The 56,367-nt window shown below is 37.8% G+C and overlaps 1 protein-coding gene and 1 non-coding gene across 5 annotated transcripts; both read right to left on the minus strand.

Moving 5' to 3' along the window:
* Positions 1 to 214: 214 nt before the first annotated feature.
* On the minus strand, positions 215 to 21,833 carry LOC110789108 (mediator of RNA polymerase II transcription subunit 25). Of its 4 annotated transcripts, none has more exons than XM_021993766.2 (15): positions 21,572 to 21,829; positions 20,340 to 20,370; positions 19,018 to 19,093; positions 15,587 to 15,717; positions 14,467 to 14,676; positions 14,293 to 14,358; positions 11,777 to 11,960; positions 7,638 to 7,705; positions 6,734 to 7,540; positions 5,961 to 6,014; positions 5,798 to 5,826; positions 4,370 to 4,438; positions 4,115 to 4,199; positions 3,393 to 3,479; positions 215 to 1,040 (listed from the first exon to the last, which is right to left on the minus strand). In XM_021993766.2, the coding sequence occupies exons 1-15, from the start codon at positions 21,667 to 21,669 to the stop codon at positions 450 to 452; spliced, it is 2,586 nt and encodes an 861-aa protein (XP_021849458.1). In that variant the 5' UTR covers positions 21,670 to 21,829; the 3' UTR covers positions 215 to 449. The 4 variants fall into 4 exon arrangements, with proteins under 4 accessions (XP_021849458.1, XP_021849457.1, XP_056694945.1 ...); XM_021993765.2 differs by having other exon boundaries at positions 19,018 to 19,099; XM_056838968.1 differs by lacking the exon at positions 215 to 1,040 and adding an exon at positions 1,987 to 2,558 and having other exon boundaries at positions 19,018 to 19,099; positions 21,572 to 21,833.
* Positions 21,834 to 35,606: 13,773 nt separating this feature from the next.
* On the minus strand, positions 35,607 to 35,713 carry LOC130470966 (small nucleolar RNA R71). Its single transcript, XR_008931676.1, has one exon. It is a non-coding gene; the product is annotated as a small nucleolar RNA R71 (small nucleolar RNA).
* Positions 35,714 to 56,367: the final 20,654 nt, after the last annotated feature.

The raw sequence follows: 56,367 nt of genomic DNA on the forward strand, positions 1-56,367 counted from the left end.
TGTGATGTACGGTAACATTTTCTATCCTGCAAATAAACTTGCCTTAGGAAATATATTTTCATCAAACTTCATTAACAATCTCTAATATCAACTGACAACTGGCCTGATATTTAAAGGTTAGTAGTATAACACTAAAGAAATGTACAATCAAGAAGGAACTTGATGCGTTATTCTTTATCACGTACCAAAGGATTTGTGAAGCATAGGCATAATATCGGCAACAGCATATAAATCACCAAAACACTTGCAACAAAATCACTTCTTGCTCTTGCATTCACAAGAATAGATATGTATATGCTTGAGCTGTGATGATGTGATAATACAATCCAATTAGACTAATCACTATGCATTAACTTAGCTGCCCCAACCCCATCTGACATAGCACAAGGGGGCACTTTAAATATTCTGAGTTAAATTACAAAAGTATATGCACTAAATAATTAAACAAACTAACCCATAAAACCACCACCGGACATATTTGATTGGGTCCCCTGCGATGGTACCTGTCCCTGGGGAACCAACTGAGGTCGACCGGGACCTTGCATATAACCCTGACCCATTCCACCACCAACCATTTGCTGAGGTTGAGATTGCTGTTGTAGCTGCTGAAGTTGTTGTTGCTGCTGCTGCTGTTGTAACTGTGGTATTTGTTGCTGTTGTTGGAGCTGTGGAATTTGCTGTTGTTGTTGAAGCTGTGGAATTTGTTGTTGTTGAAGTTGCGGCATTTGCTGTTGTTGTTGTTGCAATTGCTGCATGGTTTGTTGTTGCTGTGGTAAATGCTGAAGTTGTGGTTGTTGCATCTGTGGAAGTTGTTGTTGTTGTTGCTGCAGCTGTTGCATGGTTTGTTGTTGTTGTTGTTGCAAATGCTGAAGTTGTTGGGGCTGCAGCTGAGAGTGTGGTTGTTGCTGTTGTTGTTGCATCTGTTGATTTTGCTGCTGCTGCATCTGCTGGTTTTGTTGTTGTTGTTGATGCTGTAATTGCTGATGCTGCAATTGATGCTGTTGCTGACTTGGTATTTGGGGTTTAAAAACTACCATATCCTGGTGTATACACATATAGTCAAAACGAATGCACAAGGCATGTTAGGAAAAATATGTAGAATTTCCAGTTCTTTGTTGCAAAGCTAACCAATCAACCATATAGGAAAAAACCAAGATAGCATGCACGAAGCATATAAAATCTAACTGAGCCAAACCATTCTAGGGTAAAAGAATTTTGATAGTGAAAGCACTAAACTTGGCGAAGTTCCTTCCTTAAGATTCAGAGTAACTTTAACTTTCTCGATTAAAATGCACAGCAACAGCCTAATGAACAACCGATCTGCATTTCCAGTAATAGAGCATACTTAAAGTTCTTAAGAATTGTTCATATTCAGTGGAAAAACTCATGCTGTGGTTAGCTATCATTAAGAAGTTACCAATCTTATTTATTGAAGAAATATACTACTTTACCAAGAAAGTTTTAACTGAATACAAGACACAACAAACACATTTTTTTACTTTACACATACTCCCTCCAAGCCTTTTTTATGGCTCCGTATTCCTTTTTGGGTGTCTCCTTCAGTTCGCTCCATATCTTAAACGGTAAGTTTCCCACTTGCTCTATCTCATTATATCTCTTTCCTCATGTTCACAATTCACGACTAAGTCTTAATAAAGTAAAGTTTGCTCTACGGGGCAACCAAAAAGGGGCAGAGCGAGTATACTTCTTTTGTTTCTCAAAAGGTGCATCATTTTTAGTTTTTTACCTTAAACACTATTTATATACTAACTTTGACCGAATTTAAAATAAATGTCATTTATTTCCTTAATTTTAATTGTTGTTGGATTGATCTCAATATATGTTTTCAAAACATCCAATTTTATAATATTTTACTAGTATATTAATGGTCAAAGTAATGCATTGGTAAACATGTTCAGTCAAAATGATGCATCTGTTAAGAAACCGGGATGCGTAACTTATCTAGGCCAAAATAACATAATCTAATGTTCATAATTGATCACTGTCATTAAAGCCACCTCGGCAGTTCTCGTATGGTTACAGCTTTCACTTTCTTGCAGTTGTGAGTTTCAACGCTCCCTATTCAATAAGGTATGAATTTGATGTCATTAACTCTATGACATGGAAATCATCATCCACAAACTTGTCTGCTGCCTTGTCATTAAAACTATTTGAGTTCACAAACTCCTTTCCATTTCCTCCGTATCATTAAAACTATGAACAAGATCGGACTTTACTCATTATCCCCCATTTTCATTTCTAAAGTATGCCCACAACCTTGTCTCTCCACTCTGGTAAATGAGAAATACCGAGAGGCTAAAAACGCATGACAATTACCAGTACTTTCTATTATTTTCGCGGTTTACAGCATATTGGTATTTGTAGTTTCTTCATCAATTCCTATATCTAAAGGTGCTAGAGTTTTCTGGCACTTTCTGACAGATCTCAATTGCACCCATTTGCTTCTCAGGCGCCGAAGTTTTTTCCAGCAACTTGCCGCCAACTTTGTAGCGCACCTGCAATGGCAATTCTCTTTTTTCGCTGAGAAGCCGTAGAACCTGGAATGACAAGTCTCTTTTCTATATTAGTTTTGATAAATGACTAAATCCACTAGGGTGACTGACACGCGTTTTTTTTCCGGCTTAATACAAGATCGTCCAAAGGTGCTAGTTAAAGCCGCACTAATGATATAGATTGAATTACCTTTAAACCGTTATCATCTAACGATCAAGATGTATTCTGACAAAGCATTTTCACATATCTAACTGCCTGCACCTAAACTTAGACAGGACTTCAACTTATAAAAGATATTAAAACAAATCTTTATAATAATACATCCCTCGTCACATTCATCCCATTTCACAACTGAAATAAGGACATTCTAACAAGCATAAAGTTAGGCAACAACTATTTCCCAGTATCCCGAAATAGTTTATACATGATACTTTCTCCATCTCCAAATAGAGTAACCCATTTCTTTGGGGCACACTATTTTAGGAGAGGTATGGAGAGAGAAAACGAAGTTGTGAATGGATATAGGATAATTCGATTGAGGAGAAAGAAAAGGTAGATACGATGGGAGATAGTGGGTACTCTTTTATTGAGAGGGAAAAAGTAGACGGGATAGAAATAATGGGTGATGTTGAACTGAGGTGAGAGAAAAAGTGTGAAAGAAAGGGATATGAGTATACTATTAGGGACATCCCAGTTTCTAAAATAGAAAAATGGCTATGCGGCTTAGGAATGCAGGAAGTATTTACTTGGTGAAGGGGAGCAAATAGTAATAATTGTAAATACACGTTAATGATCACATAGGCAAACCAATGATATTAAACATTTTGTACTTTCCACCAATTATGAAAATAGTTACGAAATGGAAATAAAAATCTTACTCCAGGGAAAAGCATTCCTATTAAGCGGCAGGCTTTATCAGAAACCGATAGCAGCAGCGTCTGAGATGGCAATTGGATAACTGCACACTAACAGTTCAAACACAAAGGGGGGGTGGGAATTAACCTCAATCTTAGTGTAGTAGCAGAAATACAAGCATCTACAACATCAGCAGTTACTGCTTTTCTTTGATAAGCAGGAAGTCCACAACATGCGACTCACAAGAAGCATCCACATTCATAAAGTTCAATAATAAACACTATCGGTGAATTATGCACTTGTCTCAATGTTCATTAGTCATGCACTTTGTCTCTATGTTCACATTCAGAAGGTACAATGATAAACACATTCGAAAAAGAAACTTTTAGAGTCTCATTTTGCTTCTAGATCAGCAAAGTTTGATTTAGGCATCAGTACAGAATTCTTCCACTTTTATTAGCATATTTAACACAGGAAATGCTCTCAATTCTTACGTAACCAAATGACAGAGTTAAAAAGGATAATTCCATTCCTTTTAATTCTGTTCCCTTCTTCCCGCCATTTCTTTTCCATTTCAATCATGTTTAAAGCTACAATGGTTGGGCCAAGGGAAACAGGAGACAGGACTAGGATACACAGATGAGTTGTATGACATTGGAAGTCACAAAGAACTATCCACCAGTATGCCTAGTCTTGGGTTAAAATAGAAAAATATCTAAAATAGAAAAAAATCTGAACAACTCACAAGCTTCTTTTCTTGTAGCTGAGCAAGAAATCCATGCTGATTCATTGCTCTGAAAACTAGAAAATCTGCTTTGCCAACATATTGCCTGGAAGTGAAAAAGGACAAAACATAAGATATCAGTCAATCAACATCAGTGTTCATGTTAACTAACACTCTGAAATCCCCCATAGAAGATGCACATCGAGCGGATCAATGGTATAAGCAAAACAAAAACCCGTTTTAATATGGCTTGTAAGGCCAGAAGGAAGGCATTACTTGTTATTCATGTGATCCTGAGAAATCAGACGAACAATTTGCATAGTTGGTGGCCAGTTTGCTGCAAGTCTGTAAAAGAGTTACAGAGAGTTAATAGGGCCAATTAATGGTAAATGATAACTCTCCCATTTCTTTTTTTTTGGATTGTAGCAAAGAAAGGGAAGAGAAGGTTAGGTGGGAGAAAAATGGGGCCACCCAAGGCCCTGTTATGTTCACCTTAATTACACTTATTTCAGACAAAATAAGTTCAGCAAAAACAAGGCTAACCTAAGTTCAACTTATAACCAAAATAATTGTGATGTAGTAAGTTCCGATAAATACAAATAAGTTCGGTAAAGTTCACTTTAAGTTCAGATGAGTGAAATTTGGGTGAAAAGAAGCACCCTGACTTTCATTTTGGTGAATGCAGAGAGTGTCATTCAAATACCTCAAACAGAAAAAAAAAAAAAAAAAAAAAAAAAAAAAAAGAAAAAAGAAAAAGATAGAAAAAAACCTAATCATTAAAAATTGTACTCCGTACTAAAAAAGATGCATCCAGAAAAAGTAATACAGACGAGGGCTTACAGAGATCCAGTACCTTATCTGCTAACTCTTCCTATTTCCCTTCCTCCGCGTCTTTCACACTCACCCTCCTTTCTAGTTCTCTCATTCATTTCCAGGTCTTTCTTCTCACCGATGCATTTAGTTTCTTTTTTCCATGCTTTAATTCCCTGTGAATTCTGGTAGCACAAACTCCCTCCCTCCATGAGTTATTTCACTCTCTTGTATCAGTTTTTTTATTTGACGAGTTTCTAGATCTATATTTTAACCATTCCTCACCTTTAAATTATTTGGCAGACTCGAAGTAAAAATTCTCCTCCGAAAATGATTAAAAAACATAGATAAAATGCAGCAGTGCAATAAACCAACTTTTAAGATCCCTTGTTCAATTACAGTTTTCCCTGCTAAGTGATACATTTATTTCTCTCTCATTCCCGTGCTTTAATTTCCAGTATGTAATTCCAGTTCTCTCTGCTAACTCTTCCTCCCTTACACACCACTGCTTTCATTCCAGTTCATCTGTGCTCTCATTTGACGCAAATCTGTCCAACATTTTAACTATTATCCACTATTGTTTGTGTATTCGGAAGACTAATGGTCAGCAGTTTTTTAATATCCCTCGGGAGCATTTGATATTCTCTCCTGATAATGATTTAATTTTTCCCTGGCATATAGGCTGAGCAACAACATCAGCTTACTAAATATTGTAGAATTTGAAAAATAGCATAAAAACCTAGCAGCGTAGCAGCTAAGCAAACAACATCAACTTACTAAAAAAATGTGACAATTTTCAAGGGAATTTCAAGCACATATATCTAAGCAGATAAGATAGCTAAAGGGATGGTATCACAAGGAAAACAGTTAAATGGATCACTTTGTCAAACTTACGTCTCTGAGGCTGTTGCATTCCTATACCCCTGCATCAAGAGTAATTTGTTCATAAGCAACCAGGTGACAAAAATTACTTCATCAGATGATATATACTTCCAAATAAACTAAAGAAAACAACATCATAGTGTGCAAAAAAACTACAACATGTCTTAGAAAGTACCTCCAATCTAGTGATAAATACAGGTTGTCCTTGTCTCTGTCCAGACAAGTTTCCCTATAATAGTCAGGAAAAAAAATCAGCAATAATACTACCATGCATCGAGAAAGAATTAAAGGGTTGATCTCCTCAAATACAGTGGGAAATTGAATAAGATTCACACATGAACAACGTCAAGAACAAAACCTAAGAAACCTCTTAATTAGAATCCAACTGAAGTCTCATGAGATTCGTATGACTTTATTGATTTCGAGCAAAAATGAAGGAGGAAATATCCACCATAAGGCAAAAGCCACTACAAATTCTTTGGTTTCCTAATTTCCTTAGAGAAATATTAAACAAGATCTTGTGATCAATTTGACCAGTGCACAACACATTCTGACAACAATCAACTGGCACCTATTAATATAAGGAAGCATGTCAACAAGAATCACTTACAAAAACTATCCAGCTAAAATAAAATATTGATCCAACAATGTCAAATTTAATTATCCGGAGGTTGTTATACGAAGTACTAATATTGTATTAAAGAAAACTACAGCAAACTTTTAACAGAGAGCTGCAGGCTTTAATCCAACAATATATACAGCATAAAATCAGAATGTTGGGAGCACAGAGATTTACTATTTTTGGTTGATAGTCGGAGCTTCATGCAAAATCATGAGTACAATACAGACAAGGAGAAAAAGATGAAAGGACTGCTGAGAGAATAATCCTAAAAGAAAAACATCTACCAGAGCCAATAAATCCAAATAAAAGTGCAATATGACATTTACCTCCCACACTTTAACATATTTGGATTGTGAAGATTGTAAAGAAGACGGAGCTTGTTGAGACATCGACATATTAGCTGCTGAATTATTCAATTGCATTCCTGGCTGTACCTGCTGAGGCATTCCTGGAGTTGGCATCATGGAGCCAGTACCGGATGGTGCGCCAGTTGAACCAAGGTTAGATATCATATTTGGATTCATACCATTTCCACTCTGTGTCATAGCTGAAACATTTCCCTGACCAATCCCAGATACAGTTTGACCCATCGTATTACTTACATTTCCTTGGAGATTAGTCAATGGCTGAGAAATGCCTAGGTTAGAATTTCCAGAGACATTAGAAGTAGCGGTAGAAAATGAACCAAGGGCTGAATTCTGTACAGGATGAGAAGCTCCTGCAATTCCTCCCGTCCCAGACAAAGCAGAGATACCAGACTGTCCAGAAGACAATACAGTTTGAGAAGGCGGCACATTCGATGCCATTCCATTAGATATCATGTTCGACATGTGCATACCAATAGCGTTCCCACCCATTGAAGGCAACCCTAGAGAAGTTCCTCCTGAAAGGGCTACTCGTGCTTGAGAGATATTGTTTAGTATGGCACCCACAGGGCGCAAGGGCTGAGACATGCTATTGCTATTGATTGGCTTCAGCTCTGGAGCATTTTCATTGGTTGTAGTCAGCTCCTGTGACACAGAAGGTGGTGAAGATGCCTGTAAGCTAGGAACACTTTGAGCAGCAGCACGAGGAACGGATGGCATATGGGGTATAGCAGGTCCTGATACCATGGATGTCACTGTACTTGGCTCCTGGCATAGCATTAATGAAAACGTGTTCAGCAATAAAATGAAAAACAAAACAAAGTTAGAAAATCAAAGAAGAAAAGGCAAAATACAGAAGCCATACAATTTTTACAGTTGCTTGCGGAACATTTCCTGTAGACATGGGTGCTTTATTCATGATAGATCCATTCACTGAAAAAAAAAAAGTGAATATTTAACTTTCACAAGATGGAGAACATCAAATGTAATCGCATAAGTTATATGATAGAAGCCAAGGCCCTGTTTCTGTTTGACTTAATTTGTTCAAATACCTTGAGATAAGTTAAAATAAGTTTAGATAGGTAAAGACAAGTTCAGACAGAATGAGTTATTTCCAGATAAGTTAAGTTCAGACAAAATAAGTTCACATAAATTAAGATATTTTCAGAAAAATAAGTTGGGGTAGAACAAAGCCCAAGTCTCAGTAATATAAGAGCAAGGTAAGATCCTTCATTTGTCTCCTGAAGGGAAAGTAGGGTATTGGGATGCCTCCTTGTTCAAAATTTCTTTCACGCCTATGTATCTCTTAAAAATCATTGCGTATATTTTGGGAAGTTTGTCTCTTATAATTATCAAGGAAATAAACATTTATGATTATCGGGGCTTCATGAAGAATTCTCATTTCCTACTCCCTACATCTATAATATATTCATGAAGATTTCCATCTGGGGGTATTCCAGAATATCGGCAATCCTCATTCAGTAATTTCTTTGACATTTCACCTATTACCCACTACCAAGATGTAATAAATAATGTTCCTACAAAATTTAACTTTCAACAGAAAGATTGAAATGAAAGTTTTTTCAAGAAAAGCAAGACGAGGAATTTGTAGACTATATCACCTTTTACTATTCTGCCCCAGGCTGCTCAGGCAATTAATTCATCTTATTTGAGGTCCTTCAGGTTCAACCAAGTTAGCTGAAAGATATTCTAGTAGCACAGCAACTAAGACTAAAAGGAAAAGTAAATTTGGTAAATCTAGAAGTTAATTCTGTCAGCTATTTGGTGGTGATGATGGAAAAGGTAAACCAATGGATAGTCAAGGGCCCAGCTGGTAGATGTCAAGTTTTAATTACTTTAGTGTGTTTGTATAGGAATCCAGCGGCTCATTTTTAATTGAAGAAACATATTAGAAAATCCAAGGGTGTCACCCATGTACTAAAGCCAAAGATATATACTCTCAATCGACCTTGTAATGTTTTAACTACAAACTCAAGAAAACTAGAATGCCTCTTAGAACCTAACACTTAATTCTAGAGATAATGTTTTATATCTTCGACACAGAATGTAAAGGTTTTTGCACCTACTACGATCATGATAGCAGACCACAACAGCTGCAAACCATCTCCATTGCCCACAAAAGAGGTCTCAAACCGTTATCGCAGTCACATATGAGATTTAAAACCCTTGCCTTACAAGAGCCTGAAATATATAAGCTTGAACTGTCAAGACAACCCTCAAAATTCTGCTTGTATTTTCTCTCCAAATGAACCATTCGGCAAACAATGTAACCCTCCTCCACACCTGAAAAATCCAACCTTTCTTCATGCTTCTTTTCAATGCTACAGGAACATCCTCTTCCCCCTCTTGGCATCACCTACAGCCGCTTACGAGATTAAACTTCCTTACCTAACATATTCTCTGTTGCCTATGCACTAATAAAAAAATCATTGGGAGGACTTTGTCATCCAAATTTCATTAGCAGGAAAAGCTAGAAGAAAAGGTTTCCATAAAGTTAACAGAATACTTGTCAAAAAGAAACCCTATGCATGTAGCCAAATCCTTTCCTCATTTCCATGGAGATATAGACCCCCTTAAAAAAAGAAGCTCCAAGACTCTCAAACAGAAACTTCTTCCCAATCATTAGGAAGTTCAGAAAAGGAAACAACTGAAATTTCCATACACACGTTTTCGTCTCAGCCAGTAACCGCAATTCTAAACATAATTGAGAAAGTAACCTTAATAAGTTATGAAAATATCATGAAAATATTCTATATCCCCTCTTACCTTAAAACCAGCTAAGAACTCTAGGACATGCAAGTATGCAACCCTCCTAAAATGGATTTCCATGTGCATATCTCCACTAACTGTCCCTCCACTCCACATACTCCCTCCATATTTATTTGTGCGCACAACCGTTGAGTCATCTTTGGGCCTATGAATCTTCTTCTTAACTCATTTAATGTATACTCTTGTTTCTAGGAAATGCGGATTGGTATAAGAAAAATGTTGACTAAGTAAGAGAGATGAAGTAAAAAGGTGGGTGTGCGTAAGAAAAAAGTGGATAAAGTATGAGAGAGTGTGCAGAAAGGTGTACATATAGTTGGGTAAAGGTGTTTGCCAAAATAGAATAAAAGTAGAAACGGGCAGAACAAAAAAAAAAACACCTCAAAACGGAATGTGGGTATATCAGAAAAACAAAGGGAGTACAAATTTGATGACAGTTTTCTGTAACAGTTTGACAAACATTCCATGGGCACATCTCAAAGTACAATTATAGTATATTTCCGGTGGCTAAACTCTGAAAACGGATGAAATGAAGGGTGAACCCTAAAGGGAAAGTTTTTTTCTTCCATTAATTTCATAGATATGGAAAGATTCTCTTATTACTTATTGTAATAATAATTCCATTCATACGATATCCGACTTTGTTATTACGTGCCCATGGGCAGACATTAATCCCTTTCTGTAACACCTCTTCATTTTGCACTTGTACAAAGCTACTTTGTATAAGAGATTCAGTCTTGGTATGAAGGGCCTAATACTATTACCCATCTTGCTAAGACAACAACACATTCCCACTAAACCCAATGACAGCCTTTACGAGATTCCTTATTGGCCTTTATAGGTCTCAATGTTCTCTATCTTGAAGCAAAACTAGCAAGAAAAGTGAACATGGACATAAAATTTATCAGTAAAACAAAAGAGGTGCTCTTTAGCAAGATGAAGATTGAAAATAAATACATCACGAGTGAACTTAAGTAACCTTGTCAGATTTTGAACGAGTTCAAATATATCAATGAAGAGGAAATGAGAGATGATGAGCTGTTAAAAGACACATGTTTTAATGAATACACCTTCTAGAAGACCAATATTAGTCAAATATTTCACTAAACAGCGAAAGAAATGAAGAGCGAGGAGGCAACAAGAAATCTCCAAGTGTAATCATGATGACATATTGCTAGATTATGGCTAGATGACACTCTTCGCATAAGGCTTCAAATTCCATGTCAATCACATATTTGCAAAATGTTATATATAAATACTTAATTCTTTTACACGTTTTTTGACACAAAATTCCTCTTTCTCATCCTTTATTTCCAACTTCCGAAGCCTGGTAGTTTGATATGGAAATTTTCGCTTTCATGATCTTGTTCTCAAATGGTTTGGATTATGTGTGTAGTTACTAACATAAGATAGAATAGCAGTTAACCCCAAACGATATGTATGATTTGAAATGAAATCTGGCTTTAAATCTCTCTTTCACCCATGTGCCTTTTAAGGTGTGTTCTCTTCACCGTGTAACACTTGAACTTATTTGAATTGAACTTACCTAAACTTATTGGACATGATTAAACCGGATTGAGGACCTAATTGGATCTAATCAGACCTGATTTCAAAAGAGTAAATTTGAGAGAGTAAATTTATAGATCTGTTAAGGCCTGATTGCAACTTATCTGAACGAACTTATTGGACCTGGAACTTATTTTTAAAGGTGAAGTGAATGCACCCTTGCCTGGCACAAAAGCACAATTCCAACTAAAACAAATAGACACTGAGGAATTCCTCTATTATTTATTATTAAGAGAAATATACAGAAACGTACTGGTGGCAAAGAAGGAGAATTTGGTAGCAGAAGAGGGAAATAGAAGCATTATAATAAAGTGTCGTGTGAACTGGAAGTTGGAAGGACTGAATTCAGTGAAATGGGGGTGATTATTTGAGAGGAAAGAATTAGGCGGAAAGTGGTGAATTTCATGAAAACTATTCATTTTTTTACATCATCGATGTAATTCAATTAGACTAAAACTTAAACAAAGTTAATATTTTTGACCGGTGACATGTCATTTTTCCAGCAAAATTTAGGAAAATAATGTTAGGATTTCATTGCACAATTATGGAACTTTCAGGGCAAATTTTACTCCAACTAAATGTTAAAGGCTCAATTGCAAAACTGGTGAAAGTCTAGGGGACCTAGGCACTCAGAAAATTATTAAGAACCACCTGGTGGCATAGAATTAGGAGGGCCTGAGCCAGGAGGCAATGTTGTGGCAGGACTCTGATTTTGAGCCAATCCTGAACGATTTAAAGCAGCAAGAGCCTCCATGAAGCTATCTGATATCTGAACAAAGAAGTGAGCCTGCTTAACATCAACAGCTGGATCAACTGCCCTCTGGTTACGCTTACCCTACGATGACACATTAATTTCGTTGTTAATTGAAAATGCAATTGTAAAGTCTCATTTTAAGGGCACATTTATCAGACAAACTTTAAAAAGTAAAGGGAAGGTGAATATAGGACCAAACAAGAGACCTCAACCAATATGATCATAAAAATGAGAAGCTGCTGATATCGGTCTTCACATAAGTTTTACCAGGATTTAGGTACAACAATAGAGAGCCTTTTCTACATATAAGTAGCATCAATATCTGCTCTAAATCTCTAATAGCTCTATAATGAGGAGAGGAGCAAAAAAGAACTCAGCAAGTTGGAATCTCATATTCTAGCAACATAGGAACACATGTTACAACATTATAGGCTAACAGAGGTTCATACTAACAAAAACGGGAATCTACTTTCTTTAGATACTTTTCTCAAAACACTTCTCGATTGTATCATGAGAAGATAAAAGGAAAGCTGATCTGCTGCTACCAGATTAGGCCATGGGCGTTGGCAACAGATTCGGCTCATTTTTCTAATTACACAAAAGAAAAGAAACCTTAATCATATACTTAGGTTTTCAGTCAACAAGAAACATCCAAGTGATGACTATGTACGATCCTGAAGCAGTTGGATGTTTTCAGGAAGTGAGAAAAAAGAGGGAGGCTTCTCAACGCCAAGCATAGATGGATAAGAAGCAATTCAGAAGAAAGCAAGGAAACTAAAGGGAAAGGGTTCATTAATCATTATAAAGCTACCATTTTGCTTTCTCACAAAGTGATGAAATTTAGACTGGAAGAAACCTTGAAAACCTACAACTTTCTGAAGGCCCCTTTCTTGTCTGGCAATGTTAGGCACGTCAGTTAACAAAATTAGAAATGGTTACTTGCTTTCTATTTTCTAAGCATCAATATGAGGGAGAGGGACACTTTGAAGTAGAATTATAAGTTGTTAATAGCGTGAAGATGAAGATAGTTTGTTAGAGTAGAAGCTCTACAAATAGAAGGAAAGCATATTGAAGATTGATAAGAGTAGAGAGGGAAATTGTTACTTGGGAGAGCACCAACCAATTTAATGCTAGCTAAGTTGTAATCGGTAATTTCCACTGAGATTTTCATCAATACAATCATATCTTACTAATTTTTCCCTATTTATTTCACTAATTCTTCTTAACCTTATTCATAATTCACTAAATTCTACTGTTTTAGTGAGAGAATAGCCAAGAATCATCTTGATACATAGCAAATTTCTTCTCATAAAACCAAACTATTAGAATTTCTCTTATTTTCTCTTCCCTTGCCTTTGTTTCTCTTCCTTCTCAGCCATCCCAAGAAACACCAAAAGACCGGCATGTCAAAGTAGTCAAACAGTCCTTAGAAACAACATCTTGGTTCGTTGAGATCACAATTCACAAGTTCCCAATAAAAATAAAACCAAAGACTCTGTGTACTCCATGACTCACCATTATGGAATTTCAGGGTTTAAAATCTCCAATTTTCTGATACGGTTGCAATCAAAATGGTCCAGCACCACTTTTTCAAGCAATGCGGATGGTTTGCGGCTGTCAGCCAAATATCACGAGCACAATATGTTCAAAAACCTTTACAATGCGGTCTCAATATGATGATGCAGCAACAGTATAACAGGTACAGCATTTGAATCAACAGAGAACCTTTTTCTTCTTATCCTGTTTAGATACATCCACTACGTCCTTTTTCTTTCTTAATTTCATTTGGGAGATAAAAAGAGCAGCTTCTTTCCCAAACCAAAGCCACAACCCCGGCATGCACATAATTATATCGGTTATATGTGATCCTAACATCAAAGTACCTCATTATCGCCATTGTAAGCAACTGATCAGGTTACCGGTAAATGTCTCTCACATAAGAGATAAGGGAACCACAAACATACCATCATTGCATGATATTTTCTGACTTTGATGCCTAACCATTTAAACATCTATTTGCTATTCAGCAAGCCCATTAACTTCCATAATCTAATGCAACTTTGTCTAACAGTATGTTTGTCAATTGAAGATCCCTCCATGGGAATTCCCAGCATACCTTAACAATAAAAAATCAAATTCTTTCTCTAATTAATTCCCAGCATGCTATATTACGTGGATGCGGATGCATCACATGTGCAAATGACAGAACCATAGCTTTTGGCTAGTTCATACTTTCTGCATATTGGTAAAAGTATCACTCCCCAGTTTTTATACACTGAACTAATAAAGATTTCCTTATAAAAAATTGTCAAACATAGGTCAGTAAAATAATAACAAATGCAAATGCAAAATTAAGACAAAGACAAAATTATATTTCACAGTGCTTGACCTATAGAAGAAAATTGGTGCTTACTGCATTGTATATTGCTTTAAGCTTGGGTAGCATTTTGGGACAAACGACAGACAGTGAGACAGAACACTGCATACAGAAACCAAGCATACAGAAACCAAGGTCAGACTGCTACATGTCAAACGAAAGACAAAAGGGAGATTTCCATTTAAAAGCAATGCAGCTATAATCCAATACCTGACCAAACCACTTAGACACAGTTTCAGCATCATATAAAAGATTCTCGGCTTGAGCTTCACCATTTTCACCCTGCTCAACATTTTCAATTGCTGGTCGATACACTGGTGTTGGCAAGGGATAAGGATTACTAGCAGAAACAAGAATGCAATGTCTTTTTCCATCCAAATTCTGTTCAGATCGATATCCATTTTGAGGGATAGCAAACATCTGACAACGCAACAAAACAATGTCAGCATCCAGCAAGCCTCACCAAGAACACAATGCCGATCAGCAGAACATATTTTTGTATAAGACAAAATTTTGCATTAATAAAAGGTACAAATATAGAAATGCGATAAAAAAAAAGCAGGTTGTTGGAGATTTCAATAGCTAAAATCATGATGCATCCACCAAATATGATAATTTGACTACCTTAGTCCAAAAGGAAAAAGATTAACCATCACCACCACCAGCCCTCTCACCCCCCCCCCCCCAACCCTTCCTCTATATTGATCTTTCTTTCGAAAAAAGAACAAAAGATCCTAGGAGCAGATGGTCAACTAATCCAGACACAGAAAAATCAACCTCCATGGGGGGGGGGGGGGGGGGGGGGGGGCATCTCTGCCGACAGCACGAGAAGAAAACAATATGAACCTTATTGCTGAGTATACAGATCGAAACGGAAAAAATTTGCTGGAGCACTTTTCAGCACGGATCAATCTTCTAGCTAAAACAAAAAAAGGAACTTAGCAGAAGCCGAATTTTACAATTCAAAACTTATCTTTTATTATAGATACGGACAAAATAAGTAACAAGTTGCAATATCCTGCATAATTGTTCTGTATAGGTTATTTATCATGCCAACTTTTCCACAATTATATCAACTAAGCATGTTTACAGCACTCTCCAACCAATGAGCGATTTGGGATAAATCAAATCATGATAAACTTCATGCATCTTGCTTCCTTTATAACCCAAGATTAGCAGAAAAAATCACCGATGCAAATAAACAAACAAAAAACATACAAAACCAAAACAAGAAGCATCCATATTAAAGTTTCAATTCAATAAAGACAGTAGCAAACACTAAATTGTAGAGGTATAGAACCAAGAGCACTTAAAATATCAAAATCCTGACCATCAAAGCCTCGGCAAGGCCTTCAGCAGTTGCAACATCGTTCCACCCACCACCTGAAAATGTTATGGAAGACAGCCAGCTAAAGAAATTGTCCATATCTCTTGTCCAACCACTTCTTTGAACCAAGGAAGCTGTTTAAAAAGTTTAAAATGTCAGATTTCTCTTCAAAAGGAAAATTCAAAAAGTTTATCTAGACATCAATTTCCATCTACCGTAAGAGAGAAACTAAGGCTCACATGAATTACAGATTAACAGGTGTTCATTACAGGAGTTAGTAACCAAAACGTCTTATCCCTAAAGGGATCAGATAGTTATAGTCCAGTGAATTCAACTCATGAGAAACCTTTAAATTCAAGCATCAATTTTTTCATAAGAGTGTCTCGAAGTCTTTCATCTTCCCGTAATTTTTTTATTACAGGTTCTTCTTTCTCCGCTCTCCTTTTTATACATTTGATTTGAGGATTGTTAAAAATGTAACATGAACTGAAAGCCATATTGGAGGATTATTGTGAAACAACTAATATAAGACACAATTAGAGCATAAAAAATGTCATAAATGTCTAATGGGCTACACGTTTTTATTACAAATACAAAATGTCCAGGCGGCTTTACACATCTTACAATTACATAGCACAGAGAGAGACTTGCTCAAGAGGGGACTTCCCTCCTGCAAAACACATTCTTATCTGTCTCTTCAGATATTCTCACCAATACCAACACATGATTCTAAATGCACCTCTTCCTTGCAAACGGAAGGCAGTGAAAAGAATACAAGCCTTAATATGTCAAAAGAATAACCTATACACAACCAAGACAGAAGCTAAATCACTCATTGCTAAATGGCAACAGACAGTGCACAATAAACTGACTACTCTTTTAAACTTGTGGTCAAGTACTAAGCTATTCCAGCAATTGTCTGCCAAGAAATTAAGGTTTAGTATAACTTGAACTGTTGTATAACAATAAAGATACATGAACACATATCGACACTTCTACAGCATCCCATTCCCATGAAAATAAGGAAAACGTTGGTGAAAGCAGATTTTGAGTTAAACATTAATAATTGATCAACTTCTTAAATTTCAGTCATAAGCATAAGGGTGTTTTCTAAGCAAATGGGTCTCGCTCATCAAATAGATACTAAAGGTTATTTTACATAGGTTATTCTATCCTAAGTTAGCGCACAGAAAAAGCTATCTACACCTCAGAGGTTTAATAAGTTCTCCCTGTAATTAAGATAATAATTTATTTACTATTTCTTTCCTACAAGTTATACTGTCCCTATACGTTTTTTATTATATTTTTCCCCGAATCCCTAAAATTACTCCACGTTTTCTTTGGTGATTTAAGGATTTATTTGTCATGTCCCGCCAAAATCCTTCTTTTTCTATACTCTCATTTGCAGTCACCTCCATATAGTATCATAACATCGATAGTTCAAGCCCATCAATTTTATTACTGGTATTAATCTCTTGATATATTATTTAGAAATAGCACTCCCTTTCTTAAAACCGCAACAGCAACAACACCACAGCCTTAAACCCAAAAAGACGGGCCGGCTGCATAAACCAAGAATTATCTTATATGGTTGTCCGTAAAGATTGTTTTCCTTCATCACTTCTATCGAGTGTTGTATGCTCTTGCAAACACAATATCTTCATATCCTTTTTTAACTTGCTCAATCGAAGTCATGTTTGGCCTCCCTCGCCTCCTTCTAAATCCCTTATTTTCAAACCCTTACCGGTGCATTAATTAGTTACGATCACATTAATTAGTTTTCAATTGTTGTAACTCCAACCTTACTCCAAATAACCTCATTTCAAATCCTTTTTTTAAAGATATTCCCATACACCATCTCAACATATCCATACGTGCTACACTCATCGTAATATTATCCTTCCCAGAAGTAGAACACTTCGACCTATACAATAATGTTGGTCTAATGGTCATCCTATAGAATTTCCCTTTGAGGTACACTGCAGTCACACAATGGCTTAGTTGTTGTCCATTTAAGCCACTAACATCTTGGCCAATATCTCCCTTTCTTTTACAATTCAACCCAAGGTCCTAAGAAAGCCTTGCTATAGGGTAATTACTTAATGTCCTTACCATCTAATGTCCAATGAATAAAAAGGTTCAAGGGGAAGCAATGCAATTGGGATTTCCCTGCGCCTCATGCCACATTGAAGTGAAGCGCGCTTAAAGAAAGTTATAAGAAAAAAAAGTGAAAGAATATTGCATGCACAGTTTATCGTAATCGCTTCGCTTAGACCCAAAAAAAGCGCATGACTCATGGGCCTCGCCGACAGGTGCGCTTTTTAAAACACTACTAGTCTCATTGTATCCTTTCTAGGCTCCCTCCCGGTACTAAATTGGCACTCTATGTACTCTCTTATTTTAATACATATTTTTCAAGTGATATAAGACATGGTTTAATGTGAAACTTGAGCGGTTCAATAAAGAAAAACTTAAATTAGCAATTTCCCTCAGCATCAAGTATTAGTGGCAACGGGTATGATATACTCTCAATTCATCATTTGTCATAGGTTTGTTTCGATGTTGAAGAGGATGTTTTCGCAGTATCAGTTATCTTTTTGTCGTTTTCTTTAACATTAAGAAGTGGTAATTGTCTCTCTGTCATGATGAAAACATCACTTTTTTGGATGAAAGGGGGGCAATAAATAAGCGGCCCTTTACGAAAATTTGGCATTTACAACTACACCAAATGTAGCATTCTTTTATTGTGCTACCGACAACTAGCAGCCTAGCAGGAACACCTAATTACGGTATTCTATAAGTTTCATAATTATAAATTGAAAAAACAAGAAAAAACTAATATGAAGGTGTTACACGCCCTTGCAACAATTAACAAGGGTAGTGTTTCCATTGAAAACATTTTAACATGCCAAAGAATTAAAAGGAAGAGCTACTTCTAAATATCCCTAAAAGGAATATGGCAGAACTACAAGAATTGAGGAAGTAAGAAGTTTATTAGGTGCCAGCAAAAAAAATTATAGCCCTTATGACAAGGGTTGCTTGATATTGATGTTGTATGGAGGTACATGCGGGAATGGAAGTATAGAAGAGAAAAAAAAAGGATTTCGAAGAGAACTAAAAAGGAATTTGAAGAGAACTAGGTAATGCAAAAAATAAACCCTTCATGAAAGCAAATATGGTGTAATGTTAAGGATATTTGGTGATGGTGGTAGTGTTGGTGGTGGGGGACTGGGAGGGGGGTATACAGTAAAATAAGAAACGGATAGTAAATAAGTTAGCATACTATTTAGGTAGAATCTACTGTACTAAATTAGTTAGGTTGTAGAACATAATATTCGTTCATAGAGAGGTGAAAACCGCTATTACATAAAGTTATTAGAAAATTAAATATTTCACAGATAATGGATTTACAATTAAGATTCTTCTATACCTACCGGAATAAGGTCCGTGTGTATTAAACACAACTAGGGCAAGCTCAAAGGTCGAACCAGAAGCAATTGACGAAGGCTTCTGTATCTTGCAAAGAAATAGAGACAGGGTAACTAATTAGTAATTAGTAAGGCGAGAAAATGGTACAGAGGCTGCACCTGATGCTACTGCCATCATCAAAACTCAAGAAAAAAAATCAAAAGGCACTATAAGAGACTGGTTGGGTAAAAAAAACATAACAAGGCACAATAAAGAATAAAAAGTAAAAATCAAATTTATTACCTCCACTACTCAAAACAAAATGTCAAAGTACTACATCTCATTATATAAATTATTCAAAACATTCCAATAAACCAAAATTAATAAATGCTACAAAATAACCATCACTCTTTAACTCCAACAAACTCCATTCGCACAGTAAAATACTGCAGTCAGTCCTGGAAGTTGTTTACAAATTTATGAGAATGAATCACATATGTTAATTACCTCCCGCCCACACACACACACACACACACAAAAAGAAAGGAAGTTTAAAACCTTCCACATAAACTTGGAAAAGTAGAGTGTCTTCAATATTCAAGAACATTTTTATTTGTTTGTTTCTTTAGGAATTTAAAGAGTGTCTTGGTAGGACAATTACAGTTAATTTTAGAATATTATATCATCAAGCTACTTTAGTTTGATTTTGGTATAAGATTGTTCGCTTAATCTCCAAGATACTTTTAAGCCACAAATTAAACCCTACACTAAACTACGAACTTAATGAATCTGTTAAGGGAAAAGATTCTCCATTATAAATAACAGCCACAGTGCAACGTAGCCAGCAGGCCGGATGGGGTCACTGAACCAACCACCAGCATCAAGAGTAAAGTCCATTTGCATCGAAATTCTTTAAAGAAAACAAACCACTCCCAATTTTCACAATAAGTGCAACAATTTCCTTATTCCGCCGCTTCGGAATAAGTGCAACACTTTCTGTTTTTGCCAACTTTAACAAATATTTTATTCTTTCTCTTTCCTTCCACTTACACAACCTCCTATTCTTTTATTATTTCTCTCTCCTCTTACTTACCCCACTACCTTTTGTTTTAATTTCTCTACTCTCTATGTGTGAATAAAATATTACTCCACCCATCTTTTTTTAATATATCAAGTAGCCACTTGTTGAATTAAACAAATCAAAACAAATAAGTGCATTAATCTCCATGAAAAGCAATTGTTGCTCTTATTGTGAAACAGAAATTAGTAAAGGCCAAAATTACTTTCAGAAAAACAGTGTGAGAATGAAACAAATAATCAGAAATATAAGAAAGGAAAATTAACAAACCTGAGTCGTCATATCATTTGCGCAAAAAGACCTGCATATGCACCAAAACATATTACAACTTCTCATTCTTCAAGACATGTAGAAATGGTTTACAGAAAGTTACAGTTGTTAAGTAGGACAGACATTTATACACCTCAATGCCTGAAATTTACCATACACAAAATGATAAGCTTCCTGTTCCATATCCATTTCTCTCCTTTCTCGGGAGGTAGGACTTAGGATCACCCATAGGAAGCAGAATGACCCAATCAATGCCAAAAGCATTGTGATAACCAAGGAAACCCATTAACAGTTATGACCAGACTGTCCCAGAAAGGTCGTGTTTCAAATTGCGAAATAATCCCTCCAATTTTCAGGCATCACATCAAATAAAATATAACAAAAAATTAAGGAACTGATTTATTGCAGTAGTACTAGTTTCACTAAGACAGTAAAGCTACACAATAATTCGCAATTTCCAAAAAAGTCCATAAACTTGCAAGATTAGGTGGCTATGTTGTTTGTATGCAGTCGGAAGCCCACTATATATGTGTTGCAACCTAATGCATTCAACAGAGTACAAGCAAACAAACCAGCTGAAGTTGGGGAGAGCAAAAGGCTGTACTATGATAAAAATGTAGTATCTTTTCGGATAAAGTGAAGGAGTATACAGCCCAAAATTGAAAGGGAGTGAACCTAATATCACTCATCATGATCAAGTAGGGTGCAATTAGGTGTGAAGGGGTGGAAAGGCGAGGTTTGCAAGTAATTGTATTGTTCTGTTACAATAATGTTTAGAGTTATTTTAGTACTGCGGTTGGGTTCTTGAATTAGGTCAAATGAGGGATAAAACCACGTTGATTATGGTATGCTATCAGCAATTCAACTCATAAACTCTACAAATACCAAATTTCTCAAATACCTGAAATTATAAGTTTTGAATCGAGCATGAAAACAGACCCAATTTTCGCAAAAACAACAAAAAGTTCACTCAATTAGGCCAAAAAATCATGGAAACAGCTCTGCGTCATAAAGTTTATCATCCTAACTACACTCAAAAACAAGAACAGCTAATAATTTAGAGGGGGGGAAACACAAATTAAAACATTAGGGAAAACGCAATTCACGCAATTTTCCATCAATTCAAGCAATCAAAAATAATATACACCTAAACAAAACCAAAAAAAATGTAACAGAAAATTCCGATCGATGAACAAAAAAGAAAATCTCTAATAATCTAATTAACGAAATACCTGATGATCTTATCGAGGTAATCGGAAACAATGGTGCTCCAATAGGGACCCATCGCTGCAGTCCCTTCAACAACGAGAATGAGTTGCTTATCCGCCATTGATGAAATTGAAATTCTGCTCAAACCATGAAAATTTTCGAGGATTAATTGAAGGAATTGAAGATCATTTGCTTTTCTTGTTGCTTGAATTTAGTTTTGGGGGTTCTTACAAAACCCAGGTTAGTCTTTTTAAGTTCCAGACTCAAGTCACAATAGTTTACTTGCAACTTCACACAAGGTTGGTTTTTTTACTTTTTTTGCAGAAGTCAAAATCGATAAACAAAAAAAATTAATGAAATGGTATATGTTTTACGAGAGTGGTACTCTGTTTTAATGAAATGGTGGTACATGTTTTTATCGAAATGGTACATGATTTTATCGGAATGGTACTCTGTTTAATGAAATTGTACTCTTTTTTTTAATGAAATGGTACTCTTTTTTAAATAAATAAATAAATGATAAATGTTTGGCGATGTGATGTGTTTGCTCACACATCACAGCATGCCGCCTCACCGACCTCGTGTTGTGTACGGTGGCTTGACCTGGGAAAAGTCGCACTATTTTGGTTTGACCGGCCGCGCACCAATACACAAGTAAAATAGAGTTATTTTTAGGAACATTATCAAAGATTATTACAGTACTCAGTATACACAAATTCTTATTTATAAGTGGTGTATAATAAATATTATACAACGGATAAAAATTGACTCAAAATGCTTAAAAGTTACATTTATATATGTAAAAGTCATCTACTTTTTAGTGATAGATTTTTTCATTTGAATAAAAATTATTTCTTAAAAATCACTAATAATGTATAAATTAATCATTTAACCCTTTAAAATATTTATCTATCAACTTTTTATTTTTATAATATAAAAGTTACAAAAAGTAGGTTAAAGTTACAAAAAGTAGGTTAAAGTTACAAAAAACTGCATAAAAGTTAGGATAAATTATTTTTTACGGATACTTCATGAAATGCCCTCGAGTTTTGCTGTAATTCACCAAACGCCCATCAAGTTTCAACAATTCATAAAATACCCCTCACAATTCGTACAAATGTCCACCATACCCTTACTAATAACGTGTCGTTAGTCCGCCGTTAGCTAAGTTTCTAAATCACCAAATGCCCCTAATCTCAAACTTATTTCATCACAAATGCCCTTAATCTCAAACTTATTTCATCAAATGCCCTAACATGAATTTTAGCTAGTTTTGTTGTTCCAACGGCTAGTTTTGTGTATGAAAAGTGGTCGTTGGTTCTGGTAGGCTATAAAAGCCCCCTAGCCGTTGTTCATGTACTTTTGTTTGTGTACTTGAAAGTTGTAACAAATTCCTAAACATTGGCTTTGATATAAAACAGGAATGTTCCAGTATATGTAGTCTTATTACATTATAGAAAAACACTATGAAAATAATTCTTAAGAGTACAAGGAGGAGACATTATAGTTGTACGTACACGTATCGAAAAGAAACTAACATTCTACTATTGTCTGGCTTCCATTAGAATAATAGTTGTATTTTCTTTGACTGTCACTATTTCTTATGAAAATTACAACAATATTTACACATGCGCATGCGGAACAGCCCATATCCATATATATCATCAACAATGCCATATTAACAGGCATTATCAGTCAAATGTGTAAATATTGTCCAGCGTCAACTGCGATTTGTGAGATCCAATTAGCAGTATTTCCAAAGAATAGCTCCCAAAACCAAAGATCTCGAGCAAGGACTGGGCAAAAAATAAGGAATGCTAAGGTTTGGTAACGATTTAATGGTCAGCCTGAGATGTCAGCCAGTGTCTTGAGAAATGGGAACGAGTTGCTGCAGTTGGTCAAACATCCTCGTGTACCTGGTCAAACATCTATCACCCTCGTGTACCTGCAAAAATATTTACACATTTTCGACCTCAAATCTGATATATGCGTTTTATATAGAGTTTTTTACCCCCGTCCCTTAGTAATTTTATGTATCAAACGTGCTCTTAGGAGCCGTTTCTAGTACTAATGTGTGTTATTGAGTGTGCCTTGAGTTTCAGGTTTGATTATGAGAAATTGGTCGTTTTAGACCCGTTTCATTGTTGATCAAGGCCACTATATGAGTCCGAGAAGTTCGGGACCTCCATCGTCGACTTTCGGGAGCCTTAGATGCTTATGGTTGAGCCCCGGGAGTTAGACTTGGTGATACGGGCGACATACCTTGAAGATTGCAAATCGCCCTGGAAGCTGAGGGCGAAATGCAACCATCGGGCGGAAGTATAAGCAAGCCAAGTTCATCAACGCGCGCCCGATCGGGCGCAGCTCGCCCGATCCGGATCGGGCGGTCAATCTGGAGGCTTTATGGAGATTTCGCAATCCGCCCGATCGGGCGGATTTTGGCCCGATCGGGCCGACTATCGAGTGATTCGCCCGATCGGGCGATGCGTCGCCCGATCGGGCGACGCCAACCTCCAGCAGTTTTTCGCGTTTTTAATTCCGTTTTTAGGCCTTATTTTGGCAAAACTATATAAGCAAACTTGTTTTATTTTTTTTAGGATCATCTTATTTTCCAGCACTAAACCCTTAGTTTATTTTTCTAAGTTTTATTTCCTCTCTACATTAATTCAAACACTTAGTTCGATTGATATAAAAACACAAGCTTTCAATTTCCATTGTGGGAGAATTAGGTATTGTTTCTTACTTTAATTTATTCTATTGCTTTGATCATGTTTTCCATTATGTTAATCGCTTTGTTATTAGTTATCATGAGTGAGTAGTTTAATTTCTAGGGTTTAGGGGATCCATGAATGCATGATTGGGATTATATGTGGATTTGATTATTTGATTGATTGATTATAATTTCTATAGCTTATTATTATTGCTCGTCAATTCTGTTCGGCCGGACTATTTTGATTTGAGTTTGATTAACCTTAGATTATGCGCCGAGAGGTATAAATCTGATGTTTTTGGTCTGTGGCTATTAGATAGGAATTATTTCTAGTACGTAGCGAGAGCCCGCTGGTTGTTCTATCCTAAGGAATTCATAAGATTCGAGAGTGAAGGAAATAATGCCCTTGGTCCAAGTATGCATTCTATGTTAAGTCTAATAAATGCGGTTCAGTATTAATTAACAAGTTAATAATTCAGTGAGATCAAGTGAGCTGAATGCCTAGCTAGAGGCCGCTTCAGTTCAAGTGGAATTAATGATATTAATCCACAGCTTACTCTTGACTGAACCCGTAGGGTCACACAAATAGTACGTAAACGGATCAAGTATTTAATGGCATTAAATACTCCATCTATGAATATTCGGAACCGACGGATCTTGGTTTCAGTGGGAGCTAAGATCGTCACAGGCAAGAAATGAATACTCCGGAAACGATGATATTGCCGGAAACGGAAATATGGATCGTATCGGAAATATGAATATTATCCAAGTCGTAGATGTTGCCGGAAACGGAAACATGGTACGTATCGGAAAATATTATTGGAAATGGAAATATTACCAGAATCGGAAATATTGCCGGAAACGGAAATATTGTCAGAATCGGAAATATTGCCGGAATCGGAAAATAATTCCGGAAACGGAAATATTAAATATTTGTTCGAAACGGAAATTAATTCCGGAATCGGAAATATTAAATATTGTTCGTATCGGAAATAGATTCCGGAAATGGAAATTTAATCGGAAGCGTATCGTACGAATTAGCATCGGACGAGGCCTGCCGGACGAAGGCCCAGCACGAAGCCAGGCCGTCGCCCAGCAAGCACGCACGCCACAAGCCCAGCGCGCGCCAAGGCCACGGAAGCGTGGGCCTTGCTGCGTGGGCTGCAGCTCGCACGCATGGGCAGTCCTTGTGGCTGCCGTGTGTGTGTGAGTTTGTGCTCATGCGTGATTCCTGAATCTGCAAGAGTCAGTGTATGATTAAATGTCTATTCCTAATTGGATAAATTAATTAAATAGAATTCATGTAGGATTCTAATTCCAATTAATTCGCATCCTACTAGGATTACGATTCCTTTTCCATAACTCTATAAATAAAGGCCTAGGGGTCATAATTTATATACAAGTTTCAAAGTATTCAAAAGTGAGTTTTTTGAGAGAAAATTAAAACACATCTTGCTCATAAAAGTGCCGAATTTTCTAGTACCTTAAGGGCGATTCTAGTTGGTCAATCTTAAGGCGGATCCGGACGTGCTGTGGACTATCTACGGAGGGACGACATTTGGAGTCCTAAAAGACTTGTTCTTGTTCGGTTCGGGCGCAGCTAGGGAGGGCACGCAACAAAGAGTATGCATCTAATTATGCTATATGATTATGTGTAAATAATATGATTCCTGGGTTAATGGTTGTTTCCGCATGATTTATGTAAATGTCATATGTATCATAACCTAACAGTGGTATCACGAGCCCCTTATTATTTTCATAATCTAAATTGCATGAACATGGTTAAATATTACAAATTTGCAAGAATTAAAAGGGGTGATTAATTTTCGTAATTGTTAATTAATTGCAAATTGCGTTTATTTAATTATATGTACGCAGTTTTTCGGCAGTTTCTTCATTACTCATCCGAATTGAGTGATTTTTGTGTCAATTCCGCATGTAAAAGGCATTCTAAAATTTTGACAAAAATAGTATTTTTCTGCCGAACCCAGAATTCTCAAATTCGAAGCCTAACTATGACTTTTCGAAGGTTTTAGTTTTTCGGATGCAAAATTTCGTAAATTTAAGATGTTAAATTAAATATTTGCGATTCCTGTTGATAAATCTTGAATTTTTGATTGACCTACTGCATATGTTTAACAAGTTTGAATGCCTAGTCTTGTTAATTATGCAATCTAATTTGTAATTATGATTAATTTGTTGAAAATTAGAATAATTTAGAATTAATTTGATTTTCATAATTAATTATAATTTAATTAGAAACCTATGATTAAAAACCACCATAAAAATTGTAAATTTACGATAAATTTTAAATTTTTATGACCTAGACTTGAATCCATAACAATCGGAAATCAATTGGATAATAAATTTTCGATTTTTCGCCCTAAAATTATGAAATTAATAATATTTATTAATTTGTCATTAATTTTAAATATAAATTTTAAATTTTCTTGCGATTCGTTCAAATAACTTGCACGCACGAAGCAATGGACGCTTCGTGTTACCCTTAAGGGGTGTTGTATAATGCGGGCATGCGACGACGAGCAAGGGAGCTCGTCGCCCGTGCGGCACGAATGCAATGAGCAAGGGCGTAGTACACGAGCGCAAGGCAGCAGCCCTGCCTTGTGTCGTGTGCCACGAGCAATGAACGTATGGGCATGGGCGAGGGGCGAGCCAAGGCAGTCGCGTGTGGGCAGCAAGCGAGCTGCGCCACAACGCGCGCTGCCTCGCACAAGTGCGCGCAGCCTCGCGCGCAGCGAGCGCAAGCTCGCGTGCCACGAGCGCTGCGCCCAGCACTGCTCGCGCGCGCAGCGCGCGATGTCGCTCGCCCAGCGAGCGATGTCGCGCACCAGCGAGCGATGGCTCGCGCGCGCGCAGCGAGCGATCTCGCGCGCCAGCGAGCAATCTCGCGCCCCAGCGAGCGATGGCTCGCGCGCGCAGCGAGCGAGCTTGCGCGCCCAGCGAGCGATCTCGCGCGCCAGCGAGCGATGTCGCGCGCGCGCGCTGCGAGCGATAGCTCGCGTGCGATGGGCGCTATGCGGAGGCTTGCGTTGGGACAGCAGCAGCTATGCTACGAGCGCATGGGCTGCGCGCACATGGCCAGCAATGGCTGTGTGCGTACGGCCCATGGGCGTGCAACGCGTAGGGTGTTTGCATTACGATTAGATCGTTTTGAATGTTTAATTTGAAAATTTCAGTTCACGTAATTTTAATTAATTTTAAAATTAATAATTTGAATTAATTTCTTGGATTTTAATTTTGAATATTATAATTATAATAAATGAAATTTATTCTAATTATTTTACTAAAATTAAAATCATGAATTAATTTAAATGCGACTGAAATTAAATTAAATTTTGGATTCAATTATAAATTTATATGAGCTTTAAATTTTAATTAAATTTGTATGTTTCCGGTTAGACTAGAAATACAATTTTATGTTTAAAATTAGTAAAGCATATGAATTTATTGGTTTGAGTGGGAGCGTTTTTAGTCATAAACTCTTGATTAGGTCTACAAATCCTTAAGGTTAAAACAACTCGATTAGAATTAATAAGGACTGAATAATTGGTAGATTATTGGTGACCTTGATTAATTGCTGCAAATGTTTACGTGATGCATAATGTGTTTTACTAACCAGCTATGTGGGCCATTCATGATAATGAATGGGTGAATGGTATATATTGTATATGTACTGTTTTGCAGGTTATGAAGTGACTAGTATGGCCCAAATAGGATAGAAAATATGGTCTGCGTACCATTAATTTGAATGTAATTGGTCTAAAGTACCAAAGTTATTTTTCAATTCAAATATGGTCTGCGAACCATCAAATAGTTGTAATTAGTTATAGCTTATCCTATTTGAAGAAAATGGTGCCTCCCACGGAGATTTTCAAGACGGACTTTGAAGTCAAAGCTTCAAGATGAAGTCGGGCCATACTAGATCACAAATATCTTATGCATGTTTTAAGTTATTTATTGCTTTAAATATGTCTTAAAATGCATGAGATCAAAAGCTTGATTATGTTGCATGATTAAGGATTTTAGTTCACTTAAAATCTAACCAACATAGTAAGAGCCTTAAGTTCCAAACTTAAAAATTGAGTTAAAAGGTGCCATGCCAAAATATACACTTGCTTGGATATCCTTTACATCAATCTAGTAATAGTTTTCGCTCAGCGAGGTGTTACTTATTGGTCCTAAAGGGGCAAGGTACACAAATAATTGTGAGTACATGTTAGTTTTGGTGAAACTCAACGATATAAGTAAGGAGTCCTTTTATGTCGTGGCAAATTCGATAGGTTTACCTAATAAGTTCTTAGACGTACCTATCAACCAAGAATAGTTTCTAGACTATTAGCAAAAGGCTTTTGCTTACCTAAGATGTTCTAGGATTAAGTCGACAAACTGTGCTTAGTTCTTCAATGATTTTAGGATCTTGGAATCATTTTATTCACACCTGCCGGAACACATAACTTGAATAAAATGCTTAATAAACATTGAATTATGCATGTATGCTAGAATTTAAGTTTATTAAGAGAAACTGTGAATGGTTATTTATTTGTTTATTCTTTTCAATTGTAGTTTTTAATATGGCAAACAACAATTCATTCAACATTCGATCAATTCTCGAAAAGGAGAAGTTGAACGGGAAAAACTTCCTTGACTGGCAAAGGAACTTGCAAATAGTTCTTATGCAGGAAGAAAAGGAGTATGTCCTAGATGAGGCGATGCCCGAAGCTCCAGGCGACGGGATCACTCAGGCAGCCCTCAATCGTTGGATTGATGCCAACAAGGATGTGAAATGTCTAATGCTCGCCACTATGAGTGCGGATCTGCAGAAAACGTTCATCAACTCAGATGCTTTCACAATCATCAGTGAGTTGAAGAACATGTTCCAAGATCTGGCTCGAGTCGAAAGATTCGAGACTCATAGGCAAATTCTTGAGACCAAGCTTAAGAAAGGCGAGCCCGTAAGTCCACATGTTCTCAAAATGATTGGACTCATTGAGAATATGAGTCGGCTGGATCAGCAATTTTCTCAGGAAATGGCTATAGACACCATCCTCCATTCTCTTCATAGCGGGTATGATCAGTTCAAACTGAACTACAGTATGAATAGTCTGGACAAAACGCTCACTGAGCTTCACGGTATGCTGAAGACCGCTGAAAAGACGCTCAAAAGTGATAAGCAGGATGTGCTTATGGTGCGTGGGGGCAAGTTCAAGAAATCTGGAAAGAAGAGGAATGCTAAGAAAGGTGGCAACAAGGCCAGCCCAACTAAGCAAACTGGCGCCAAATCTGCAAAGAGGAAGGTCAGTCAACCCACTTCTGAATCCGAATGCTTCTACTGCAAAAAGAAGGGGCATTGGAAGAGAGATTGCTTGAAGCTAAAGGAAGATCAGAAGAACGGAACAGTCGTTCCATCTTCAGGTATTTTCGTTATAGACTGTATACTTGCTAATTCAACTTCTTGGGTATTAGATACAGGTTGTGGCTCACACTTATGTTCCAATCCACAGGGACTAAGAAGAAGTAGAAAGTTAAGCAAGGGAGAAGTCGACCTACGAGTGGGAAATGGAGCACGGATTGCTGCATTAGCCGTAGGAACTTACTATTTGTCGTTGCCCTCCGGGCTAGTTTTGGAACTGGAAGAATGTTTCCATGTTCCAAGTCTTACCAAAAACATCATTTCAGTTTCTTGCTTAGATGCTAAGGGATTTTCCTTTATAATAAAAGACAATAGTTGTTCGTTTTATTTTAAAGAGATGTTTTATGGATCTGCTAGATTAGTCAATGGACTTTATTTATTAGATCACGACAAACAAGTATATAACATAAATACCAAAAAGGCCAAAAAGGATGATTCAGATCTCACCTATCTGTGGCATTGTCGATTAGGCCATATAAACTTGAAACGCTTAGAAAGACTTCAAAGGGAAGGAATTCTAGAACCATTTGACTTAGAGGATTATGGTAAATGCGAATCATGTTTACTTGGCAAAATGACAAAGCAACCTTTCTCTAAAGTTGGAGAAAGAGCAAATGAACTATTGGGTTTAATCCATACAGATGTATGTGGACCAATGAGTACAAATGCTAGAGGTGGTTTCAGCTACTTTATCACTTTCACTGATGACTTCAGTAGGTATGGTTATGTCTACCTAATGAAGCATAAGTCTGAATCCTTTGACAAATTCAAGGAATTTCAGAGTGAAGTAGAGAATCAATTAGGCAAGAAGATTAAGGCACTGCGGTCTGATAGAGGCGGTGAATATCTGAGCTATGAATTTGATGACCATCTGAAAGAATGTGGAATTCTATCAGAATTGACTCCTCCTGGAACACCACAATGGAACGGTGTGTCAGAACGGAGGAACAGAACCTTGCTAGACATGGTCAGGTCAATGATGGGTCAGGCCGAACTTCCATTAGAATTTTGGGGACATGCACTAAATACAGCTGCACTCACTATAAATAGAGCTCCGTCTAAAGCTGTCGAAAAGACTCCATACGAATTATGGTTTGGAAAGCCTCCAAATGTGTCTTTTCTTAAGATTTGGGGATGTGAAGTATACGTCAAACGATTAATTTCAGACAAACTTCATCCAAAATCTGACAAATGTATCCTTGTGGGCTATCCAAAGGAAACAAAGGGGTATTACTTCTACAATACATCTGAGAACAAAGTGTTTGTTGCTCGAGATGGTGTCTTTTTGGAGAAGGATCACATTTCCAAAATGACAAGTGGGAGAAAAGTAGACCTCGAAGAAATTCGAGTCGAACAACAAACTCTAGAGAATGCTCAAGATGACATTCAGGATGAAACTCAGAGATCTTTAGAAGAATCTGGTAAGAATCATGGTCAATCTAGAAATGTTACCCCGCGTAGATCGCAAAGATATAGATCTCAACCGGAAAGGTACTTAGGTATTTTGACGAACGAGAGCTATGACGTTCTATTACTTGAAAGTGATGAACCTGCGACTTACAAGCAAGCTATGACGAGCCCTAGCTCCAAGCAATGGCAAGAAGCCATGCAATCTGAATTAGACTCCATGTCTGAAAACCAAGTATGGGATTTGGTCGATTTGCCAGATGGCTACCAAGCCATTGGAAGCAAATGGGTTTTCAAACTGAAAAAGGACAAGGATGGGAAACTTGAAGTTTTCAAAGCTAGATTGGTTGCAAAAGGTTACAGGCAAGTCCACGGTGTGGATTACGATGAAACCTTTTCACCAGTTGCAATGCTAAAGTCTATTCGAATAATGTTAGCAATCGCTGCATATTACGATTACGAAATATGGCAGATGGATGTCAAAACTGCTTTCTTAAACGGCGTTTTAACAGAAACTGTGTTTATGACACAGCCTGAAGGTTTTGAGGATCCAAAGAATGCTAAAAAGGTATGCAAGCTAAAGAAATCAATCTACGGATTGAAGCAGGCATCCAGGAGCTGGAATATACGTTTTGATGAAGCAGTCAGTGACTTTGGTTTCATCAAGAAACGCAGACGAATCTTGTGTATACAAGAAGGTCAGTGGGAGCAAAATTGCTTTCCTAGTATTATATGTCGACGACATATTGCTTATCGGAAATGACATTCCTATGTTGAACTCTGTCAAGATTTGGCTTGGGAAATGTTTTTCGATGAAGGATCTAGGAGAAGCACAGTACATATTGGGCATCAAGATTTACAGAGATAGATCTAAAAGGATGATTGGACTTAGTCAAAGCACTTATATCAATAAGGTGCTTGATAGGTTCAAGATGGCGGACTCCAAGCGAGGCTACCTACCCATGTCTCATGGAATGACTCTAAGCAAGACTCAGTGCCCAAAAACACTTGATGAGCGTAGACGAATGAATGGGATTCCATATGCATCATTGATTGGTTCAATAATGTATGCTATGATATGTACACGCCCGGATGTTGCGTACGCACTCAGTGCTACGAGCAGATACCAGTCAGACCCAGGAGAGGCGCATTGGACTGCTGCCAAGAACATTCTGAAGTACCTGAAAAGGCACAAAGATGACTTCCTGGTCTATGGTGGAGATGATGAATTAATTGTTAAAGGCTATACGGACGCAAGTTTCCAAACCGACAAAGATGATTTCAGATCACAGTCTGGGTTTGTCTTCTGCCTCAACGGAGGAGCAGTAAGCTGGAAAAGTGCTAAGCAAAGCACCATTGCGGATTCTACAACTGAAGCGGAGTACATTGCTGCACATGAAGCAGCAAAGGAAGCTATATGGCTAAGGAAGTTCATAGGAGAACTTGGTGTAGTCCCCTCCATTAAAGGACCAATAGCCCTGTATTGTGATAATAACGGAGCTATTGCACAGGCAAAAGAGCCTAGACACCACCAGAGAGTCAAGCATGTACTTCGTAGATTTCACCTTCTACGAGAGTTCGTTGAAAGAAAAGAAGTCGAGATAAGCAAAATTGGAACTGATGACAACATATCAGATCCATTAACTAAACCTCTGCCGCAAGCGAAGCACAACTCGCACACTGCAGCTATGGGAATCAAGCATATTGGAGAATGGCTTTGATGTCTCTGTTTAATGTTTTAAAGTTTTAGAGTTTAAATCTTTGTAAAACATTATTGGTTAATCATTCACAATAAATGAAAGAAATTCATTTTTCCATTTAATTTGTGGTTTATTAAATGATGAGTCCCTTCAACTTGACGATATATTCAAGATAGACTGTCAGGACCAGTCCTGTGACTAAGAAATGTCTATCAAGTGAACTTGAATGTCAAAGGTTGAAAATGGTCCCTAATCGGAGTTTTCTATAAAATTGGACGCATAGAAAACGTTAGACGATTAGAATGCAAGATGACTAGTAGTTCTGTTTCTTGAACTATGTGGACATGGCAATGTCATAATCATTTGCATAGATACTTACTTTGGGAAGACTAGTATCGGACAAGACCTATGAAACTTTACTGTAAGAGATGAAAGTCTGTCATAAGTAAATTTCATTAAATTATTAGACACTAAATCCTCAATACCTGAGTGATTTGAGATTACTTGTTTGAGAACTGGTTGCTTTGACGTTGACCAACCGTCGCACCGTAAAAGGAGGCTATAAAGGCAACGCTCAGGTAATCACCTATCAAACGAAGTCTAATCTCAAGATCGCAAGATTGGGATTGTCCTCCCATAAATCGGGATGAGATGCTTAAAAGTTGTACAAGGCCACTCGGAGAGCTAGAAACTGTGAAATGCATGGCCGTGCTCGGATGAATCATAGGCTATGATTATCTGTTTATTTGATCAGTTGAACTCTGAAACCGAGGAACACCTCTGGACATAATAAGGATGACAACTCTTACCTTATGTTCAAGAGCAAGCATCGAGCGACAAAGGAATTAGGAAATGCACACTTGTCCCTAAGGACAAGTGGGAGACTGAAGGAAATAATGCCCTTGGTCCAAGTATGCATTCTATGTTAAGTCTAATAAATGCGGTTCAGTATTAATTAACAAGTTAATAATTCAGTGAGATCAAGTGAGCTGAATGCCTAGCTAGAGGCCGCTTCAGTTCAAGTGGAATTAATGATATTAATCCACAGCTTACTCTTGACTGAACCCGTAGGGTCACACAAATAGTACGTAAACGGATCAAGTATTTAATGTCATTAAATACTCCATCTATGAATATTCGGAACCGACGGATCTTGGTTTCAGTGGGAGCTAAGATCGTCACAGGCAAGAAATGAATACTCCGGAAACGATGATATTGCCGGAAACGGAAATATGGATCGTATCGGAAATATGAATATTATCCAAGTCGTAGATGTTGCCGGAAACGGAAACATGGTACGTATCGGAAAATATTATTGGAAATGGAAATATTACCAGAATCGGAAATATTGCCGGAAACGGAAATATTGTCAGAATCGGAAATATTGCCGGAATCGGAAAATAATTCCGGAAACGGAAATATTAAATATTTGTTCGAAACGGAAATTAATTCCGGAATCGGAAATATTAAATATTGTTCGTATCGGAAATAGATTCCGGAAATGGAAATTTAATCGGAAGCGTATCGTACGAATTAGCATCGGACGAGGCCTGCCGGACGAAGGCCCAGCACGAAGCCAGGCCGTCGCCCAGCAAGCACGCACGCCACAAGCCCAGCGCGCGCCAAGGCCACGGAAGCGTGGGCCTTGCTGCGTGGGCTGCAGCTCGCACGCATGGGCAGTCCTTGTGGCTGCCGTGTGTGTGTGAGTTTGTGCTCATGCGTGATTCCTGAATCTGCAAGAGTCAGTGTATGATTAAATGTCTATTCCTAATTGGATAAATTAATTAAATAGAATTCATGTAGGATTCTAATTCCAATTAATTCGCATCCTACTAGGATTACGATTCCTTTTCCATAACTCTATAAATAAAGGCCTAGGGGTCATAATTTATATACAAGTTTCAAAGTATTCAAAAGTGAGTTTTTTGAGAGAAAATTAAAACACATCTTGCTCATAAAAGTGCCGAATTTTCTAGTACCTTAAGGGCGATTCTAGTTGGTCAATCTTAAGGCGGATCCGGACGTGCTGTGGACTATCTACGGAGGGACGACATTTGGAGTCCTAAAAGACTTGTTCTTGTTCGGTTCGGGCGCAGCTAGGGAGGGCACGCAACAAAGAGTATGCATCTAATTATGCTATATGATTATGTGTAAATAATATGATTCCTGGGTTAATGGTTGTTTCCGCATGATTTATGTAAATGTCATATGTATCATAACCTAACAGAGAGATGCATGTTTTCCTAGTTATGATTGTTAATTAATTGTTATTGTCCGTTGTCCAATCCCGGTCTGCATTTGTGGTGAACCGCTGCCCTAGATTCCCTTAATATTGTTATATTCCAGTTTGATTATTTGCCTTAGCTTAATATACAAACCAATCCAATTCTTTGTTACCAGTAGTCTAGATTAGTTAATTAATAGTAGAAAGAACATTGTTTCCCTGTGGATACGATCCCTGCTTCCCTTGCTATATTTTTAGTTGGTGAATGTTAGGTTTATCTTTGATAGGAGTGCGATTTAGCCTGTTAAATTTTGGCGCCGTTGCCGGGGAAACGGTTTTATTTTCCGGTGGGGAAAAGGGTGAAGATCCCAATCTCCACATTCAGTCTTTCATTCAGTATTGTGCCACCATTAAGCAGAAGAATTTAACACCGGAGCAGACTATGGAGATACTCTTTCCATTTTCATTGAGTGGGAAGGCCAAGCTATGGATTAACAGTCTCAACCGCGCAGCTATGAAAATCACCGATTGGAATTCTTTGGCCCTTGCATTCTATGTTAAATATTTCCCACCTGAGAAGACAGCTCGTCTGAGGGGTCAGATATTAGGTATCTCTCAACAAGTAGATGAGAGTTTGTTCGAAGTCTGGGAGAGATTCAAGGACTTGCAAAGAGAGTGCCCACACCATGGTTTGGATGATTGGTTCCTGGTTCAGCAGTTTTACAATGGTTTGGGTAATGAGTCTAGGTGTCTTTTGGATTCAGCTGCCAGTGGGAGATTTATGCAACTGGAGGTGCCTAGAGCTTTGGTGGTGATTGAGGAGATGGCCATCCATAGTGCCCAATATGGGAATCCTAGAGGTTTTGCCGACCGAGGTGTTAAGCATGAGATGAATTCTATTGAACAACTTACTGCTCAGCTAACTGCCCTACATCACAAGCTCGACAATATACAGATCGCATCTTCCCAATCCACCCAACATGCTAGTGTCGCTGCAATGAGTGCCCAATCTGCTAATGTCTGTAATATTTGTGGGATGCAAGGCCATTATGCACAGGTATGCCGGAGCTCCATCGAACAATGCAATGCATTCCAGTCCTACAAGCAGAACAATCTGTATTCCAACTCATACAATGAGGGGTATAAAAACAACCCCCTATTATCATATAGGAGTACTAATGTTCAGAACCCCCACCAGATTCAACATTCTCCACCACCACAACAACCCTACCAACCGCGGAGTAACTACAACTCGCAACCTAGTGGATCACCTGGCTTACCACCACAACCTCAACCCACACAACCTGATCCCATGCTTGTAGAGATGAGGAATATGATGTTGGAATTGCAGAGATCTCTAAGCGAAAAGGATGCCAAAATCGATGCCCTCACTGCTCATAACAAGATCATGGATAAACAGTTGGCACAAATGGCTACCGCTCTTGCAGAGAGACCCAAAGGTCAACTCCCTTCACAGCCTGTGACCAGAGAGTCTGTAAATGCTGTCACTCTGCGGAGTGGATATGAATATGATGGGCCACCTATGACTATAGAGGAAGGGGTTGAAGTATCTGTTAGTGGTGCTGTGCCAGGAGAAAGTGAGAAGGTGGTCAAGGATAAGGAAGCTGACACAGGGGTTGAGAAGAAAGTTGAGATACAAGTTCCACCTATCAAACTTCCCTTCCCTCATCGTCAGCTAAAGAACAAGCTAGACAAGCAGTTTGGTAAGTTCTTAGAAGTGGTAAAGAATCTGCAGGCAACAGTCCCTTTCACTGAATTAATTACTCAAGTACCTGCATATGCTAAATACATGAAAGACATCTTGACTAGGAAGAGAGCATTTAGTGAGGTGGAGACTGTTGCATTTACTGAGGAGTGCAGTGCCTTACTACAAAATAAGTCTCCACCCAAGTTGAAGGACCCCGGGAGTTTCTCTATCCCGTGTAATATTGGCAACCTTTTTATTGACAAAGCCTTATGTGATTTAGGTGCCAGTGTTAGTGTCATGCCCCCGTCTGTATGTACTAAGTTGAACATGGGTGATTTAAAAGTTACCAACATAACTCTGCAAATGGCCGATAGATCTGTAAAATACCCCCTAGGTGTCTTAGAAGATGTGCCTGTTAGAGTAGGTAAATTCTTTATTCCTGTTGATTTTGTTGTTTTAGACATGGAAGAGGATAGGCAAATTGTAACGCCCCGACCTCTAATTCAATTATTAAAGCATAATTAGCAGCGGAATTAACCTAATTCGGTCGGGACATTACCCGCCGTAATTCCCTCTTAGGAATTACAAGGCAACCATCATATTAATTACTATTAAACTCCACAATTAGCATAATAATCCTTTTTCATTCCTTAATAAAAGTACGTAACTTAATCTCGAATCTTTACTGAAACTTGTTACAACTTAACATTAACTTAGGTGAACTTGGTAATAGTGAAATCCTCGCCACTACTCGTTTCCGTGGTCCCCAGCAGTACCTAAAACGGAAAACAAAACGGTGAGCCGAAGACTCAGTAACAAGTTACCCTAGCATCGTAACATCATTTCAATTCATTTTATTTAATAAACAGGGAGAATAGAATATAGTAAAACATTTAATAAATCATCGTTTCAGAAGCATCATCATTTCAAAAACATAATTTTAGAAACGTCATTTCAGAAACATCGTTTCAGGAATATCATTTCAGGAACATTATTTCAGGAACATCATTTCATTAATCTTTTTCCTTTTAACAGTATTATTCTGGTCGTCAGGACTTTACAGGAAAACATGGTAGGACGTCTCCTACGAACAGGGGAAGCCAGTGCTTCATAACAGGGGGAGTCAATGCTCCATAACAGGGGAAGCCAGTGCTTCATTTCAGGGGGAACCTTGGTTCCATATCAGGGGAAGCTAGTGCTTCTTATCAGCGGGAACCTTGGTTCCATATCAGGGGAAGCCAGTGCTTCTTATCAGGGGGAGCCTGGGCTCCATATCAGGGGAACTTGACCAGTTCTTACACTTTCATTTATCATGTTTACATTTCTTTTAATAGAACATTAATCAGGAAAATCTCATTCATTCAGGGTGGTTCAACAAAACCATTAAAGCTCGTTATTTCATAAAATCATTCTTTCAGGAATAATAATTCGTTAAATCAATACTTTGCATAAAGCTGCATTATCATAAAATAATTCAATCAAATCATGCTTGTAATCCCGCAAATCATAAAACATCATTATAAAACATCAATCATTCATAACATCATTCATAAATACATTTCGAAGGGATTGCGGGTACTAGCAATAACCGTTACCTCACTTTCGCGATTTGCTAAGCCTTTTCCATGGTTCGTTCTTCCTGAGCTCCGAGTTCGATTTCTTTCAAAGTATTGAATTATTGAATTAGTATTTAAATCGACAAATAATCTAAAATCGATATCTTATAAATATTAAGTTTATAAATAATGAATTTATACATAACGTATTTTGATTAAAATATAATTTCATAATTTAATGAAAATATTATTAAACGAAATTTTAATCGAAATATATTTATATATTTCATAAATCGATTTTCATGAAAAAAATTATTTAAATTCCATATTCGATAAATAAAGCTAGTAACTTATTTCTAGTAAAATCGATAATAAAACCTGAATGATAAACAATTTATTAGTAAATAATTATATGATTAAACTTTATCAAAACATGAAAATCCATAAGTAAGAAAATTCTGAAAATTTGGTATAACTCACCCAAAAGTCCAAACAATTGAAATGGGCCAATTCAAGTTGGGCTTGGGAGAATAAATCAAGTTTCAAATTGAAACTTGATTTCTTTGGTTTTCTGGAAAGGGAGACGCGAAGCAGAGGAAAAGGAGGAGAGCACGATGGAGGAGGGAGGCTGGGCGGCTGAGCTCAGGTGGTCCGACGCCGCAGCAGGGAACCGCGCCGGAGAGGCGGCGGTGGTGTTGGTGGAATGGTGTCGCGATAATCAAAAGGAGGGGGAGAAATTGCGCGAAAAGAAGAGAGGGAGCAGGGACATTTGTGAGGTGGCTTGGGTGGTTCAGGGGGCGGCGGCTCGCCGGGTATTGGGGGTGGAGATTGGGCGGCGGCATAAAGCCGGAGGTAAAGCCATCACGGCAGCTCGGTGGTTGTGCGATTCGGAGAGAGAAAGGGATTTCGAGATAGGAGGGAGGCAGGGGAGGTGGTGTGAGCGGCGAAGGGAGGTGCGGTAGCCGGAGTCTGGGTTTGGGCGGCACCGAGACGCGAAAACGCGCTGGAATTTTGACGATGCTGGTGGTTTCGTGGCGAAGCAATGAGATGAGGGGAAGAGTGTGCGAAAGGAAGGAGGAAAAACAGGGGAGTTTGAGGGGTGTTTTCCAGTCAGTTCTTGCCGGAGATGGAGACGGTGACGGGTTCAGAAGTTGGCAAGGGTTGCTGGGAATGGTGGCGCGACAAGGTGGTGTAGAGAGGGGTGCAACGAAGGGAAGAAAGAGGGCGGGAATGGTGGTGGTTATGGGTGTTGATTTTCAATTTTGTTTACAGATTGTTGGGTTGAAGAAAATGGGACAAATTATGGATTGTTTATACTGTAAAGTAGAGTGAAGAGGAAGCATTCACTCCTTGATGACCAAGGCATGAATGTGGACTGAAATAGGTGGAAAAGGGAGTTGAAGACATACGTGGAGAAGGAGGAAGAAGAAGAAAATTGCCATTTTTGCTCTTGGGGGTATTTTGGTCATTTCACAAAGTTAGGCTAAAATTCAGAAATATGTTGCTATAATTAGAAATTGACAAAAATAGAAATCCCTAATTAAAATAAGTTTTTTACTAATTCCTTTAGAAAATATATCGTTAACGAAAAATAAATAAATTTAGTTTTCGAATAAAAATAAGAACGTCCTGAAATTATTTAAAAATTCGAAATAAATTACGAAATGATTTAAAAAGTAGGTTAAGCTCGTAAAATTTGAAATTAAATTATAAAATCCTAAAATAAAGCGTGTAACAATATTAAAATTTAATCGCAATAAAACTTCGTTAATTTAAATAAAATTCAAAATTAATATCTAAAACGATTTTAGGCTAAATAAAAACAATTTAGCATGATTAATCAAATTTAAAAACTTCGGGGTATTACACTCTTACCCCCTTAGAAAAAGTTTCGTCCTCGAAACTTGAAAATTAGATTTATAAAATGATTGTTGAAAATTGAAAACGCTCGAATAAGAGTATAATTTTTTATTTAAAACCAAGATCTCACAATTTCAATTTTGACAATGTCTAGCTTTCATTCCGCCATCATCTTTTAGGACTCTGCTTCAACCCGAGACCTAGAACCGAAGAGTAGAGAACACAAAAGGGGAAAAATCATATCTTGATCCTTAATCGTCATTAAGGTCAATTATATTCCGCCATCATCTTTCGTATCTCCACTTTATTTCATAGAATAGGATCGAGGAGCAAAGAACATAAAAGGGGCAAATTGTTAGCTTAGACTAGGCTCCCATTTTACTTTGTGATATCTTGTTTGAAAATATTTTCTACCAAAATAGTAACTTTTAATGAAAAATTAAATTATAATTCTGAAAATATATGTAGATGTAGTGAAAATAAATATTTATCAACCAATTTCAATACACGAATAATTTGTAAAAGTCATTTTAATATATCAATCTCGTACTCTGAGCTCAGGAGAACTTCCATCGGAGGCGGCTTCCATGTATAACAATTAGACTACTAGTACAATCATGTGAGCATAAACATAATCCATATCATAGAGACATAATTCATATGAAAATTTCAAATTCAACATAAGCGTAACATTCATAATCATTTGATCTAACACACAAGCATGGTTGACCATAACATAATCATTCATAGAAAACATAGTCATTCATACATCATATCGTTCACGGGCGAATAATTAGAGGCATTTCACTTTCATTTGCCATTGGGCTTCTTTGCCGCAGGAATCTTGTCGTTGACTTTCATTATTTTATTCGTTTTGATTTCGATCTTCGATCTTTTCTTATGCGTCAAACAACTTCGTTGACTACGTTAGTTGCGGGGGTTCGAGTCCAAGCACGTGACAGGAACTACATCATTAGACATACGACTTCGTTACTCATCCTTAGTATCTTAAGTCGACAAACCTCGGATTTTGCGGATAATGCTAAATCATCAAGCATGCCTTTATCATAACAATCTAGATTCCAGAAACTTAGTTCATACTACCTGGTTTTACAGACACGTCATTTCGTCGATTTCTTTTCTTAACTCCATTGCATTCCTCAATCATTCATAATTCTTTTCGAACTTCCTAACATTTATTGATATCATCAACCTCATAGAAAGACTAATTCTCGATAACTTATTTTGGTAAGTTCCTCAAAGCTTTATACGCAAAGTCAATTCCATATTTTCACCATAAATAACATTTTGCAATACCTTAAATTCTTTCGCTTAGCTTTCTTTATGGAGATAATCAAGCATCCTTTCAAATAAATACATAAAAAAATAAACCTTACAAATGATGCAGAAAAGTAAACTAAAAATCGATTTCAATCATAACTTCAATGCTTTAAACCTCGATTTATTTGTTGATTTGCCATTTACGACATACAAACTCGTGCTCTTTCGATACTCTATCATTCAAACTTTTTGATAACTAATTCTTGATAACTCCTTTTGATAAAATCCTCAAGATCTTATTCATGTTTCAACTCAAATGGGTTTTTTTACCATAACTCATGGGGTTCATAACATTCATGCATAACTTCTTAGCTTCCTTAATAGAGGCATATCAATCCTTTTTCAGATACTAGACTTGTGTACTTATAAACACCAAAATATTCATCATGGGTAACACGGAAAGATAACTCTAGAATCAATTTCATTCACAATTTGTACACTTTAAACTTCGAATAATCTCAACTTAATTAGTGGTCCACCACTCATGAAATACAACCTTATGCTCGCTTGGTACTCTTAAGATTTATACTATCCTTAAAGATTTCATAACCATAAAAATTCCTTAAAACAATTCGTATCCACAAAATCTTTGAGTTCGAACCGTGCTTAACTTAACTTCTTCCAAGAAAACAGTAATGCTTAAACTTTTCCTAGTCTGTCTAGGGTAGGAAACTCATAACATGACATGATAAACATGAAAACAAGGGAAATTCGGATCCAAAGCGAGAGAGAGCAAAATTAAAATAATCAGCGTTGGCGTCATCTTCGTCCTTTATCATGTAATCTCTTACGTATGTTGACGGGCGTGATCGATTTAACATTGTTGTTGTTTCGTTCATGATTGGTCGAGGTTGATGTTCCGGTATTCGTTGGAGGTGGTTTAGGACAATCTTTAACGAAATGATCTTTTCCTCGACATCGATAACAAGTATTCGTTTTAGCACGATATTCAATTCCATTCGTTAGAGCATTTCGAGAGTCTCGAGTAGTTGATCCATATGATTTATCTAGTCTTCAAATTTCATCAAATCGGCTTGCGATCATAGATTGGTGGATTCGGAGGTGAAAACTTCTTAAATAGTGACGCATTTTCGTTCGCATTAGTGACTTTCGTTTTTCGAGAATCTTTGACCACTTTAGTTGATAACGTACTTGCAGTTCTTAATCGTTCTATCATCTCCTTGGGGTCTTCTTATAGATTTCTCATCATAGAAATCGTCATAGGAAACATCTTTGTGAGCGACGTCATCGTGAATGTTGCGCTTGATGTGAGCTTCGTTCGTGGCATCATTAGTACCTTGATAATCGATATTTCGCATAACATGTTCAATCAAGAAAACATACATAACAGGAGAAGTAAATCCCTTTTATCCCGTGCGTTCCTATGCTCACACTCATTTCATTTTAACTTAACATGATTTTAACATATTCTTTTTAACTTATTCCTTAAAACTCTTTGCTTAAAGCCTATTGAATTCTATTACGTGCAAAACCCGTAAGGTTTAGCACTTATGGTCCAGAACCTGGCTCTGATACCAAACTGTAACGCCCCGACCTCTAATTCAATTATTAAAGCATAATTAGCAGCGGAATTAACCGAATTCGGTCGGGACATTACCCGCCGTAATTCCCTCTTAGGAATTACAAGGCAACCATCATATTAATTACTATTAAACTCCACAATTAGCATAATAATCCTTTTTCATTCCTTAATAAAAGTACGTAACTTAATCTCGAATCTTTACTGAAACTTGTTACAACTTAACATTAAGTTAGGTGAACTTGGTAATAGTGAAATCCTCGCCACTACTCGTTTCCGTGGTCCCCAGCAGTACCTAAAACGGAAAACAAAACGGTGAGCCGAAGACTCAGTAACAAGTTACCCTAGCATCGTAACATCATTTCAATTCATTTTATTTAATAAACAGGGAAAATAGAATATAGTAAAACATTTAATAAATCATCGTTTCAGAAGCATCATCATTTCAAAAACATAATTTTAGAAACGTCATTTCAGAAACATCGTTTCAGGAATATCATTTCAGGAACATTATTTCAGGAACATCATTTCATTAATCTTTTTCCTTTTAACAGTATTATTCTGGTCGTCAGGACTTTACAGGAAAACATGGTATGACGTCTCCTACGAACAGGAGAAGCCAGTGCTTCATAACAGGGGGAGTCAATGCTCCATAACAGGGGAAGCCAGTGCTTCATTTCAGGGGGAACCTTGGTTCCATATCAGGGGAAGCCAGTGCTTCTTATCAGGGGGAACCTTGGTTCCATATCAGGGGAAGCCAGTGCTTCTTATCAGGGGGAGCCTGGGCTCCATATCAGGGGAACTTGACCAGTTCTTACACTTTCATTTATCATGTTTACATTTCTTTTAATAGAACATTAATCAGGAAAATCTCATTCATTCAGGGTGGTTCAACAAAACCATTAAATCTCGTTATTTCATAAAATCATTCTTTCAGGAATAATAATTCGTTAAATCAATACTTTGCATAAAGCTGCATTATCATAAAATAATTCAATCAAATCATGCTTGTAATCCCGCAAATCATAAAACATCATTATAAAACATCAATCATTCATAACATCATTCATAAATACATTTCGAAGGGATTGCGGGTACTAGCAATAACCGTTACCTCACTTTCGCGATTTGCTAAGCCTTTTCCATGGTTCGTTCTTCCTGAGCTCCGAGTTCGATTTCTTTCAAAGTATTGAATTATTGAATTAGTATTTAAATCGACAAATAATCTAAAATCGATATCTTATAAATATTAAGTTTATAAATAATGAATTTATACATAACGTATTTTGATTAAAATATAATTTCATAATTTAATGAAAATATTATTAAACGAAATTTTAATCGAAATATATTTATATATTTCATAAATCGATTTTCATGAAAAAAATTATTTAAATTCCATATTCGATAAATAAAGCTAGTAACTTATTTCTAGTAAAATCGATAATAAAACCTGAATGATAAACAATTTATTAGTAAATAATTATATGATTAAACTTTATCAAAACATGAAAATCCATAAGTAAGAAAATTCTGAAAATTTGGTATAACTCACCCAAAAGTCCAAACAATTGAAATGGGCCAATTCAAGTTGGGCTTGGGAGAATAAATCAAGTTTCAAATTGAAACTTGATTTCTTTGGTTTTCTGGAAAGGGAGACGCGAAGCAGAGGAAAGGGAGGAGAGCACGATGGAGGAGGGAGGCTGGGCGGCTGAGCTCAGGTGGTCCGACGCCGCAGCAGGGAACCGCGCCGGAGAGGCGACGGTGGTGTTGGTGGAATGGTGTCGCGATAATCAAAAGGAGGGGGAGAAATTGCGCGAAAAGAAGAGAGGGAGCAGGGACATTTGTGAGGTGGCTTGGGTGGTTCAGGGGGCGGCGGCTCGCCGGGTATTGGGGGTGGAGATTGGGCGGCGGCATAAAGCCGGAGGTAAAGCCATCACGGCAGCTCGGTGGTTGTGCGATTCGGAGAGAGAAAGGGATTTCGAGATAGGAGGGAGGCAGGGGAGGTGGTGCGAGCGGCAAAGGGAGGTGCGGTAGCCGGAGTCTGGGTTTGGGCGGCACCGAGACGCGAAAACGCGCCGGAATTTTGACGATGCTGGTGGTTTCGTGGCGAAGCAATGAGATGAGGGGAAGAGTGTGCGAAAGGAAGGAGGAAAAACAGGGGAGTTTGAGGGGTGTTTTCCAGTCAGTTCTTGCCGGAGATGGAGACGGTGACGGGTTCAGAAGTTGGCAAGGGTTGCTGGGAATGGTGGCGCGACAAGGTGGTGTAGAGAGGGGTGCAACGAAGGGAAGAAAGAGGGCGGGAATGGTGGTGGTTATGGGTGTTGATTTTCAATTTTGTTTACTGATTGTTGGGTTGAAGAAAATGGGACAAATTATGAATTGTTTATACTGTAAAGTAGAGTGAAGAGGAAGCATTCACTCCTTGATGACCAAGGCATGAATGTGGACTGAAATAGGTGGAAAAGGGAGTTGAAGACATACGTGGAGAAGGAGGAAGAAGAAGAAAATTGCCATTTTTGCTCTTGGGGGTATTTTGGTCATTTCACAAAGTTAGGCTAAAATTCAGAAATATGTTGCTATAATTAGAAATTGACAAAAATAGAAATCCCTAATTAAAATAAGTTTTGTACTAATTCCTTTAGAAAATATATCGTTAACGAAAAATAAATAAATTTAGTTTTCGAATAAAAATAAGAACGTCCTGAAATTATTTAAAAATTCGAAATAAATTACGAAATGATTTAAAAAGTAGGTTAAGCTCGTAAAATTTGAAATTAAATTATAAAATCCTAAAATAAAGGGTGTAACAATATTAAAATTTAATCGCAATAAAACTTCGTTAATTTAAAATAAAATTCAAAATTAATATCTAAAACGATTTTAGGCTAGATAAAAATAATTTAGCATGATTAATCAAATTTAAAAACTTCGGGGTATTACACAAATTCCTATTATTTTAGGTCGGCCTTTCTTACACACTGCGGGGGCAATCATAGATGTCAAAAATGGCAAGCTGACCTTAAATGTGGGGGATGATAAGGTTACTTTCAATTTAACCCATGTTGCTAAGAACCCTATGGTAGAAGAGTCATGTTTTGGAGTCAATGTTTCTAATGATTATTTTAATACCGAATTGACTCATACTAACTCTAATAACTCCTCGGAAAAAGCACATGTTTCAAATTATCTTGAAGGTGGAGGTGATCGGAGTATGCACTCTTCGGCATGGGTTCGAAAGAAGGGACGGATTGATGATGCCACGACCTAAAGGGCCGAAAGTTCTGTAAATGGTGGACATCGTATTCGTGATCGGGGTCGTGATCTGTCACTTCCCGCACCACACAGCTCATCCAAGGTAATCGATGTGACACCAGATGGCACCATCTTTGGTGCCCCCATTCGATGAGCTGTCGTGGCTCTCATCCCTTTCATGTCCATTGTCTGCGCATAAACGGAGATTGTGCAATGGGGACATTACATCAATCTCATAGGGGATGAGTATTTCATTATCCATTTATTGCCTTAGTAGTATAAGTTTGATTGTTGATTCTAATTTTTGTGTGTTTAGTTAGTATTTTCCATTACCTACGTGTGTTTAAGTATTGTTTTTAGTGTTAGTGAGGCGAGAAGAGGGCATTACGCTGTTTGGGTGTTTCTTAATGTGCAGGCCTAAAGCCCCAAGTTCGAGAAAGTGAAATAAAGCTCAAGGCCAAGCACGCTGCAAATCGCCCGATGCTGATCGGGCGAGGTGCGCCCGATCGGGCGCGCACTGATGATTTTCATGCAGCTTATTTCTGCCCGATCGGGCGCAGCATGCCCAATCGGGCGGACTGGCGAGTGGAATGCCCGATCGGGCGAAATTATTTTGCCCGATCGGGCGGTTGAGGAAAAGTTCGCGAAAAAGTCAAGGAGGAATTCTGGGCAGAAAAAGTCAAGAAAAGAGGCAATCGCAAATCGCCCGATGCGGATCGGGCGAGGTGCGCCCGATCGGGCGCGCACGGATCAGAAGAAAAGGATCGCAAATCGCCCGATCGGGCGGAATGTCGCCCGATCGGGCGAGACGCGATTTCAGCGATAAACTCACGGTTTCCCCAATATTTCTTCACTTCCTCTTCATCTTCAACCTAACTTTCTCTCACTCCTCCATTAAACCCCAACTTCCAAAAACTTCAAACCACCATATCTCCCTCAAATCTCCACCAAATTCAACAATTCTTTCATCAAAATCATCCTCTCATCATCCTCTACAACCTACACCTAACCGATTTAAGTTTTCTCTCATCCCCACAAAATCCCCAAATTCACCCAAAAAGCTCAAAAAACTCAAAAATTCAGATTTTTCATCAATGGCAAATAGACCACAAAGAAAATGCACGAGGGTACCAAGAAATCAACATGAGGCTTCCACAAGCCGAGCTCGGGAACCTCCACCACCATCTCCACCACCGCAATTCGAGCCCGACACGGATTTTCCGGATGTCATCTTTACTACGGAGGAGCAACGAGCACGATTCATGCACCTCAAATTGAGGGAGGTAATCCCTACTCGCTTTATATGTCAAAAATCATTGCATGATATGGGAATTGAGCGTGATGTAAAACGTGTTTTTGTTGGTGTTGGTATGAGTAGCATGTATGGTATGCTCCGTCTCACATTTAGGCGGTTGACTCTAGAATTTTTGAGTAGTTTTAATGTTCGTAGGGATGGTTATCGAACCGTGCCATCGGTTCAATTTCGTGTGATGAACCGGACCTACACCATGAGCTTATCTGATTTTGGTAGGATTTTTGGATTGTCTACCACATATAGTAGGAAACCCAAGGAGACTCACAATAACTGCACCATGTGGGGAAAGCTTACGGGCAATGCGAATCCCGGGAGTATGCAACATTTGCATGCTTCCAAGATTCAACACCCGATACCCATTGTCTTCTACAGGTTTCTTGGTTTTACGATCTTTGGTAGGGATGAGACCCAGAATATTAGGAGTACGGAGCTAGAGATCTTAGGTGGCTACGTTTCCGAAGGAGAGGAGAGCTACAAAATGAACCTTGCACATCACATGGCCTCTCAATTTTACTCTATAGCCACCTCCACACATACTACCAAGATTACCATTGGTGGGTTGATCACCCACATAGCCATGGCCACGGCCAATTTTACTGAGGCTAACCAGATTCCAGTTCTGGGTAGCAACTTGCTTGATTTGGCTTATTTTGCTGGACTCCGTAGGCTACAGGGGGAGCATGGGTTATTTAGGCCGGGAGCCATGTACTGGATGTTCGAGGGAAACAGGCTTTTCACCTTGCCCGACCCTCAGGGCCGCACTAGTTTCAGACCCGGTCAGGCTCATTATCTATTTGTTGGATTTGAGCAAGAGCCTCAGCCTGACCCCCAGCCTCAGCCTGACCCTCAGCCAGAGCCCCATCAGTACCAGCCAGAGCCTCGCACCTACTTCAGGAGGGGGCGTCGAGACACGGGGAGGCCCCAGAGTGGCCCGGTAGTAGAGGAGGAGCAGGGCTCCATTGATGAGCGACTAAGCAGACTTGAGCTCGGGTTCCGGGAGTTCGCAGCTGATTACCAGAGGACCATGTTCCCATTTTATGATCAGTATGCCAGGCAGGGCTATATTACCCCAGATTACGAGCACCCTACCTGGTATACCTATCCCGCGGAGAGATATGGAGCTCCGGGTTCTATGGGCACCTTCACACCCACCCAGTACGGAGGGTGGGGAGCGGGTCCTAGTGGGCATGCTGGCCGAGATGATGGTGATGATGATGGTGATGATGGCCAAGGCCATCAGTGATGCCGAGATGATGTTGATGATGAGGTTCGATACCCTTGAGCCAATGAGGACATTGTCTGATTTGGTTTGGGGGGGGGTTTCACACTACTTGTACATTGTAGGTATGTCTTTCTTTTATTATTGCATTTCTTTATTTTGGTGTGTTTATTTTGGTGTGTTTAATGCTTTCTAGATTAGTTTATTGCTTTGAAAAAAAAAAAATACAAAAATACGTTCCGATGAATACAAAACCATGCTTCCCTGTGCCCCTTGATTGTAAACTATTTTGATTCTTGGTTTTTGATGACGAGCATTGTTGATTTGTTAACCATGATTTGAGATCCGATTACTTTGATGCCTTGACATGAGTCAACTCTGACCAACTACTTGTGGACTTGGTGCTTGACTAGTTGACTTGGTTAGGATGTGTGATAGCTTCCTGGTGTGCCATTGATTTTGAGTATTGGTTTGCAACTATTAGTAATGTTTTATGACTCATATACATGCACATTGTGGAGGACGAAGGCATTTTTCTATTTAGGTAGCCTTCAGATGAAATTAGATACGTTTGTTCCCTCTTTTTCTACCCATGTTGTCCCTGTGCCATTTATTCGGTGACTAACCACATTACAAACCCGTAAATTCCCCATTGGTTACTAGTCCCAAGCCTAGCTTGGGGGAGCTAATAGTAGTGAGGTGAGGGAGTTGCATTGTGGTACATTTTGAGCATATTGAGTATTGAAAAGGGAAATTCTTCTTATCATGATTGTTGTTGAAAAAAATGAAATGAAAGAATGAATGAGATGAGGAGAATAAAAGAAAAAAAAAAAAATCGTGTGAAGGTTCCCGAAAAAAAAAAAAAAAAAAAAAAAAAAAAAAGAGATTGAGCAAGAAAAAAAAAATAAGAAGGAAAAATCGTTATTCTCAAGAAAATTCAAAGCATTGTTTCACTCAAAAATTGTAATTTCTTATCTTTATGAGTGATTGATTTTAATTGTGAAAGAAAGGCAAGAAAGTATAGTGTGGTTTGTTTGTTGTTTCATCATGTGTTGAGTGGGAAGTTGTGGTTGCGGTCATCATTTGTGGTTGACCATGGTTTTGCTAGGATTTATGCTCCCCAAAGCCAAGGCTTTAAGCTCACATTTTACCCAAATTTACCGCACCCTTACCTAAGCCTAACATTACAAGCTTGAAAGACCTTCCGACCTTTGTGCATAGAGTTGTATTAATGTGAAAGTAGTTGTTTATCAATGCAAGTTATGACATGACACATTTCGAGTCGACTATTAGGTTGAGTGTATGTTTTTCTAGACACACGAGTGTTGTGAGTTTGGGAGGGCATTGTTCACTTATATGTTGGGAGGAGAGCGAACGGGTACATCTTTTATCCGCCACATAAATGAGTGACGAGTATGTGAGCACTAGTCTTGAATTCCAATGTGCATTTTTGGTTCGCTTTGCGTGACGATTGTTAAGGCGGATTAGCGGTTGGATGGATTTGATTGGTTGACATTGATGCATGCTTGTTGGATTTTGCCTTGAATCGTATCCATTGTTTTAAGATGTGTTTGGGGTGAAGTTGATTTATGTATTCATCGATGATTTCTTTGCTTAGGGGCAAGCAAAGATCTAGCTTGGGGGAGTTTGATATATGCGTTTTATATAGAGTTTTTTACCCCCGTCCCTTAGTAATTTTATGTATCAAACGTGCTCTTAGGAGCCGTTTCTAGTACTAATGTGTGTTATTGAGTGTGCCTTGAGTTTCAGGTTTGATTATGAGAAATTGGTCGTTTTAGACCCGTTTCATTGTTGATCAAGGCCACTATATGAGTCCGAGAAGTTCGGGACCTCCATCGTCGACTTTCGGGAGCCTTAGATGCTTATGGTTGAGCCCCGGGAGTTAGACTTGGTGATACGGGCGACATACCTTGAAGATTGCAAATCGCCCTGGAAGCTGAGGGCGAAATGCAACCATCGGGCGGAAGTATAAGCAAGCCAAGTTCATCAACGCGCGCCCGATCGGGCGCAGCTCGCCCGATCCGGATCGGGCGGTCAATCTGGAGGCTTTATGGAGATTTCGCAATCCGCCCGATCGGGCGGATTTTGGCCCGATCGGGCCGACTATCGAGTGATTCGCCCGATCGGGCGATGCGTTGCCCGATCGGGCGATGCGTCGCCCGATCGGGCGACGCCAACCTCCAGCAGTTTTTCGCGTTTTTAATTCCGTTTTTAGGCCTTATTTTGGCAAAACTATATAAGCAAACTTGTTTTATTTTTTTTAGGATCATCTTATTTTCCAGCACTAAACCCTTAGTTTATTTTTCTAAGTTTTATTTCCTCTCTACATTAATTCAAACACTTAGTTCGATTGATATAAAAACACAAGCTTTCAATTTCCATTGTGGGAGAATTAGGTATTGTTTCTTACTTTAATTTATTCTATTGCTTTGATCATGTTTTCCATTATGTTAATCGCTTTGTTATTAGTTATCATGAGTGAGTAGTTTAATTTCTAGGGTTTAGGGGATCCATGAATGCATGATTGGGATTATATGTGGATTTGATTATTTGATTGATTGATTATAATTTCTATAGCTTATTATTATTGCTCGTCAATTCTGTTCGGCCGGACTATTTTGATTTGAGTTTGATTAACCTTAGATTATGCGCCGAGAGGTATAAATCTGATGTTTTTGGTCTGTGGCTATTAGATAGGAATTATTTCTAGTACGTAGCGAGAGCCCGCTGGTTGTTCTATCCTAAGGAATTCATAAGATTCGAGAGATGCATGTTTTCCTAGTTATGATTGTTAATTAATTGTTATTGTCCGTTGTCCAATCCCGGTCTGCATTTGTGGTGAACCGCTGCCCTAGATTCCCTTAATATTGTTATATTCCAGTTTGATTATTTGCCTTAGCTTAATATACAAACCAATCCAATTCTTTGTTACCAGTAGTCTAGATTAGTTAATTAATAGTAGAAAGAACATTGTTTCCCTGTGGATACGATCCCTGCTTCCCTTGCTATATTTTTAGTTGGTGAATGTTAGGTTTATCTTTGATAGGAGTGCGATTTAGCCTGTTAAAATCCATACTCGTGAATCCTGAAGAAGTGAAAGGTTTTTGGTCCAATTAACATCAAGAACACTTTCATTCCCAGATTATAATCAAATAAAATCAAATAATTTGAAAACAAACAACACCAAGTAAAATAGGAATTAATTGTAAAATATACACAACTCTATAATTAAAACATAAAAATCTTGAATAATTGATTCAATGTATAATCCCCAATACTAAATAGCATAACAGGCAATTGAAAAATACGAAATGCAATAGCAGCGTCGAAAAAAATACAAACCATCAAATTACCAATTGCAAATTTTACTTTTCTCAATTATAAACCTAATTTTTAAAAAAATCACAAACTATCAAATTACCAACCTCGATTAGTATTTTATGCAAGAATTTTGAGGTTTGTTCAAGAAATCGAGAAGCAACAACCTTTTGCCGCCGTGAATATGAATCTGAATGGTCTCCGGCGACGGAGTTCAGTTCAAATAGCCCAATTTTGATGGGGCTTTCTCCAACATGGGACATTCACCTTAATCGGCCATTTTTTATATGACAGTCCGTTGAAGCGGTGGAAGAACAATTCGCTACCGTGCGAGCCGCTTCGGAGGAAGGTTGCGAATAGGTGTGACAGCTGTAAGAGAAGGTTGGAGAAATTGATTGTAACACCCCGACAATTCTCTCTTTTCTAAAATAACCTTTTAATATAAAACGTAGAGAATTATCAAGGCATTATCGCCCGTGTGAAAACGTAACGGCTTATTCAGAATTTTGCAGCGGAAAACATAAAACTAACTTTAGGTTTATAAATAATCGATTACAGGTTTAGTCCCAAAAATCAACCAACAAAAATAAGGAAATACAAATAGTACGACAAGTTTAAAGTCCAATTAAACAAACCCAAGTCAACTTAGCAAATCAAAACTAAATACAAGCTCTCTATTCCCGATCCCAATGATGCAACATCTTCAAACCTGCAGATGGACAATGCTTATTGATCCTTAGAGGCTGCTCACCAAAGATTGGGTCATCACATGATCAATAAGGCATAGCCATGATCAACATGCACAAGCAAAAGCACGTAATCAGCAAAGCTGAGTACTACATACTAAATCAATAATATTCCTAACATCATTCTATTAAACGAACAACCCTAACATGATACTAATGAACACAAACAAGGGCAGACAAAACATGATAGTTTGACGACCATACTTGACCAGACTAGACTAGGCTAGACTTTTAGCAATAATATTATTTTAGTTGAAATAGACAATGGACCGAGTTGTCCGTCCGGCAGTCTTCACTAAGGAAGACGAGGTACGGGCGCGACTCCGTAACCTCAGAGACCTGCGATATCGAGGAACATTTGAATAAAAATAGAACACGGTGATCAATCCGGTCCCAGAAAAGGCCATGGGCTACCACCATGAACCCCAACTCCTGTTTGTCCGTCACTTTAGACGTGCACAGTCTAAAGCTATTGCTACTCAGTTTCACTTTACATGATTTACAAATTGAAACCCTGTTATGACTCAACAATCACATAAGGCATACAATCCACATTTATTCACAACTGTTTTTATCTTGGAATTAAGTAAGTGATCACAAAGGCATCAATCAAGACTCATTCCAATTTACCCAACCTTTCCTTTAACCATGATCAACCCATGTATATGGGTATAAAGTTTCAACTTACTAAACAAGGTCCACCGCCCTCATAAAGTAGTGAAAAGCTAAAAAGGAACAACAACCAACATATATATAATAATCTAGTGTTCCCAACCAACATGTTTGTAATCCCCCGTAATTTTATTATATTTTAATTATATACTTTAACGTATATTTAATATATTTAAATGTAAATTTACGAATTTTAGAAATGAATATGTAATTGAAATATAATTATGTTATTACATTTTGAATATTTTAAATGATTTACGAAATCAAATGTATTTTTGAATTTTACGTTGAAACGAATTCGGATTTTGAAATCACGTTCTATTGGAATTAGAAAGCAAATCCTAAATACTATTCCTAGCCCAATTGGGCAAAGCCCAAACCAACAAAACCCATATGACCATACTCCTTTCTCTTTTCTAATTCATGTAAAACAAAAATAAAACCCTATTCTCTTTCTCCTTCCTCATTCACGTGAAACATCAACAAAAAAAAAAAAAGAAACAAAGCTCTTCATCCTCTCGACACAGCAGCCCCAGCAACCACCTCCTCGCCGCGGCTCCTCCCTCGACGCCGGTGAGTCCTTCTCCCTCTCATTCGATCTCTCCTCCCCTTGTTCTTTCTTTCTTTTCTTTTCGTTCCTTTTCCCTCTGTTTTCGTAGCTTAGCCTTGTCAATTTCGCAGCACCACCGCGCCCAGCCACCGTCGCCGTGAATTTCTGCCGCGCCCAGCCACCGTCGCCGGTGAACACCCCTGCCGTGAGCCACCGCCGTCCAGCCCTTCTCTCCCTCCTTAATCCTTGGTTATTTCTTAAACCCTAAGTAACTAATTATTTTAAATTAAAGCTTGTTAATTTAGATTATGTTCTTAAATTAAATTTGTAATTTTTATGGTAAATATGATTTTCAGATTTGATGTTGAGATTAAAAAACGAATTAATTTTCAGTTTTGATTAATTAAATATTGAGTTAGGGTTTATTCATGATGTATTAGTTTGAATTAAGTTTCTTGAATTAAAGTTAGAAGTTTTGTGATTTAAGTTATAAATTTCAGATTTTTGCAAATTATATAATAAAGTTATTAATTTTCAGATTATCAAATTACTTTGAAATATTAATTTGGATTGTTTAAAGTACGAAATTCAAGGTTTTTATGAGTTTTAATCATGATAGGTTGAGTATGGATTATTGAATTGGTTGTTTTGAGATACTAGGAACGTAGATTGACCTTGGTGAAGCTTTTCAAATGAATTAATGTTGCTGAAAATTTAGAGTACGATGTTTGCAAAGTTTTCAACGAATTTCAATCACTGGTTCAATAACTATGATGCTAGGAAATCAAATGTTTAAGTTTTGATATTGGGGAGAGCTCTAAATATGTTTAGGATGCATTTAGAATGCTTTATTATGGTTACCAATGATTAGAAATTGATTGGTATTACTCGTTGGTTGTTTTAGGCGGAGAATTCTCTTTAGGCGACTTTTGAAAGTGTTAAGGTGGCCTATCAGTTTGTTTACACAAGGTACGTACATACCTGTGTGCTTGGAATGTGTGCTAATTGATGAAACCATGTTGAATCTTGTTGTTGAACTTGGTTATGTTGATATTATTGTTGAACTTGGTGATGTTGATATTATGGACGAACTGGGTTATATTGAATGTGCATGTTTAATACTGTTGGACAAACTTATTGAACTTATTTTGCACTATAAGAACTGTAACATGTTAGTATGGATGTTTGATACAAACATGTTGGTTGGGAACACTAGATTATTCTATATGATTGGGTTGGATCAATTGGTTGTTGTTCCCTTTCTATCTTTTCACTACTTTATAAGGGCGGAGGACCTTGTTTAGTAAGTTGAAACTTTATGCCTATATACAGGGTTGCTCATGGTTAAAGGAAAGGTTGGTTAAGTTGGAATGAGTCTTGATTGATGCTTTTATGATCACTTACTTAATTCCAAGATAAAAACAGTTGTGAACAAATGTGAATTGTCTGTCTTATGTAATGGTTGAGTCATAACGGAATCTCAATTTGTAAATCATGTAAAGTGAAACTGAATAGCAATAGCTTTAGACTGTGCACGTCTGAAGTGACGGACAAACAGGAGTTGGGGTTCATGGTGGTAGCCCATGGCCTTTTCTGGGACCGGATTGATCACCGTGTCCTATTTTTATTTAAACGTTCCTCGATATCGCAGGTCACTGAGGTTACGGAGTCGCGCCCGTACCTCGTCTTCCTTAGTGAAGACTTCTGGATGGTCAACTCGGTCCATTGTCTATTTCAACTAAAATAATATTATGGTTATTAAGCCTAGCTTAGTCTAGTCAAGTATAATCGTCAATTTATTATGTTTTGTCTGTCCTTACTTATACTTATTAGTATCATGTTAGGGTTGTTGGTTTGATAGTATCATGCTAGGATTGTTGTTGTTTTAGTATGTAGTACTCAGCTTTGCTGATTACGTGCTTTGTTTGTGTGTGTTGATCATGGCTATGCCTTATTGATCCTGTGATGACCCATCTTTGGTGAGCAGTCTCTAAGGATCAATAAGCGTTGCCCATCTACAGGTTTGAAGATGATGCATCATTGGGATCGGGATTAGAGAGCTTGTAGTTCTATTCGTTTAATTAAGTGATTTAATTTGTTAACTTGGATTTGAAATTTGTCGTATTATTCGTATTTCCTTAATTCAGTTAATTGGTTTGGACCTAATATGTAATAGATTATTTATGAACCTAAAAGTTAGTTTTATGTTTTCCGCTGCAAAATTCTGAATAAGCCGTAACGTTTTC

Source organism: Spinacia oleracea, chromosome 3 (genome assembly GCF_020520425.1).
Source record: "Spinacia oleracea cultivar Varoflay chromosome 3, BTI_SOV_V1, whole genome shotgun sequence".
Taxonomy (NCBI): domain Eukaryota; kingdom Viridiplantae; phylum Streptophyta; class Magnoliopsida; order Caryophyllales; family Amaranthaceae; genus Spinacia; species Spinacia oleracea.

Excerpts from the sequence above, each read along its gene's own strand:
- LOC110789108 (XM_021993765.2), bottom strand. The coding sequence starts at position 21,669 with ATGGCGGATAAGCAACTCATTCTCGTTGTTGAAGGGACTGCAGCGATG. Across the intron at positions 15,718-19,017 it reads TACACACGGACCTTATTCCG|CTTCCTTGGTTCAAAGAAGT; the intron begins GTAGGTATAGAA and ends CTTTTTAAACAG. Across the intron at positions 11,961-14,292 it reads TTAAAGCAATATACAATGCA|GGTAAGCGTAACCAGAGGGC; the intron begins GTAAGCACCAAT and ends GTGTCATCGTAG.